General features: G+C 44.8%; 1 protein-coding gene across 2 annotated transcripts; it reads left to right on the forward strand.

The window, feature by feature from the left end:
- The first annotated feature begins 1,524 nt into the window (after positions 1 to 1,524).
- Positions 1,525 to 30,350, forward strand: VANGL2 (VANGL planar cell polarity protein 2). Of its 2 annotated transcripts, XM_081305490.1 has the most exons (10): positions 1,525 to 1,804; positions 9,644 to 9,783; positions 10,060 to 10,290; positions 16,263 to 16,523; positions 16,667 to 16,787; positions 19,447 to 20,054; positions 20,790 to 20,926; positions 21,424 to 21,559; positions 25,351 to 25,582; positions 26,813 to 30,350. In XM_081305490.1, the coding sequence occupies exons 4-10, from the start codon at positions 16,453 to 16,455 to the stop codon at positions 27,071 to 27,073; spliced, it is 1,566 nt and encodes a 521-aa protein (XP_081161616.1). In that variant the 5' UTR covers positions 1,525 to 1,804; positions 9,644 to 9,783; positions 10,060 to 10,290; positions 16,263 to 16,452; the 3' UTR covers positions 27,074 to 30,350. The 2 variants fall into 2 exon arrangements, with proteins under 2 accessions (XP_081161616.1, XP_081161615.1); XM_081305489.1 differs by lacking the exons at positions 9,644 to 9,783; positions 10,060 to 10,290.
- Positions 30,351 to 71,463: the final 41,113 nt, after the last annotated feature.

Genomic DNA, 71,463 nt, shown 5'->3' on the forward strand with positions numbered 1-71,463 from the left:
GGACCTGGGTAACTGAAATGATCATTCTGTGTATTTCATGCAGCCTTGGTGCTAAGTCATTGGCTGACCAATAACGTGTGAAGAGTGGACGAGAGTTTGAACAAAGGAGATAAGAAGTGCTTCTTTGAGCAGTCATAGTGCAGACAAAGATGGTCTGTCCTCATATTGGGACAAGTTTAGAATATATAACCAAAAGAGATGAAATTGAGTCTTGGTTAGGGAAGACCTAAATTTCCCAAACAACAGAGGAACAGGGACTGGGAATCTCCTTCCCTGGGATTTCTTAAACACAGGGTAGGAATGGTAGGTATTGAAAGCTGTAAGAGCTTGTTGAGAGGGCCTTGCCCTGCTTGGGAAGTGTGTGGAGATGCTTTTGAAGTGCCACTATTCTAGGTAAGTGGTAGGTTACATGGCAATAATCCTAGTAATAATATAATAATATTTCTGCTTTCACTCATCAGAGGGGAACGGGGACTTCCCACATGCCTGTATTGTAGAAGTCGCTCTTGGTGGGTTCAGATCTATTGCCCACTTTATGAATCGTAACTGGATTCTTGGTGTGTTAGGAGTTGGAAATACTCTTATGTATGGGATATTTTGTGATCATCTACAGTTTCTGCCTAGGACCCTCAATTCCAAGGTATCTGAAACTCAGGGTGGAGAAGGCCCTGTCTGCTTGGGGTTAGGCATCCAACAGGCCAAGGCATTTTTTTCACTCTAGAAGGTTTCCTGGGAGAACAGCCCCTCTCCCTTCACCATCCAATCTTTCAGGCTCCTCAGCTCTCCCCTTCCCCCGCTCCCCCAGGGCAGGGTTCCTTTTGTAATTAATCTCAACACCAAACCAGAGGGGAGGAAAAAGTGTTAATGAGAGACCGTCCCAGACTGACTGGGAGGTCGCTGCTCACAGTTAGAACACGGAGTAATTAAATTATTTTTGGAAGGAGGGGGGCTTTAGGTAGGGTTGGTGTCAGGGAAATCCCCTGTATAAATGGGAAGAGGGACGTCCCTTGCCACTAATTAAAGTCAGGGATGACCCTCCCTTCTCGCAGCTCTGGGGGGGGGGGGTTAAAAAAATCAATCTTCCCACGTCTCACATTCCACTGGCTTTCGTGGAGCCAGGTTTGTGGCCCTAAAGAGAAGATGGCCAGCCCCCGGACTCCCGGGGGTCTCCCTTTTCCGACAAGGAGACCCAGGAAGACAGCGCCCAGAGTGGCTGCGTGCCGGGGCAAGGCTAAGAGCGGAGGAAGCCCCCTGCCCACCGATTGGGGCCGGGGTCGCAGCAGCCGAGGGTTCCCAGGATCTGGGAGGGCCGCTGGGCACCCGAAGGCGGAGGGCTGGGGGAGTGGCGACTCCGGGAAGAGCCCGGCCGCAGACAATGGACGCAGTGGCAGGAGGGGCGGCGGCGGAGGGAACAGCCGGGAGGCGGCACCCGGGAGCGCGCGATCCCCCGCCCCCTGCACCCCCCACCCCTGCTCCCGTCCCCTCCCCTCCCCCTCCCCCTGGCCGCCGGCTCCAGATCCGATTCCCGATCCCTGATTCCCCGATCCTCGGTCCCGCCATGGGAGCCTGAGCACCCTGCATTCCCCCGGCCCCCTGCCCCCGGGGCCTCGAGGGGGAAAGAGGCCCACAGTCAGGGACTGAGCAGGGGGTGGGCGGACTCGGGAGCCCCCCTCGACCCCCCGCCGTCGCCGGCGCTGCCCGTCCGGGAGCGCGAGTTCCGAGCGACCCGGAGCAGCGCTGCGGATACAAAGGCGCCGGGCCGAGCCGGGCGCCCCCGAACCCACTCGGCAGGTCGCAGCGGCGGGTGAGTGCCGGGCCGCGGGGGCGCGGGCAAAGTTTGCAGGAAAAAAAAAAAGCAAGCAAGAAAGAAAGAAAGAAAAAAAAAAAAGAAGCAGCAGAACCGGAGGACAATCATGCCAGGGGCCAGGGGGTGCCCGGCCCTGGCGCAAGCGGGGTGGCTCAGGGGGGAAGGGGGGCTCGGGGCAGCCCCCTTCCGGTCCACTCTCCCACCGCACGGCGGAGTACCCCCCAACTTTGGGGAGGGGAAGGGGCGCGTTGGGAGGGGGCGGAGCCCAGGCCTGGAGAGCCGGGGACTTTCCTGGGCCCGGGGCCCAGGCGGGGGCCTTAATGATCCCAGGGGAGCCGGTTGAAGCTGGAGACTGGGAGCGTGTGTTGGAGGTGGGGGAGAGGCGGTGGGGGGAGAGGCGGTGGGAGGATCGGAGGCATTGGAAGCGAGGGTGTTGAGGGGTGCATGCACACCTCAGGAGTGTGGGGAGCGGCGGGGGGCAGGTATGGTTCAGATGCAGAGTGGAGTCTGGGGAACTGGCCCGAGACCCTAGAGGAGGTGTGTGTGCAGCCCGAGGAAGGGGCTGGCGGCTGGAAACCTGGGCACGGTTCTTGGGGGCCGGAGGGACCCCATTCCTGTTTACCCCTTGAGGGGCCCTGCTTTAGTGACTTTTAAACGGTTGGTGGAGGATCAGTGTGCATGATTCTTTGTTTTTTTTTTGTGTTTGCACGCTTTGACGTGCTGCGTGTTCCTGCAGGTGGGCCCCTGGGTTTGGATGTGTAGGTGTTTTTCTGTGCTTGAGTGTGTGTGTGCACCCAGGGAGCGGTTGACCATGCATCTGCTTGCTGTACGGTTGGGTGTGTATTTATGTATGTACACAGGGGAAGGGGTGTGTGTATGTGTGTGTGTGGGTATGTATGTATCTGTCTGGATTGCGCTGGGAGAGGGGCTTACAGAAAAGAGATGCTAAGGAAGGTGGGCGTGTAATAGCCGAATGGAATATATATGGGTAGGTACGTGTGCACCTGTGTACCAGGAAGGGGCGTGAGTGAACAAATCTGTGTTCTCTTGTGTGTGACCTGTGTTGATGGGTATCCATGTGTGCTGCTTTTTCTAAATGTGTGTTGGGGGTACCTCTTGTCTCTGCAGGCAGATTTTCCTGGCAGAAAGCTGGCAGGAAGGCTCTCTGCAGGATCCTGAGGCTTCTTGCATAGCCCTACCTATGTTCAAGGGTACTGCCTGAGTATCTGATAGGGTCTCATGTAGTGTCGGTTTTGGGAGGTGGTTTTTCTGGAAAAAGGTGTGTCTTGTGAGGAACAGGGAGCTGGGGGTTCTGGTAGGAGTCCTAGAGGAATTTGGAGATTTGGAGGAGTCAGGAAAAAAAAAGTAAGAGGAATTCCGTCCCCTAGAGTCATAGATTGGGTTCTCTGCTTGGAAAGACTGCACACTTGACTTCTCTGTGCAGCCTCCTCAGGCCACAGTCCTCCTGGAAAGCCGTCCTGGAGATTGTGCTCCAACTTTGTCCTGTCTTTAGGATCCTAAAGTTCCTGAGGAGTCTGGATTTTGATGTGGAAGAAGCATACTTGGAGCCTTGAGACCAGGAGGGGATCATTTGGGTTCCTTCCTCTATGGGGTTTGGGAGGAGGTATTTCTTCAAGAGTGTGTGTGTGTGTGTGTGTGTGTGTGTGTGTGTGTGTTTATCATGCAGTTTCCCTTTTCCCTGTTGAGAAGCATGATTGGGATGGTGTCAGACCTGAGCTTGAAACAGGGCTGGTGTTGGTGTGGTGGGAAAGGGGTCTGTATTCATTCCATGATGGTATGGTGGGGTGTCAGCCGTGATCTGGAAGTGGATGTCCTCTCCCCAGAAAAGCAGCAGATACTCTTGTCCCTTTTTTCTCTTGTCTTATCTCATCTGGGGGTGAAGGGGAGGAAGGGCAGGACATCTCTTTTAGGTGATGCTCCCTCATTGTATGCCTTAATTTCTCCATGACATCCTCTCAGCCATTTGGCTCTTGCTGCCAGGGGTTATTCTGAGACACCCAGTTTTAAGAACTGAGAATGTGATGGCACATGCCCATCATGGTCTCTGGGCAATTGGAATTGGAATGTCAAAGTCTCCTCTAGGAACATGTGCAATGGAATGTTCCTTTGGGGCTTCCTACCTCTACCTAAGGCCTGGGGATAAGAGTAGTGGGGAATAGAAAACGTTAGGACTCGGGATAGGAGGAGGAAAAGACCAGATTTTTTTTTTTTTTAATGAATGATTCCTTCAAACCGCACACGTATCTGATGGTCAGGGTTCTCGGGCCTAGCAAGGCACTTGCCCCTAAGATGACGTCCCCTGGCTTTCTGGTGGTACTATACGTATTTGCTCTTTATACCATCACCCCATGTATGGTAGATGTACTGGTGGGGATTGTCTTACAAGAAGGAGGAGTTATGGTTAGACAATAGGAAGTGCCGTTTTAGAAAGTACTTCCAGATTGGGAGCCAGTGACCACATTGGCCCCTCCTTACCATTGTCTGGCTCCTGTCTGATATTTCCTCTGATTCTTCCTGGGCAAGTCTCTGGTGTGCCTCCTACTGCTCATCGGAGTTTTCTAGGTGTGAGGAAGGGTTCCCTTTTCCTTGGCCTTAGAGTAGGACAGACTTCTTTTTGTTCATCCGAGGGGAGACATAGGAAGCTCTCCTATCCCCTCTGAGTTTTAGGGACTCCAGTCTTTTCCTTGGTGTGTTCTTCCCTTGGATCTCCCCACACCATGAGGCCAAAGGGAGGAGTCAGACAGAGCTGGTTGGAATTAGTCCTTAATAGCACTGTGACCTTGGGCAAGTTATTAAACCCCATTCCTCAGCCTCTGAGGTATCTTAAAGCACCGTCCTCCAAGCCCAGACTGGCCAGTCCCCAGGAATCCCAGGTTCCCTTGTGGCCTCTTCTCTGGGTTTGCCTTTAACCCTGCTGCTTCTTGATTCTGTGACTTCAGACGAAATGGGAAACTTTTTGAAGCCTCGTCTGTTAAATGGAGTTCATAGGAGGCCCCACGTCTTAGGATCACAAAATGAAATGTCCTTTGCACAATACTTGGCACAGACGAAGCACTCAGTAAATGTTAGGTGGGATGGCGTGGACTCTGGCTACGGTAAGGGAGAGAGTGCTTGGTCCTAGGATGGTTTGTCAGGGAGCTATATATGCCCTTAGCTGGATTTTTTTTAAAAAAATCAGGCAAAATTCATATAACATAAAATCAACCATTCTAAAGAGAATAATTCAATGGCATTTAGTACATTCAGTGTTGTGCACCATCTCCTCCATCTAGTCTCCACATTTTATCATCCCCAAAGGAATCTTATCTCTATTAAGTTATTGCTCCCTGTTCCCTGTGCCCAAGTCCCTGATAACCACCAATCTGCAAGAGTTACAATCTCTGTGGAGTTACCTGTTCCGAATATTTCACATAAATGGAGTCATAAAATATGTGACCTTTTGTGTCTGGCTTCCTTCGCTTAGCAAAGTCTTTTCAAGGTTCCTCCACATTGTAACATGTAGCATGAATCAGTACTTCACCCGTTTTCATGGCTGAGTAATATTCCATCGTATGAATATACTTCAGCCGGATTGTAAGCCCCGGCTCTTCTGATTCCAGGCTTATTTGTGACAGTCAGGCAGCCATAGAGGTAGCAGAGACAGGCACGCTGATGGTAGAGGCTAAGCATGTGCAAGAAGGAAAATGGGGTGTTTGGTATTGCTGGATCCTGAAGTATGAAATGGGGATTTGGCTGCAGTTTTCCTAGCTGTCAAACAAAGTTAATGACCCCTTTCCTTCTTTGTGTCCTTTAGGGTTGGTAGACTGGGAGGTTTTATTTATTTGTTTATTTTGAGGGAAGGATGTAGAGGAGCAGAGAGGCTGTGATATTCTTCCCCTTCTCAGCCCTTTATAAAAACTTTTAAAATTTTGATAGAGAGTCTTCCTGGGCCTTGAACTTGCAATCTTCCTGCTTCAGCCTCCTGGCCCAGCCTCCTGAGCAGAGCCGCTAGGTTACAGGCGTGCTGCTGCTCAGAATCTTTTTTGCCTTGCCCTTTCCTCTTCCCTGAGCTCCCTCCTGTGGGCCTCTACCTTTCTCTTTGTTTTCCTGGATCACTTCTCCTTCTGAATTGAGGTGCAAGGTCTCCTCTGACCCTCTGCAGGTGAGCAGTCCTGTGCATGGTCTGGGCAGCAGTGGTGAAGGAAGAGCCTAGGAGCCAATCCCACTCACACTCTGTGTCCCGGAGCCCACCCCTTCTTTATCCTGCTTGGGCAGCCCCCTGTCACCACCTCTGCTGTGACCTGGATAGAACTGCAGAGGGCCAGGGAGCATCTCTGCATCTGTTTCCTCCACGCTGCTTAGAGTAGAGGAGAAGGAGGCCTCTGCGGTGGGGCCCTTTGGAAATGAGGTGTTCCGCGCTCCTCTGTGCCCCTGGCAAGCTGGGTAATTACAGACGAGGCAGCTGGGAACGGGTTTGGGAGAAGCAGGCCTGGAATCAGCAGAGCCGGGGCTATCCTGGTAATCAGGGTGGGGCAGGGAGAGGGGAGAGTGGGAAGAAGCTGGGGGCTGGGGTGGGGCGGGAGGCCAGGGGCCCCTTTTCCCCTGCCTTTCTGCACACAGCTGGGCTGAGAGCCTAGAGGAGAGTGGGAGGTGATTAAAGCCCAGGCCTGGCCTCACTCTAAGGAAGGCAGGAAGAGAGGGGAGAGGCTGGGGGATCCAGCAGCCCCCCAGGAAAGAAGCAGAGGGTGAGAAGAGGGATTGGGCTGCTCCCCGTGTACCCAGACTTCAGGTCTGTTAGAGAGGAGCCAACTCTACACGCAGAGGTGATTCCATCTAATTTGGGGTTCTTCCTTCTCTCAGTTAGAGGCTATTGAAACAGGAAGTAGACAGAATTGATTGTGCACCACTTAAAGGTGAAAGAAATAGGAACTAGCATTTTATTTTTCCTTTTGGTACTAGTGGTTCAACCCAAGTGTCTTCACCCTGAGCCACAGCCCCATCCTTTTTTATTTTCAGACAGGGTCTCACTAAGGTGCGCAGGGTCTCACTGAGTTGCTGAGGCTGGCTTTGAATTTGGGATTCTCCTGCTTCAGTTTCCGTAGTCTCTGGGATTACCCACCCCAGCGGGAATTAACATTTTATTGAGCATCTATTGTGTGCCAGACTGTATAACGTTCTGTATATATTGTCACACTGAAGACTCTTATCCCCGTTTTACAGATAGGAAAACTGAGGTTTATAGACGGTGATCAACTCATTGAAGATTACATAGCTCATAAAAGACTGTGCCAGGTCTCTCTGACTTCTTTGCTCTTCCTTTTCCCAAAAGACTTTCTTCACCATTTTCAGCTCTCCTCCTAATGAGATCTGATTGCTCATTATTGCCTTTAATTTTGAACTTGAATAATTCCCCTGTTCCCCTGAAAAGCAGAAATGAGTCTAAACATCAACCCGAGAAGCGGAGAAGTCTACACCTGAGGGCGGAAGTCGGACAGAGTCTCATGGGCAGGGCCATTGTTGGGGCAGGAACCTCTCTGGGGCTGTCCCCTTTCTCCTCCTGGACCACTGTTTGGGGTAGGAGCTGTGGGTCCCCCACAGGGCAGCTACAACCACCATGGCTCAGGGGGTTCAGTGGTCTTGGGGGGCTTGGCCCTCATTGTGGGTTGGGTTTTCCTATAGCTCCCTCACAGGGTCCTTCACGCCCCATCTGTCACCAGTGCCTGGCTTCCCCTGCCTCTGAGTGTGAGTCTGGGGCGGGTTCTGACTTTTTGTGAGGGGGCATTGGCAGGTGCTGAGCCTTAGGTGCGAATGCAGTGACTTAAAAAACAGCCGAGTGTGAACAGAAAACGCGTATCCTGTCACCTGCTTTTCTCCGGGAATGGAAGCAGCAGATACAAGGGATGGGGGAGTTGGAGCCTCAGAAAGAGGGAGAGGTGGGAGGGAGGTTGTCAGGAGGGTGGAGGCTGGCCGGGTGGGGGCCTTTTGGCTGGCTCAGTTTTCCTAGATAAGGACTGGCTGATTTGTCAGGTCTGAGGCTGGGCTCAGCTGGCCTGCCACCCTGGTCCCAGGTGGCACTGTCCCTCCCCTAGGCTCACTTAGCAGCCCAGCCTTTGCTGACTGTCCCAGACATCTCAACCCTCCCATGCACACCCAGCCTGGTTGGCTAGCTTCCCCTTCCTAAATTGCAGCTCTCCACCTCCATGTGCCTCGGGGCAGGGGCTGGGTAAGCAGACTTTGAAGGTCTCTTGGGGTCAGGGTCATTTGGGGCCTACCTGGCTGTGGAGAGAAGGGAGGGAGACGTTTTGTTTGGAGTGCACAGAAAGTTGGCCTGTGGGTCAGCTGTGAGGACACCTGTGAGGCACCTCTTGTCCTTCTGGGTTCTTCGCAGCTCACCTGGTGGGCGGGAGGGGCCGTTGTCTGTCCCAGTCTGGGAGGAAGCCACGCCCAGTGGGAGGGGACTGTGGGCCTGCCCGCAGGTGGAAATTAAGTAGAGCATCCGGGCCTTTGGGAGCCCTGGTTGACTTCACACCAGCTCCTCGTCCTTTCTCCCCCCTGGACCTACCTGGGACAGATGCCAGAGGGATTACTCACCCTTTCTCCTGCCCCAGCCCCCACCATCTTCCCTTCAAGACTGACTAGGCAGAGTCCCATCAGGGAGCCCGGGGAATGGACACGCTGTGGTGTGTGTGTGTGTGTGTGTGTGTGTGTGTGTGTGTTTGCGCTGCTTTGTTGGGAGGGACCCTCTGAAAGCTGGGTTGGGGGCAGGGGTGCCCGGGGAGACAATGAGCAGGTCTCTACAGAACCTGCCTGGCCTGGGTGGGTGGAGCTGGGTGGGGCTGGCAGGAGCCTGTCCAGGTTTTAGAGGGGGAATAGCGCGTAGGTGTGCGTGTGTGTGTGTGTGTGTGTGTGATGTGTCAGCGTGTCTGTGGATTTGGAGGGTACCCAACTTCACCCCCTGCCTCAGACAGATGGAAATTAAGGAGTAGATAGAGAGGGCCTGGGCTCTGTCTCCCCCAGCTCCTCTCCAATTAGCATCAAGCTCAGGTATCCTGGCAGGAGTCCAGTCTGGGGGCCCCTCCCCTGGGGTCGGGTGGTGAGAAGCTGCTCTGGAAGCTCTGATGCCCGTCTGACCCACGTGGGCCCCTCCCCTGCTACTCAGCTCAGAGAGGAGAAGCCTCCTGCCCGCAGCCCGGGGCGGTGGGGTTGGTGAGCTCACGTCTGGGCCGAGCTGGGAGGATGCCTGGTTACCTGTGCGGGGTGGGGCGCCTGGTGCCACCTTGGCTCCCTGGTTTTGCTCTTTCTTACATTGAGATCCGGTTGTTCTCTCTGGCTCCCTGGACCTGTCACCCAAGGTCATTGAGTCCTTTTTCAGGATACAAGAATGAGGGTAGTGGAAGATCTCAGTCCCAGTTTTAGTTTGGAGCTTGGGTTCTTCTTGGTCCTTGCTTACTCTGTGCCTTTCTTCTTTTTTTTTTTTTTTTAACAACTTTTATTTATTTTTATGTGGTGCTGAGAATCGAACCCAGTGCCTCACACATATGAAGCACGCGCTCTACCACTGAGCCACAACGCAGCCTCCTATGGTCGGGGAAACCCAGCAAGGGCCTCTTGGGATCGGTGGCTTGTCCGAGTCCCAGGCTGGATAGGGATGAATGGAGGAGCAACATTATTCGTTTAGTTGGATGGCTGGGTGCAGAATCCACCCTTTTTGAGGGTAGGGACTCTTTGGTGCTGGCTGTCTTGGTTTAGTCTTACCTGGTCTCTGCCCCTCTGTCACTGGTGAGAAGAGGACATAGGGGAGGAGTCAGCAAATCCTTCCCTCTCTGGCTTTCTTAGAGTGCTGACCATTCAGAGAACCAGAGTCTAGAAGAATCTTGTGGAGGAACCTGGCCCCACACCAAGAGGAGCACACCTCAAAGTCAATGGTGTTAGTAAGGTTGTTCCCAACAATAACAGGAGGCCCAAGTGGGCTGTGTGTAAGTAGTGACCATGGGTTTACCACTGTTTTTCCCCCCCTCTGGGCTCTACTTTTTATCTGTCAAACCTGGGGCTGGATTTGAGTCCTTTTTCATCTGGAATCTGTTGAGGAATGGGTGGGTCAATCCACTGTTCCCTCGTGGAGGGAGAGAGGGGGGAACTGTGTGGGCCTAGGCAGACCTTGGGGTGCCTTCCTGTCCTTTGTGGAAGCCATAGTAGGTGTCTGTGTTTTCACCCCATACCACGAACCCGAGTCCCTTACCATCACCCAACAGGGCTGCCTGGACTGAGCACATCTGTGGAACTTGGAATAGTGTGGCAAAGAAGAAAAACCGAGCCAGGACCCTGGAGTGAGACCACTCACTTCTGAATCTCCATGTGCCTCATGCCGGCTCGCCTTGAGACCTGACGGGATGCTCTACCTCTGGGTAGTGTCTAGCCCTCTGGATTCTGAGCTGAGAGGTTCGACACCTGGCTTGGTTCTTGCCCACTTCACTCCCTTACAGGTGGGCATGCCCAGTTCAAGTGGAACTTTCATTGGTATCCTTAGACATTGGGGAGCTGTGAACCTGCCCACCCCTGGGCTATAGTGGGGAAGGGAATGCAGGACGTATGTAGTAAAACCCCGGCTCTTCTGTAGCCATCAGAGGCCTTAAATGGGCAAGGGTGCTCATGCCCTCCTGAGGAGGGTTCTGAAGAGGTCATAGTGCCCCTTTTCCGGTGTTCAGGCAGGACCACCTTTCCCTCGTCCCTGACTGTGGAGAGGAAAATGGGCCTACAAAGAGATCTTCCCCTGCCAGAGGAGAACCTTTGGCTTTTTGTCCTCTTTCCTAGCCTGTTCTCTTCTCCTCTCTGGCCCAAGTCTTATCTTTTTTGTGTGTGTGTGTGCGCAGTCCTGGGGTTAAACCCTGGGGTACTCTATCACTGAGCTATACTATACCCCCAGCCCTTTTTATTTTTTATTGTGAGACAGAGTGTTGCTAAGTTGCTCGGGCTTGCCTTGGACTTCTGATCCTCCTGCTTGAGCCTCCCAAGTTGTTGGGATTACAGGTGTGCACCCCCGCACCCAGCACACCTTTGTGTTTTTGAAGAACCTTTTCTCTGACTTTGGATTTCTAGGTTGGAAGTTATTTTCTTTTAGCACATTTACAATATTATTCTATCACCTATGACTCCCCCCCCCCCCCCGCACTGGGGATTTAACTCAGCAGCACTTTACCGCTGAGCTCCATCCCCAGCCCTTTTTATTTTATTTTTTATTTTGAGATAGGGTCTCCCTGAGTCACCCAGGCTGGCCTGGAGCTTGCGATCCTCTCGCCTCAGCCTCTCCAGTTGCTGGGATTACAGGTGCGTCCGTCACTCCCAGCTGGCCAGCATCTTTTCTAAAACCCAGGCACTGCTGCCCTACTGGCCTGGAACTTCCAGCTTGTCCTTGATGCGGGGCGGGAGGGAGAGCAGTCAGTGGTTTTTTAGGTGCAGTTTGTGTTCTGAGCCTTCCCTACCCTGTCCTCTCGGCCAGGTCACCCTGGTTCCATAGTGCTTTCTCCTAGCCCGTCTGCATCCTATTCTGCCTCCTTTTTCCCCCGGTAGCTGGGACTAGGCTGTGGGTGTGCCAGGACTAGAGCAGTGGCAAAAGAGGGTGACCACAGCCACTGGGACCTGGCCATCCATCCTCGACCTGGTCATCTGTCCTCTGCACACGCCGTGCTCAGGTGCTGTGTGTTCATTCAGTGCCTTGTCCACCTGAGCTGCCCCTGTGAATGAGGGGACAGAGAAGGGTCAGACATCCTCATGTGTATTTTGGCCGCTCCCCTCCCCCCCAGCCCCCCACCCCCCCCACCCAGGGCCTTGCTCCCTCTGCCTCTTGCCAGGTTTTGAGGGCATTTTATCCAGAGGCCTCCAATTGTTTCCCAGAGAAACCCGATCCAGAGTTGAGACAAAAGCTGGGGCTGCCTGAGGAGAAGCCCCATTCTCTCCCCCTCTGTCCCTGTTCCCCCACCTTCATCACCTCCCTCGCTTTGGATGCTGGGTATGGGTTCCAGGACCCAGCTGCCATCACCTAGGCAACAGGGGGCTTTGGTTGCCATGGTGATCAATGTGGGAGAAGCTGGGCAGCCCGGACAAAAGCCCCCACATTCCCCCCAGCGCCCCCCCCCCATTCCCTTGGGATGATACTGAGACACATTCCATTAATTTTATTTCTGAAAGGCCTTTGGAGGGAGCAGGGTCTCCTTTTTGTGTGCTGGGCTCTCTTGGCTCTCTCCTCTCTGGCCTCTTTTTAACCCCAGATAATCCATGGCTGGCTTGAGCAGGGCCTGAGTGCGCATTTTGTGTCTTGGGAGTGGGGGGTGAGGTGAGAAGCAAGGGGAGGGATTTCTTTTTACAGCCTCCCACCCCCAGCCCGGGGCGGCTCCCCACCCCGCGCCAAGTCGGGACTTCTCTCCCGCTCCTCGCTCTCTCCTCCTGCGCTCGCTCTCTCCTCCTGCGCTCTCTCTCTAGTCCCTCTGACATTTCCACTTGTTGATCTCATCCAGCGGTCCCCTCCCCCACTCTCTTCCCTGGGAACATTGCCCACCCGGGAGACCCTCCAAACCTCTGATTCCAGAGACTGATTAAATAAAGGGAACCTCTGCTCTTCCCTTTGCTCACCTCCCATCCTTCCCCAGCCTCTCCTAGGCTCGAGTGGGTTAGTTCTCCAGAATGCCCGAAAGGCCAGCAGGCCAGGGTCTCAGAAGTTGGGTTCGTTTTTTTGGTTGGGTTGGCCGGCTAAGGATGCAGGATTTGTGTTGGGTCTTGAATAAGTAGCTGGGGAGGAAGGTAGAGAGCTGCAGGCTGAGCGACTCAGAACAAAGAGCTGGGAGGGCACTGGCACCCTTGTCTGGCTTGAAGTTTATCTGCAGGGGAAACACGGTGGCATCAGCTTACCTCTGGGTGTGTTTGAAGTGGCGGTTCTGGTTGGGGTGTGTGCATGTGTGTGATTTCTTTATTTGGTCGTACAAATAGCAAGATTTATTTATACCACTCCTTTCCCTGGTTTCAGAGAAAGTGTCTGGGGATTGGAGTTGAAGTGATCCTGGAGCTTGAGTATTTTTTTTTTTTTTTGTACTGGGAACTGAACCCAGTGTTGCTTTACCATTGAACTACATCCCTACTCCTCTTTATTTTATATTTTGAGACAGTGTCTTGCTAAGTTTCCCAGGCTGGCCTTGAACTTTCGATCCTCTTGCCTTAGTCATTGGTCTTACTGGCTTGCACTACTGCCGGGCCAGAGTTAGAGCTTTTAAATTGCTTAACTGACTGCTAGCTACACAGTTTATGAAACTACTTATTTTGTCCCTGTGAGTCTTTTTATTTTTTTTAATATTTATTTTTTAGTTTTAAGTGGATACAATATCTTTATTTTACATTTATGTGGTGCTGAGGATCGATCTTAGTGCCTCGTGCATGCTAGGTGAGCACTCTACCACTGAGCCACACCCCCAGCCCCTGGCCCTGAAGTACGTGTCATCCATTACCTTCTCTGTTTTACCACTGAGGCTACCAAGCACAGAGAAGTTAAGTAACTTGCTCATAATCACACAACTAGTCAGTGGGAGAGTTAGGTTTTGAACCCAAATCTTTGCAAAACCCAAGTTCTTTTTCCTGTTAGCTCTGGCAGACAAGGGTATTCAGAGTGAGGGTGACTAGATGGAGGGTGTGGGGTCTAGTGTCTGTCTGAACTATTAATCCTTTTCCTCTCTACTTTGCCATCCTCAATCCACTTATTGTCTTTGAGCCTCCTGGCAAAGTTCAGTTTTTAAGAGGACTAGAAAGAATGGGCTGAAACCACATCAAAAGTGGTGCAGGTGAGACGTCTAAACCGGTAGAATGGGTTCTCAGGAGAGAAGAGCCCAACGTGTAATTTGTAGACAGCGGGATAAACGTGGGCCCTATCTGTGGCAAAGGGTTTTAGAGAGGTTCAGAGTTTGCTTGAGGTATTATGTCTTTGTCTCCTAAATATGTCCCTGTCACGCACTGGCTTTGACATGGGAATATTGTCAAGCATCACTAGCCTACGGATTACCTCCACATAACTCTGGGAGGAGGATGGATGACTGGATTTCACACTGACTTTATCTCCCTGTAGTCACAGTTTCCCTGACAGTGGGCAGGCATATTCCTTTACTGCATGGTATCAGTTACTTTCTCATTTTCAGGTTGCTGATGGCCTAGAGTAGCTGGAGAAAAGCTAGCTATACAGAGTAAATCCGCTTTAGCTCTTAATTGGTTTCTCAGCCGCATTTGACCTGGTTGACTTTGTTCTCCCCTTGAAACCTTCTTGGGTTCTTGGCTTCCCTGAGACCCCACTCTTCCAGCTCCTCTGGTCTGGTCTTCTCAGCCCCTTTTCTTCTGGACACATGTGCAGTTTGGAGTTCTCTGGGCCCTTACTCGGTCCTCTCTGTGAGGGACTCTCTTCCTTCTGGTGGCTCTGCGCGTGGTCTGTGCCTCTAGCTCAGACTGTCCTCAGAGTCCAGCTTCTCTTCTGCTCAGCTATCTTGCAGCTATGAGCTTTGCATGTGGGAAACAGCTTACCTTCCTCCTCCCCAGATTGGCTTGCTTTTTACTCTTTCCTCCAAGATTTGTGGCGTGATCGTCTTCTCCTGTGCTCAGGCCAGGGGTTCTTGATTCTCCCTCTCTGTCATCCGGTCCTTCCTCAGGTCCTGTGGATTCCATCACCAACATGTGTCTCAGACGTGACATTTGTCCCTCTTTGGTGCTTTACCCGTGGCCCAGTCTTCACTCCCACGGTACCTCCTTACTGATCCCTATTTCTACTTTTCCCTCTTTCCAGTCCCTGTCTGCAGAGCTTCCTGTTGCCTTAGAGTAAACCTGGGCTCTCCACTTGGCTGTCCGGCCTCCATAACCCTCTCCTGACGTCAGCTCTGGCTCCATTGGCCTCTTTTGTTCTTTAAATGCACATAGCTCTTCCCTGACTTCGGGATTCCTACCCGGGATTCCTCTGCCCTGTGCTCTTTCCCTTCCTCCTTTTACTCCTCGGGCAAGAGCTCTACCCCTGAACTACACCCCCGACCCTTTAAAAAATTTTAATTGAGACAGGTCTGAGTTGCCTAGGCTGGCCTCAACCTTGTGATCCTTCCGCCTTCGCCTCCAGAGAGCCTGGGATGACGGGTCTCCTCGGTTTAAAGTAGCTCCACGTACTTGTCTCTCTTCTTTTCCTCCCAATATGCTGATATGGTGGCTTACATTTACCTGCTTACTTGGGTAGGGCACTTCTTATCTCTAGACCGTGAGCTCAGGCTCTGTTAGACCACTGTATACCCCGGGCCTAGCAAAGTATATAGTTCATATATAGCATACAGAAGGTGCTTAAAACAGGTTTGGTGAATCAGTGGATGAAGAAAGGAAATAAGTGCTCAGGGATGAGGTTGACTGTTAACTAGGGTCAGAGAGGAAGACGCCATTGGGGCTGGGGTAGCTGGGGCTCTGGCGAGTGCGTTAAGGATGATGAGTAGGACTTGGGGAAGAACAGAGGAATGGTAACCCCTTCCTGCAGAGTTAGAAGGTGCAGTGCAGGAGGAGAGTCTACCCCTCAGCCCATAAATGGACAGATAAACTTACATCTTGCCTATTCCAGGACTTTAGGCTTTTGGAAAATGGTTTCTACTTGTTTTTTCTTTTTCTTTTTTTTGGCTTGGAGACTTAAACCTAGGGCCTAACACACGCTGGGCAGGTGTTGTACCATTGAGCTATACCCCCAGCCCCTCTACGTGTCTTTGACTCCCACCCCTCATGGTACCTGGTGATGACTCCCCCCCAACACACACACACACACACACACACACACACACACACACAGCCTCAAGGAGAGCGCTCAGCCTGTGCTGGAGAGTAACCGTACCTTTGAAGTAGGTGCTGCTGCTACTAAGAGCAGCAGCCGGAGACAGTCCCTTGTGGACACACTCAGAAATTGTGAGTAGGGCAAGGAGGAGGGAGAGGCCCGGGGTGGCCTCTCTATAGATGCCAGTTCCTTTTTCCTTTCTTTTGTTTCTGTTTTCTTGTTTCGGTTCTGGGGATTAAACTCAGGGGTTTTTCTCCCACTGAGCCACATCCCCAGCCTTTTATTTTTGAGACAGGGTCTTGCTAAATTGCTGAGGTTCTTGCTAAGTTCCACAGGCCGGCCTTGACTTTGCAATCCTCCTGTGTCAGCCTCCTGAGTCACTAGGATTGCAGATGAGTGCCACTGCATCCGGCTCCCTTGCTGCTGGCATTTCCCCCCATCCCTGAGCCTGGCACAGTTGGAGGTGGGGGCCTCTTCCTGGCAGGCAGGGCAGGAGGAACTGAGCTTGTTGGATGGAGCTGGAACGTGGGGGGAAGTATTCTGGGCCATTGCTAGGCTTATCCGAGCTTCCTGTGGCTGCCCTTTGGGGATGGTCTTGCTCTCCGTCCTGACCCACTAACCCGCTGTTCCCCTCTTCAGGAGCGCCGCTTGATTTTCTCTGAGAAAAGCCCACCCTTCCAGCAAAATAGAGTCCCTCAGGGTGACGGTTGACTTCCTAAAGGTGCCTCTTGGCCTGAAGAAGCCGGTGCTGAAGGAGGTGGCTGTGGGGCCCCCCAAAAGGCCCCAGCCTGCGGCCCTGGAGCGCTACAAGGCGCGGCGTTCGGACGCCATGGACACCGAGTCCCAGTACTCGGGCTACTCCTACAAGTCGGGCCACTCCCGCAGCTCCCGCAAGCACAGGTGGGAATGTGCACGGGAGTGACCCGGTGGTGGAGGGAGGGCTGGGGCCATGGAGAGGTGGGCACGTGCCAGTGTGGGGGCCTGCTGGAAAGAAGCGGACCCTCTTGACTTTCTGTGCCTGTAACTCTGGCTTCCTGCTGTAGGGACCGCCGGGACCGACACCGCTCGAAGAGCCGAGATGGGAGCCGTGGGGACAAGTCGGTCACAATCCAGGCTCCAGGAGAGCCCTTGCTGGACAATGAGTCCACGCGGGGGGATGAACGGGTGAGCATCAAGGAGATGAAGCGGTCCAGTCTGAATGTTTTCAGGTTGCCCCTTGGAGAAACAAGAGGTTCTAGCAGGTTCTACCAGAAACCCGGTGTCTTCAGACAGAGGCCGAGTCAGCAAGGCTATCTTGTTATACTTCTGTGGCTTAGTGTCCCAAGGTAGGACTGTTGCAGTAGAATTCAGGAAACTGGAGTGGAAATCCTTTGGAGGCAGTGGCCTCTTTTGTATCTTGAGAGACAGGAATGACCTGGCTGGGTGATGGGAACTGCCTCTTGGGCTCCTTTTGAACTGATGCCAGCCACTTAAGCTGGTTGGAGTCTAGATTAGGAGAGTGTTGGTGGAGGGTGGCCCTGGACAGGGGGTGCTACCTTGGGTTTTCCTTGAGCCTTTAGGTGTCAGACTCCTCTGGTGTCTGTACTCTTGCGCCCTCTGGTGTCAGCTTGCTGCTCAGGATCACCTAGGTCCTGGGGAGTGGAGGTGTGGTCCGAAAGCGGGAGGGAGAAGTGAGGCTGAGTGGATGAGCCAGGGAAGAGAGTTCCACAGGACAGGGTAAGCACTTGCCCTTGTCCTAACCACGGTGGCCTACTGTGCTCCTCTGTAGGGAGCACAGAGGGCCAAACCCAGCCCTGGCATACAACAGGGGCAGGATTTGAGATGACAGGTGAAGTTTCTTAAGTTTCATTCCTCGTGTTCTTTCTTCTTGGGAGCATCTTACAGGGCTGGAGACTCCAGCTCCATATTCCTTAGAAGAAATCTCTATGGCTGACATTGGAAATCCCTGGGTCTTGGGAGCAGATCAATATCTGAAGAAAATATAGTTTTTCACCTCTTTCCCAGTGCCTTCTCCCTAGGACTTGGCTTCCTGGGTTCTTAAAGTGACCCTGAGACATGATCTGGGTCATGTCTGTTATTGAAGAGGAGTTCCCAAGCCCTTGGTCCTGGAGAAGGAAGGCAGTGTGTTTAGGGGTCATTGGGTCAGGAGTAGACCCAGTTCCTTGAGCTGAGAGCAGTCAGTGTGTCTACTTTTTATTTCCAGATCAGAGTCTTCCCCCATCCTTGGGAGAGGATATTCCTCATTGTCCCTAACCACTGGCCTGCCAGTTGGTCTGCTACATTCCCCACCTCCAGAGGGGAATCCTATGTTCTGAATCCCGTGGGTGTCAGGATCCAGGCGGTCTCAGGAGTGAAGGTTGTGGGAGCTGAAGATCCTGCTGATCTATGGGACTCCTCTATGGGACGGGCTCCAGTCACTGCAGAGAAACAGCTTGAGCAGAGCATACTTAGAAGGGCATCTGGGGACCTTAGCCTGTCTACCCCTGGCTTCCAGGATCAGGTAGTCCATGTGCTGTGGGCATTCAGATGGCCCAGCAGAACTTCTCCACAGAGACCTACAGTGACCCCCCAAGTCTGTACGTGCCCTCCATGCTCTGCCCTGGTCATTCACCATCCCCCTCTTCTCTCTGGTATCTTCTGCACTACTTTTGTCAGGCCACTGCCTTAATCAGAAATCTTTAGTCGCTCCCCGTGCCTGCAGGAGGGCTTGTAGCTTGGAATGACCTCAACAAGCCCCTCCTGCTGCTCTGGGCCTCACTTTCTTGGCCATGCTGTGCTCTGCTCCTATACTTGGGTCCCCAGCTCTTGCTATTCTGGAGGTTCCTGCTCCCCCTCAGCTTCTGCTCGATAGTATGGAAAGCTGCCAACTGGAAGGGACTCAGAGACGGGACCTCTACAACTTTAACGTTTGAGAGATTCACGGGGATCTTGTTAAACGCCAGTTCTGCTTCAGTGGATGTGGGCTAGGCCTGCAGATCTGCATTTCTAACAAGCTCCCCGGTGATGTCCACACTTCCAGTCCACAGAGCACATTCTGAGAGCCGACCCTTAGAGATCAGTTAGTTCCGAGATTCTCAATCTCTGATGAACATTAGAATTATCTGGGGAGCTTTTTATAAAAAAAAAGTTGACAAGCACATTTCACCCTGCTCTAATTGGTATCTTTTCCAAGCTCCCTGGGTGATTCTAATGGGTACAGCTGGGGCTGGGAACCACAGACCCACTTTTATTTAATTCAGTCCAACATTTTCATGTCACCCACTGCCAGGGATCACTTCAGGTCCCATCATTCCTTGGAAGCCTGACTGTTTTGCTTGGCGAGTCTGGCCTTAAATCCTTGTCTCTGCCTGCGCAGCTCCCTTGACATTCGTCCCAGGCGTCATACTCTGAGGGTCTCTGCTGCATGGGCAGTGTTTTCTCTCCCACTGATTGGTGTACAGCTCCCCGAGAGCCCAGCTCTTAGAGTTCAGTATCTGCGGAAGCCAGCCTTGGCTGCACAGGAGAGCTCAATGAATACTTTGTAGGGATTGAACCGAGGGGCCACTGAGTTACATCCACAGCTCTTTTTATTTTTTTGAGTCAGGGTCTCACTAAATTTCCTGGACTGGCCTTGTACTTGCTACCCTCCTGCCTCAGCCTCCCGAGTATCTGGGATCATGGGTGTCCCTGCCCAGATGACGGTTGCATCCTTATCAGTTTCCCTCTCTTCTTTCTGCCTCTCCTTTCCCATGTGTTGCTGACTCTGCTCTGTCTCCTCTTTTCCCTTCTCCACCTCCTCTCCCTGTCCTTTAATCCACCTTGTGCTGCCCCCTCCTGTCTACAGGACGACAACTGGGGAGAAACCACCACGGTAGTCACGGGTACCTCTGAGCACAGCATCTCCCACGATGACCTCACACGAATCGCCAAGGACATGGAGGACAGTGTTCCACTGGACTGCTCCCGTCACCTGGGTGTGGCTGCAGGGGCCACGCTGGCGCTGCTCTCCTTCCTCACCCCGCTGGCTTTCCTGCTGCTACCCCCACTGCTGTGGCGGGATGAGCTGGAGCCGTGCGGGACGGCCTGCGAGGGCCTCTTCATTTCAGTGGCCTTCAAGCTGCTCATCCTGCTGCTGGGCAGCTGGGCTCTGTTCTTCCGCCGGCCCAAGGCCTCGCTGCCCCGGGTCTTCGTGCTGCGCGCCCTGCTCATGGTGCTCGTCTTCCTGCTCGTGGTCTCCTACTGGCTCTTCTACGGCGTGCGCATCCTGGATGCCCGGGAGCGCAGCTACCAGGGCGTGGTGCAGTTCGCGGTGTCACTGGTGGACGCCCTGCTCTTCGTGCACTACTTGGCTGTGGTCCTGCTGGAGCTGCGGCAGCTCCAGCCCCAGTTCACGCTCAAGGTCGTGCGCTCCACCGACGGGGCCAGCCGCTTCTACAACGTTGGCCATCTCAGGTACGAGTGCTTGGGAGTAGGCGAGATGTGCACATGGAGGAAGGAGGGTGCGGAAGGAGAGGGTTTCAGGAGTGGTGGTGGGGAGGCCAGAAGTGATGGGTTGGCAGGGCTAGGTGGAAGGTGTTGAGTACTTTTGCACGTAGTAGGTTTTCAACATGTTTGTTGCTGAATGGGAAGGTCATGTGCAGTGCTGTAGGCAAGATGCCAGGGACAGTCACTGAGTTGGGACCAATCAGGCAATCGGAGATGAGGAATCTTAGGGGAGGATCCATCCAGGGCACATCCCCTGGGTCATGAACATCACCTTTCCTAGAGGCACAAGAAGCTGACCCTGGCTAGAGAAAGGACCCTCAGAGGAAGAGAGATGGAGGTTAAGTGGGAGGATAAGTCATCTCCCACCAGATTTATTGGTAGGGTGCTCCCCGTACCCCTAGGCAGTAGAGTATCAGAACCTCCTTGGGAAGATGCAGGAGGAAGCCGAGGGCACCCTTCGCTGGGAACTCAGGCCCAGCGCCCTTTCTCCCCCAAGCTTCAGCATGGCAGGGAGGAGCGAGTGACCCAGCTCTGGGAATGGTTGGGAGCCTGGTAAGTAGACGTCAGGCTTGAGCCAGGCTTCCTGGAAGCAGCTTGTCTCCGTCATGTCCCCTCCTGCCCTGCCAACCTGCCCTGATGTGTGCCTTTCCCTGTACCCCTGTCTGCCCCTTCTCCCTCCCCGTCCTGCCCTCTCCCCCACAGCATCCAGCGCGTGGCAGTGTGGATCCTGGAGAAGTATTACCATGACTTCCCTGTCTACAACCCTGCCCTCCTCAACCTGCCCAAGTCCGTCCTGGCCAAGAAAGTGTCTGGCTTCAAGGTGTATTCTCTCGGAGAGGGTGAGCGGCCCTGCTCCTCCGCCCCTCCCGGCCTCTTCTAAGCAGGACTCCACGTGGCTTCCTCTCTCTCTCTCTCTCTCTCTCTCTCTCTCTCTCACGCCTTTCTCCTTCCCTTTTCCTTTCTCCAGCCCATGTCCCAGCCCCTTCTGTCCTGTCATTTTCCTTGACTTCAGGTGGCTGGTCCTAGTTGCTGATTCTACTTGCTCCCGCTTTATACTACGGTGTGTCTCCCCAATCTGCCTCCCCTGTGTCTGCTTATCGGCTCTGGTCTCAGCCCTTTGGCTCACCTGAGCCCAGGAGGCACATGGGCAGGACTTCTGCCCTTCTGGTGCCTTCCTGGTTGCTTTTCCCCAGCCTCTCCAGAGGGAATGGGTGGTATTGCTGGGTGGGGGGAAGAGCTTCCTCTAAACACAACGGGCTGTGTCTCCAGAGCTCCTGGAGTGAGGAAAGAGGCCACACTCTGATGTGACCGTCGTCTCTATCCTGATCCTGTGCAGAAAACAGCACCAACAACTCCACAGGCCAGTCTCGGGCTGCGATCGCAGCGGCGGCCCGGCGGCGGGACAACAGCCACAATGAGTACTACTACGAAGAAGCTGAACACGAGCGCAGGGTGCGCAAGCGCAGGGCCAGGTGGGTCCCTGGGGGAGAAGAGGGGTGGGGTGGGGTGGGGTGGAGTGAAGGGTGGTGTTGACCCTGGGGTAAGCTGAGGAGAGGAAGCCCGAGGGACTTCTATGACTATTTGAAGTAGGTGAGCTGTGATGATGTGGGGTATGCTTGTCCTTAGTGCTGCTCTAACAGGTGACCAGAAACCAGCAACTAAAAGCAGCCTGTTTATCATCTCCTGTTCCGTGGGTCAGGTTCAGGCTTGCTGGACCATCTTCTTAAGTCTCAAGGCTGAAATCAAACCTCACCCTGAGCCTGGGCTTCTCCTCCAAGCTCACTGACTTTTCTTTTCTTGGTAGTACCAGGGCAGCACCCAGGGACACTCTGCCACTGAACTTCATCCCAAGCCCTTTTTAATTTTTATTTTGAGACAGGATCTCTCAAAGTTTCCCAAGGTGGCCTGGAACTTGTGATCCTCCTGCCTCGGCATCCTGAGTAGCTGGAATTACATGCATGTACCACCCCACCCAGTGCTCACTGACTTTGGCAGAATCACCTCCTTGTCCTGCCACCCTACAGGCAGCATGACAGTTGGCTTTTCCAGTGGGAGGAGTCTCAGACTTATTTTGCCACCAGCGGGAGAAAACCGCTTCTGAAGAACTCATGTGATTAGATCAGGCAGAACAGGATAATCTTATTTTAAAGTTAGCAAACATGGCCCTTGAATTACATCTGCAAAACGTTCTGAGGTTAATCGGGGTGTGGTGATGCATGCCTATAATCCAATGACTCAGGAGGCTAAGGCAGGAGGATCAAAGTTTGAGGCCAGCCTGGGCAACGTGGTACCACCCTATCAAAATAAAAAATAAGAGTTGGGGATGTAGTTCTGTGGTAGAGTGCTCCTGGATTTAACCTCCATTCTTGAAAAAAAAAAAAAATACTGAGATGATTGAATCATGAGGGAGTGGAACTCCAGGGAGCATTTTTGCATTCTGCCTACTACAGTGGGGTAGTGGCTTCTAAAGATGTGAACCTTATCCGAAACAGCAGGCTGGCTGCGCTTCTATCAATAGATCTTGAAGGCTTAGCATATGGGGCTTTTTTTGTCTGCAAAAATAAGGTTCTTGTGTCTATATTTTGGTAAACTTTTTTTTTTTTTTTTTTTTTTTTTTTTTTGGTGGTGCTGGAGATTGAATCTAAGCTCTTGTACATGCTAGGCAAACTCTATTACTGAGACACTTCCCCAGCCTGGTCCATTTTTAAAGGCTATCCTCACCTATCCCTTTTCCCTAATGTGAACTTCAATCATGCCTGAAAAAACTTTCTCTCTGCCTACTGCCGTCAGGTCCCACCTGGGTCTGTTGGGATTTCGTGGGAGAGGAGCAGAGAGCCTGGGACCATTCATTCTACCCTCCATCCCTTCTCCCACATTATCTCCAGACTTCAAGAAGGGGAGGCAGCCCTTGCTCTGTCCTTACAAATGAAGCTGGTGTCCCCTGGAGTAGAATAAAGATCAGCAACTCCATTCCTCTGACGTTCCTACATGAGTTCGGTTGTCTCAGAAATGGCCCTCCCAGGGTCATTTCTAGGAGAGGGAGGGGCAAGTGCTGGGGAGTGATATTGGCCAAATTATATTGTTATACTGTTTGCATGTATGAATATGGAACTACAGCTCCCATCATTAGATAAAACTAGAGTGCACCTATTAAAAGATGGGTGGGGGGAGGAACGGCCCTTCTTCTACCCCTTTGCCTTCTGCCCCGACTAGGGTCTTTGGATCTCATGTGCTGCCACCACCATTCTTGGCACATAGGGGCCCTTTTCTTCTCCCATTACCTTGCTTGGAACCGAAAGACAGCTTTTTGCTTTGTGTTCCTGAGATAGAGATGTTCTTTTAAAAAAGAACTTGCTGAAGAACTCCGGGAAAGCAAAGAAGCAGCAGAAATTGTAGGTCTTCACAGTGTGCTCGTACCTAGCCTAGGGTCCAGCCTCGGCTCATTGAAGGTTCCAGGTCCCTGGGTTCTGGTGACTGGGCCATAGGCCTCCTTTCCTTGTCCTGCTCTTAGACCACATGGGTTTTTATTGTTTTTTTGGACTTCAGAAAATTGTATTACTTAGCCTTTTTAGCTTTTAACATATTGTCATCTTAGGTTTCTTTACAGTCCTTTCTTCTATTTTCCCTCTTCCCTAATCCCTATCCTCCGTCTCTCCATGGTAGGCACTCACTAGTGTGTCTGATTTCCTTAAAACCTGTATATATTCTGTACAACTTGATTTTTGTATGCTTTTTGTATAAATTGACTTTCCCCCTGCTTCTCCTTTAACACTATAGTTTTGAGACTTATCCATTATTGGCTATACACCCCGTTTGTTGCATAGTGTTTCGTAGAATTTTCCCAATGTACTATATGAAATTTGGATTATAGTCCTTTTCTATTTTGACAGAGTCTGCCACGTGACTAGCGCTGACTTCATGAAAGAAGGTTCAATTCATAAGTAATTGCTAGGGAGTTTTAAATTTAAAAGAGACAAGACTCTCATTACCTTTAATACCCGTTCTGGGACGCTTCTCCTAGCTCCTGCCTCCAGCCACCTAATGCGGTGGCGAGGTTTACAGAAGAGTCTAGTGAGAGAGGGAGAGCACGCTAGGGAGTGGGCTTTTATTGGGGAACAAAAAATTCCAGGGAAAATCCCATCCAATGAAGGTTAAGGGGGGCAGCATCCTAAGGTCAGGGGCAACGATTGGGTCTTCAGGGCAGTGGCCAGACACACCTCTGCACGGACAAGTCCTCGGACCTGGAGAAGGGTGGGGAAGGCTCTGACACAGCTGTGTCTAAGCGCCTCTCACCCAGCCAGGGAGGTAACTCAAATCACGTGCGAGGATGGCCTCCCACAACAGAGAAATAGTATCTTACTTAATTTTCATCTTTCTGAGCCAGTGCCTTCTTTATGTATATTTTAATCTCTCAGGCCTCTTGTGAATTGTCTGTTCATCTCTTTTGCCCATTTTTCTAAAGAGTTCTTGCCTTTTTCTTCTTAATTTATAGCAAATTATTTGCATATTCTAGGTGTCAATCCCTTGTTGGTTTTTAAATGCTACATACATGCCCCACACCCATCCGAGGTTACTTAATGTTGCCCATGCCATTGTGGCTGAATAGAAATCTGTCATTTTAAATTAGTAATATCAGGCTGGGGATGTGGCTCCAGCGGTAGTGCGCTCGCCTGGCTTGTACAGGGCGCTGGGTTCGATCCTCAGCACCACATAAAAATAAAATAAAGATGTTGTGTCCACCGAAAACTAAACTAAACTAAACTAAAATAAATATTAAAAAATTCTCTCTTTCTTTAAAAAAATTAGTAATATCTATTACTTTTTTTTTTCTTTTGTGGTGCTGAGGATTGAACCCAGGGCCTTGTGCGTGCGAGGCAAGCACTCTCCCGACTGAGCCGTATCCCCAGCCCAGTAATATCTGTTACTTTTTGACATGATTAAGTGTGGTGTGTGGAGGGTGGTCCTATTTAGGAAGGCTTTTCCTAGGGTTTGACGGGATGCTTGTTCTTTCCTGTAACATGAGTCATAGTTGTCTCTCTGAGTTTGCCACCAGATTTGTCCTCTGACTCTCTGGGCTGTGGCCCCTGAGCTCTGGTTGCTTCTTGCCCTTGGTGGCAGAAAGCCCCCCATTCCTCAGCCTGTGGAGCTTGTGCTGCTTCAGGGAGGGCACAAAAGCCTGCCCTTGCTCAGGCCCTGTGGTTGAAGCCAGTGGAGAGGGCAAAGATGTGAGGCGGGCATCTGTCTCCACCCTCTGGTCCCCCAGGCTCGTCGTAGCCGTGGAGGAGGCCTTCACTCACATCAAGCGACTGCAGGAGGAGGAGCAGAAGAACCCCAGGGAGGTGATGGATCCCCGGGAGGCAGCCCAGGCCATCTTTGCATCCATGGCCCGTGCCATGCAGAAGTACCTTCGGACCACCAAGCAGCAGCCTTACCACACCATGGAGAGTATCCTGCAGCACCTGGAATTCTGCATCACGCACGACATGACCCCCAAGGTGGGCCCGCGGCTCCTAGTGTCCTTCCTCTCTCCCCAGCTTCTGGTCCTCTTCCTGTCCACCTTCACTTTCTTTTGTTGTTCTTTTTTTTTTTTTTTTTTTTTTTTTTTTGCAGTATTAGGGCATCACTGAGCTCTACTATAGCCCCAGTCCTTTTTACTTTTTATTTTGAGGCAGGGTCTTGCTAAGTTGCTGAGGGTAGACTTAAACTTGTGATTCTTCTGCCTCAGTCTCTCATGTTGCTCAGATTACAAGCATGAGACCCCACACTCAGCCTCCCTTTATTCCCTATTTCTCGCCTCATTCTACCTCTCTCTCTCTCTCTCTCTCTCTCTCTCTCTCTCTCTCTCTCTCTCTCTCCTCTGCCTCCTCCTCCTTATCATCTCTTTTCTCATCCCTACCTCCTCTACCCTGTCTGCATGGAGTAAAGTCCTTAGGTAGATGAAGCAAAGGTGGACTTCAGAACTAATTGGGGGAAGACAGACCTGTTTCTCATTTTTATAAGGACTCTGGAATTTCCAGATGCAAAGTCCCACCTTTACCTGTGACCCCTTTCACCTCCCAGATGGTCTTTGACCTGTGCTCATTTTCAGCCATTGCCCACCACACAACTCAATTGCTAGTTTCCTAGATTGGCTTTCCCTGAGCTGCTCTTCATGAACAGGAGACTAAAGATGTAACCTGTCCCCTGCTAGCTCCCTTGTACTGCAGACCTGCTCGCGCTGATTATACAAGATATATGGGAGGGAGGGAAGGAAAAATGAGGGAGGGCTTGTCTAGATCACAGCACAGAGGACGGGGGTCAGGGGACCCAAGTTCAGTCCTGACTCTGTGGAGCCATATCATTTCTTTTTTTTTTTTTTTAAAGAGAGAGTGAGAGAGGGAGAGAGAGAGGAGAGAGAGAGAATGTTAATATTTATTTATTTTTTTATTTTATCGGCGGACACAACATCTTTGTTGGTATGTGGTGCTGAGGATCGAATCTGGGCCGCATGCACGCCAGGCGAGCGCGCTACCGCTTGAGCCACATCCCCAGCCCCGAGCCATATCATTTCTACGGGTGTTGTCTTTTTTATCCATAAATCAATTCTGCTCTGACATTCCGAGATATTAGTTCATACGCAGCGTGAGCCTGGGGTCATGCTAGGTGTTTTTGGAAGCTGTGCCCAGGAGATGAAGGACAGTGGGTGGGTGAACAGATTCCTAGGCAGTCTCTTCTCCCCTCCTCAGGCTTTCCTGGAGCGGTACCTGGCAGCTGGACCCACCATCCAGTACCACAAGGAACGCTGGCTGGCCAAACAGTGGACACTGGTGAGCGAGGAGCCGGTGACCAATGGGCTTAAGGATGGCATCGTTTTCCTCTTAAAACGCCAGGACTTCAGCCTGGTGGTCAGCACCAAGAAGGTGCCATTCTTCAAACTCTCCGAGGAATTCGTGGATCCCAAGTCACACAAGTTTGTCATGAGGCTGCAATCGGAGACCTCAGTGTGATCATGCAACTGCAGGGGAGTGGGAGACTCGGGGGCTTCTGCGGGGCGGGAGAGGGGCTTGGTTCTCAGGCCCCGCCACGTTCCCGCTGCCCTTTTCCCTCTTGCTCTTGTTTTTTTACTTGAATTAACTCACCCCTCGCCCTGTCTCCTTCCCTCTTCCTTACTTTGCCCACGTGAACCTGGAGAGATCATCCTGCTGTTAACAGTACCTGGGAACCCCCCCTGCCCCCACTTTTATATCCCTCCAGGCCCTGCAGGAATCAGTGCCTCATCTCCTCCTTTTCCCTAGATGTTGGTCCCTTCTGAAAGGGCCCAGGCCCTCTTGATTGTCCCTTCCCTTCCCACGCCCCCACTCTCAAGCCCAAGTCCTTCTAGCCGTTCTCTCCAGTGGCCCATGACAGGTTTTTCTCCAGGGGTATGGCTTTGACCCCAGAGAGCCGCAGTGCCAAACTCCTCCAGGGCAGTGGATATCTCCCCCGCTGCCCCTTCACCCCACTCATAACAAACCCAGAGTTCTCGGGCAGGGATGCTCCGGCCACAGAGCCCAAGAGTTAGGAGCCTCCCTGTAGCGTGATTTGCTCCCAGCTACCCTCCCCCATCCACATATATTTAGAGCAAGGGAAAATCCCGTCCTTCACCTGGAAGTCTCCACCTGCCAGCTCTGATGGTATGATCTGATGGTCTGATCACACGTGACCACAGGCAGACTGAGGCGGAAGGCCTCTGACCACTTCACCAGGGCCCTGGGGGAAAGTCCAGTGGCCTTAGGATAGAGCCTTGAGGTCAGAGACACTTGTCACTGCCCCCTGCCCTCTCCACCTGCCCTGACCTTCCTTCTGACTCTTCTCCACGAAGGACAGACTCACTGGCGAACAGTCCCTGACTCACACCGTGGTCTCGACAGATGCTTTGCTTCTCTGCACCAGCCGCCCCAATCCTGCTGACTTCTCTTGGCTCCCGAGACCTGTTGCCTCATCTGTTTTTGGGGGAGGAGCCTGCAACTCCTCCTTGTTCCCTGCCTTAAGTCCAGTTCTTTGCCTCAGGGGTCTCTTTTCCATGGCCTTCCAGGGTCCCCCCCTCTCCTGTTCTCCTCTGGTTCTCTGGGCACTGTATTGGGGTGAGAGACCAGGATTACTGCCTTTTGTGGGTACATAACCCTTCACCCCATTTTAGCTTCCATCACCTTTGCACCAAATCTGAATTCTCTCAACAGTTTAGGTCTCATTGTGAGCAAAATTCACTGGCACCCTAATGCATATTTTCAGAGTAAATTTGAGCTTATACATGAGATACCATCAATGATGTACCAAGGGGGATAGAAGTAGGAAGCGCCCATTTAGATATCCTTCTAGGATCCACATAAGAACTGTTCTTATGGCTGAGTCATGCCCCTGGGCCCATTCTTTAAATAACGCACAATTCTCCTGGATAGGCCCCTCTCTTCCCTGGGAAATTTGCCGGTACTTTCCTTGTAAAGCACATTCTGGGATAAGATGCCCGTTGAGCTCTCACCTGGGAGGCTTTGTCTCTGTCGTGATAACCTAGTGATTGGAATTTCTCCTGTCCTTTCTGAAAAGGCACATCTCTCTACCTACCATGTAGCTGGTTTGTCAGTCAGTGCTTTTCTTGTCCCTGGTCCCCAGCAGGGGGCCTCTAGATTAGCACTGAGCTGGGGCTGGGGACCTCGGATAGGCCCATGTGAAATATATGCTGTCCTGGGGGGTCCTGGGAGAGGTATCTTATGTTAAAATAAAATCTGGTTTCAGAGGAGTCCCTCTGGGTCACATAAATACCTCACTGTCCTGGAGAACAAGACCCGGATGGTGACTGAGGTCATTGCCTTTGTGGGCAACAGCAGGGTGTATGTCGTGTGGTTTGGGTGCGTTGGGTGCGTGGCTAGGGTGGACGGAAGGAAATTATTTGTGATCATGGTTGCTGCCCTAAGTTAGGGACAGGGGGAGTGTTTATTTTAAGAACCTGCCATGTTTTTAATCACTGTGATTTTTTCATTCCTTTTTCCTAAAAAACAAACAGAGAAACCATTCTTCCCCCCCCCACCCCCCCCAACTCTTTCTCTAAGCACTAAGGGCTGTGACTGAGAATGGTAGTGTTTTGGTCCTTTGCGTCAGAACTGTGGTATCTTTGTCTTTTTTTGGTTATTATTATTAATATTTTTTTTTAAATGTCAGGATGAATTGTCAAGTGTATGGCTGTGCGGGTGTCCTTCTTCTCCCGTATGGGAATTGTCTTCATGCTGTGAACTGCTGGGGGATGGGCAGCTGGTCCCTATGCGCAGTTTCCCCCAACCAGGCCGGTCCCACGGTCCCACGCTCTCTGGGTTTTCCATTCTTCCTGGGAGGGGGTGTGCCCACGTGGGGCAGCTCTGCTCCATCCCCACAGGGGATGCTGGGATACTGTGCTGGGCATCTCCAGTGCTGTTGTTTCTATGACTACGGGCATCCTCGCTGCTCCCCAGCACACCTTCTTGGCCTTCCTTTTCATGGCCTTGGAATGCTTTCTCCCCTCCCTAGCACACCAGGACACTGTGCCTCGGTCCTTCACCTACCTCGCCACTCTGCCACTGTCCCCATTGGTTCCCTTCTCCTTAAGTGGTATTTTTGTCTCTCATTTATTCTTGTCTATGTCCCTGTAGTCTCTCACTTTCTCCTTGCCATCCCCCTGCATTTCAACCCTTAATTGTTGGCTTCCCCAGCCCACTCAGCATTCCCATGGCAAACCCTGGTGAAGCACCCGTGGTGAGACTTTGGATCCCCGGAAGCTTCTCATCCGAGACATGTTCCCAGGGTTTGTGTTTCTCTTCTCTGCTGGGCCCAGATGAGCTCCCTTTCTTCTTTGTGGTGTGTCTGTTGGTCTGTCTTCTCTCCTCTGCCCTCCCCTTGGGGCAGTATCTGCTGTTGGACTAAGTCCTGGTGTGTGACTGTTGTGATTTTGTTCTCTGTGCAAAAGGAAGGGGCTTCTGGAGTCTCTTTCAAGTGAGATTGTAAATGTAGAATTTTCCACTGTTGGATCTAGATTTTTTCCTTTTTTTCCTTTTCTTTCCTTTCTTTCTTTTTTTTTTTTTTTTTTTGGGTTACAGAGCTGAGACATTGTGCATGCATGTAGAAAATTGTAAAATGTAAATTTTTTTTTTAATATATAAAAAGCTTTGTTTTTACAGTTTGCAGTGGATCTAAACATTATGGCAATTATAGGGATTTTTTTCTTAAACATAGGAAACTAAAACTGTATAAATTTTTTTTATATATAAAATAAAGACATTTGACTTTTGTGGGGGCATTCTGTTGCTTTTCTTTCTTTTTTTTCCATAGGCATGGGAGCAAAAGAGGGCCCCCGGGCAGAGTGAGTATAAATGGATCCTTGTTAGGGAGCGAGTGGGCAGCAGGGGGCAGTATGGGCTCCATATTGCTCCACAGGGCTTCAGCTGTTGAGAGCAATGAGAAAATAAAAAAAGGACATTGCTGGTCTGAACCAGGATTTGTAGGAGAGCGAAATGTGAGGACTCCTTTGCCCTGAGGGATGGTTGTCGGGAGCATCTCTCTGGGTGCCTCCTCTGGAGCATGCTTGGTGTCTAGTTGACTGGTAGGAGTAGAGTTTCTAAGATGTCTTCTTTCCAAAACAGAAGATGCCATAGGAGTTTCAAGGAATAGTTGGTGATTTCATTTGTTAGCAACAGCTTCTCACATTTCATTGATGAAACTCTCCCCAAAGTTTATCTCATTTTATTTTATTTTACAATTAGAACATTTTCTATTCTTTTCACCCCTTATTGTTCAGAAGATAGCCTTGCATAATATGTGAAATAACATACTATCGCTCAAACTGTTTAAAGGCAAAGCACCTTTGGTGAAGCTGATCCGCAGCCCAGAGGATCTGCTTATAGGATCTTGCTTCCTGGTTTTACATTAATTTCTGAAAATCAGAAATATATCCCAAAATGTTATAGGTGTTGTAAAAAAAAACACCTTGTTCAATATTATAGTTTTAGAAGCATAGTGTGTCTGTGTATATATATATATGTAAGTGTGTGTATATATATATATATTGTTTAGTTCTGGATGAGTATTGAACTCATGGGTCCTCTACCACTGAGCTACATCCTCAACCTTTTTTATTTTTTACTTTGAGACAGGTCTCACTCACTTGCCAAGGCTGACCTTGAACTTGCCATTCTCTTGCCTTAGACTGCCAGACTGTGCCACCATACCTGGTTATATTTTCTTTAAGAAATGAAAAACTAAGAAAAGAATGTTACTTAGCCTTACTGGTACATTGAAAAAATGCTGTGATAAACTGGGCTTTTACAGCAAGAAATTCTTGTCTTAGCCTGAATGTTTTCACTTGTTACTTCTTTTACTGCTGCTCTTATTTCTTTTCCACATTTCATGGTAGAGGATTGGTATAGTCTTTATTATTTTTATTTTCTTAATACTTAATTACTGCTTACCATGTACCAGATAATGTCCTCATGGTGTAGCCTTTAAAGCATCGTTAATGTGCAAATCCAGTATCCGTTGATTTCTTCTCAAAAGGCATTCTACCCTGACAGATAGCCCAGAGGTTTTGGTCTCACAAATACTCTAGCCATAAAAAAAAAAAATCGATAGAGCATAAATGAATCCAACTAATAGGAGAAAAAAATCTGTTGAGTTTTGGAATTTTTTATTAGATGGGTCCAGGATTGTGAAACCTAAACCTCCTACTGTAAACAGGAAGCTGAACGTAAGTCCTTCCAGGTTATATTGTCCATTTACTCTGTATGTCCAGAAAGCTACTGACCTCTGAGGCCCATATTTATCAGTCATAGAGCCAATGCTTGAAGGTTCAACAATAATATCATAAATTATTCCTCTGGTGATGAGGAAGTAAGACACCCCCCACCAGAGTGTACAGTACCGTTGCATGTGGCTGACAACTTCAGGTTGGGACATCTGACCCTAAGAGTGAAACTTGTTACATTTTCATGTTGATGGTGTCAGGATTCTATTTTATTTTTTTAAGAGATGGGGTCTTGCTGTGTTGCCCAGGCTGACCTTGAGCTCTTGGGTTCCAGTATTCCTCCCACCTCAGCCTCCCAAGTAGTTGGGACTATAGGTGTGTGGGATGGTGCCTGGCCTCTCTTTTATTTCTAAACATGTATAGACTTTGTTTATTTGTCACCTTGGTGCTTGTGATTCAGCTCTCGATTCATCATCAAGAGACCGGGGCCCTTTTCCCAGCTGTAGCCAGATATGATATTCTCTGTGATTTTGAACAAAATGCTTAGCACCTAAACAGTTTTCAGGGTTAAAACCAAGCAAACCTAAACTTTCCTGTCTGGAGTGGATTTATTTACCGGATTCAGTCCTCTTCACTCTACTCCTGGCCAGGCTTTGAGGATGTGAAGACAAGAGACTTGGTCCTCATAGTGGAGGAACACCCTGTATACAGGAGGCACCAGCCCAGATAACCTCACGGGAGGTTGCTTGATGTGTGTGCTCATGGGAGGAGCGCAGATGAGCTCTGGCTGATTCCAAGGAGTGTGGGGGACTCTCCTCCTTCAAGAGATTGAGGGAGTTTTAAGTCAAGAGAGGGTAGCAGAATCTCCTTGAGATAAGTATCGCAGTTATATGTACCAGTTCTTCACATGTAGCTGTTGCTTAGTGAACAAAATCATTGAATGAATAATGGATTAAACTAACAATACAATATGTGCATATAAACAAGATCACATACTTGCTTATTCTGTCTTTAAAAAACTCTACTCAAGTCTCTCAAGTAAAAACAAAAACACTTCCCTTGAAACTGCACCCCCATGCTCACAGCTTGCCTTTTTTTTATAGCTAGTTTTGTGTAAGAATCATTTCATTTTCTGTTTTCAGTAAACCTCAAAATCAATTTTTGATTTATTGTGACAAAATTTCTACCCACCATGCCTTTCAAACAACAAAAAAAAAATTTTTTTTTTGATACCAGGTATTGAACCCAGGGGTGCTTAACCACTGAGCCACATCCCCAGCCCTTTTTTATGTTTTATTTAGAGACAGGGTCTCACTGAGTTGCTTAGGGCCTTGCCAAGTTGCCTAGGCTGGCTTTGAACTTGCAATCCTTTTGCCTCAGCCTCCCAAGTAGCTGGGATTACAGGTGTGTGGCACTGTTCCTGACCCTTTGAAATAATTCTTAAAAATATAACAAATGCCTGGAAGTCTTCAGTGCCCAGTCTGGTTCTGAGGTTCTTTGACTGGTAAAGATAAAGGATATGACTGTGCTTCACTGAACTAATTTTGGACCTTTGAGGAATCTCATATTTAACTACTGGACCTCTTCCCCTAAGTCTGCTTCCAAGAACTAGTAGACTTACGCCTGATTTCAATGTTTCATCAATTTTGTATAGGGGTTTGCTTGTTATAAATAAGTGGTATTTGTAACTTTTAGCCCAACGGTTGTATTTTTTGTGGAAGTGCTTCATACATCACTGAAGATAGGGACTCAGCTTGGTGGATTGTCAGGATCCTGTCGGGGATTTCTTGACATTGGTGCCCATATGTGGTCATCTAGCTTTGCCTTTGAAATGCAGTTTAGAGAGAGCAGGGGCCTGGGACTCAGGATGAATTGACATAAGAATCTTAGACCCAGTTCTTAGTGATTTGCTATTGGCTTTTTCTTTTTGTGGCGGGCAGGTTAATGACTTCTACAGAACTGAAAGTCAAATACTTAAAATAGTCCTTGACCTTTTTTTTTTTTTTGATTGAACCCAGGGGTGCTTAACCGCTGAGCCAGACTTCCCAGCCTGTTTTTTTTTTTTTTTTTTTTTTTAACTTTTGAGACAGGGTCTCTCTGAGTCACTCAGGGTCTTGCTAAATTGCTGAGGCTGGTTTTGAACTTGCAGTCCTCCTGCCTCAACCTCCTGAGCCACTGGGATTCTAGGCATGCAGTACCACGCCCGGCCAGTCCTTTTTATTTGTTTCAGTATGGGATGGCAATGCTCTTCCAATTTCTGGGAAGGCTGGGGTGGGAGAAGATCCACCTCTGAAAACCACTGCAGCAGTAGTATACATGTGGTGGAGGATGCTGGAGGGATAGTAAAGGGCCCTCCACGTGGTAGGGGGATCCTAGAGAATGGTCGTCGTTGTCCAGATCCCCGGTTTCTCCTTGGATCCATTTCCTTTGTCACAAAGGGCAGGACAGAAAAGGCAGAAGCTCCTAACAGCAAATGAAAATGTGGAATAGTCCAAGAAGATAGTGGTTCAGAGTTGGGAGACCAGCAGAGCGTGGCCTTCTCTTGTTTCCTCCAATTTTGAGGGGATGCTGACCTGTGCTAGGTATGGGATGTAAAGATGAATAAAAAACATTGTCCCCGTCCCCTTGGAGCTCATGGCACTTTTGCTAGAAAGATGGGGACATTTTGTGCTGAGTGCTGGGGCGAACACCTGTAATCCCAGCAGCTCAGGAGGCTGAGGCAGGAGAATCTCGGGTTCAAAGCCAGACTCAGCAAGGCCTTAAGCAACTCAGTGAAACCCCTGTCTCTAAAGAAAATGTAAAATAGGGCTGAGGATGTGGCTCAGTGGTTAAGTGCCCCTGGGTTCAATCTTTGGTACCAAAAAAAAAAAAAAAAAAAAAATTGGGAAATTTTATTATTTTGTCACCAGCCATGGGCCACCCAAGGAAGAATGCTGTCCTCTAGAAGGGTAGGTACCATCAGCATGAAGCAGACTGAAGCCAATACTGGGTGAGTGAGTTGAGCTTGATAGGCAAATTTTTTTGATGCACTGCACTCATAACCTGTAAGAGAACCATTTTGGTTGAAAAAAAGTTAGATTTTCAGTTGTATTTGGTCCCATCTTGCTTTGGAGACAATTCATGCTGTTGCTTAAACCAGGACAAATATGTGTTAAAACTGGGAAAGAGGATTTTTAGTGAAACTACTTTGTGTGTTACTATAATGTGAATTATATACATATATGTGAGTATATATAATGTGAATTACTATCATATGTCACTATAATGGTGAATATTTGTCATTGTTTATATAAATAATGTACAGCAGCAAGAGTGAACCCTCTATTCCAGTGACTTGGGAGGCTGAGGCAGGAGGATTGAAAGTTTGAGGCCAGCCTCAGCAACTTGGCAAGACCTGTCTCAAAATAAAAAATAAAAACAAAGCGCTGGATTTATAGTTCAATGATGAAGCGTTCATGGATCCAATCCCTAGTACTGCAAAAAATAAAGTGAACTCTAATAATGTAAATTATGGACTTTGGGTTATAATGTGTGTCATTTGTAGTTTCATCAAAATTTTTTCCCCTTTCCTCCCTTCCTTCTTTCCTTCCTTTCTTTTTTTTGGGGGAGGGGTGGTGGTGGGTGGGTACCAGGGATTGAACTCAGGGGCATTCGACCACTGAGCCGCATCCCCATCCCTATTTTGTATTTTATCTAGAGACAGGGTCTCACTGAGTTGCTTAGCGCCTCACCATTGCTGGGGCTGGCTTTGATCTTGCGATCCTCCTGTCTCAGCCTCCCAAGTAGCTGGGATTATAGGTGTGTACCACTGTGCCCGGCTTCGTCTTTCCTTTCTTTCCAATTGAACCCAGGCATGCTAAGCCACTGAGCCACATCTTCAGTTCTCCCCACTTTTTGTAGGTGTGTGAAAACACTGAGCCACATCCTCAGTCCCTGCCCCCCTGCCTTTTATTTTTTAAATATGGTTTTAGATGTATGAACCTGTATTTATTCATTTATTTATATGTGGTGCTGAGAATCGAACCCAGTGCCTCACACATGCTAGGTAAGCGCTCTACCACTGAGCCAGAACCCCAGCCTCCCCCGCCCCCCAGTTCCCTTTTATTTTTTATTTTGAAATAGGATCTTGCTAAATTGCTGAGGTTATTCTTGAACTTACTATCCTCTTGCCTCAGCTTTTTAAGACACTGAGATTGCAGGTGTGAGCCACCCCGCCTGGTGTGGGTTCTTCAATTGTAACAAATGTTGCCCTCGGGTGGGGGATGTTGAGGATGAGAGAGGCTAAGCTTGTGAGTAGTAGAAGGTGGATACAAGGAAAATCTCTGTATACTGCATTCAATTTTCCTGTCAATCCAAAACTGTTCTAAATAATAAAGTCTCCTTAAAAATCCACCAAACAAAACACTGAGCACAACCAAACCTAGTTCTAGACACAGATCTGTTAACAAAAGTCCTGGTACAGGTACTTGTGATTCAAGAAAAAAGAAAAAAGAAGAAAAACAACCCAACAAAGTGAAAATGTGCTATTTCCCCTAAACTGTGTCACTGTGGAACTTGGAAATGTGACAAAAACAACAGAAGAGGGGAAACAGAGGGTCTGGTTGTCCAATACCATAGGAGCTAAAAATTTGCATGAGTAGATTTTTAAATGTGTGAGGAGATAAGGTGGTTTAACTGAGTGTTGGTTTTGCTCCTTTCAAGTTCCTGTTAAATGCTAGTTCTCTTTCACATAGGAACACGTAATTTCAGGGTGGGGCCGACTTGGGATAATTTTTACTGTAGTGAAGAACACCTGTTGAAAGACTGCCTGTCTTCTGTCGGTTTACTTACAGCCTCCGAAGGTGGAAGCCAGTTAAAAAAGAAAGCAGGCAAAGCTGACTTTGTGGATTTTATTTTCCAGGACTGGTAGGAAATTCAGTTCTTTTGGATTGGAGCATATTAAAGAATTCAACACTAAGGAACTTTCTGGGACTGAAGTGTTCTTGTGATTTTTTTTTTTAATTCTATCTTGAAGTAGGTCCCCAGCATAACAGCTTTTCAGACTTTAGTGGTGCATATAGCAAATGTGCATAGTACTTGATGATCTCATAAAAAATATGCAGATTCCGATTCAACAGGTCTGGGGTAAGAAGGCCTGAAACTAATCATTTTAAGCAAATGTCTGGGTGTCTTAGCTTAGGCTGTTAACAAAATACAGAGACAACAGAAGTTTACCTCTAGTTCTGGAGAAATCTGAGATCAGGGTGCCAGCGTGGTTGGGAACTGGGGAGGGCTTTCTTCTTGGCTTGTAGATAGTGCCTTCTTTCTGCGACCTCACGTGGCAGAGATGGGGGCGGGGGAGGGAAGGAGCGCCCCAGCCCCAGGGCTCTGAGATCTCTTTTCATAAGAGCATTAATAATGAGGGCCCCACCCACATGAATCTTCTAACCCTCCCAAAGTCCCATCTCAAAATAACATTAAATTGGGAGGTTAGGTTTCAACCTATGAATTTTGAGGGGGACATAATTCAATCCATAACACTAGGGGCTGCTGCTGCTATCGTTTTACATACCTTCCTTTGAGTAGCCAGGCCCTAAAAGAAGGTTTTAAAACCCATGTAGCTTAAGGGGCCCACACATTCCTTAACACTTAGATAAGATACTTGATGCAAGAGATCACAATCAAGAGGTTTAGGTTTCCTGAATCATAAATATCTTGGTAAAGTGTTGCTCATATTATAGAATTGCATCATCTGTATCAAATTGTGATTTTTATGAGACTCTTGAATGACTTTATTGAATTGCTTTCTGTGTGGGATTTGTGCAAAACAGTTCAGTGGACCTCTTAATTGACCCAATGAGACATTTATAATAATGCAGACAATAGCCTGTCTGGTGAGACCTTATCACTAAAGACCTCAGAAATGAAAGCTCACCATGTGAATTAACTTTGGCCAGTGCATGCCAGCCTGACTGTGGAATGTAGGAGTTCTATCACGTGTAGGGAGGTCCAGATAAGACAGATAAGACACTTCGTGTTCTTCAATATTTACATTAATTGCTATGGGTATAAAATGAAAGCAAATATTGTCATTTGTCAATCATTTATAATTAATAAAAAATATTCTCAAGATTTTTGCCCAATTTGCAATCACTATGCAAACTTTAAGATCATAATGACCATGTAGTTGAAGTTGTTGGAAGCTTCCTTGTCTGAGTGTAGTGTTTTTCACGTACTCAGTCATTCAACACATATTTGTTGAATACTTTCTATGTGCCAGGAGCTATTACAGGAACCAATAACATGGCAATGAACAACCAATGTGGTGTTGGTCTTCAAACAGAAATTTTTTACTCTTTGCAGTATTGGAGAAGGAACCCAGGGATGCTCCACCACCAAGCTACATCCCCAGCCCTTTGTATTTTTTTGTACCAGGGAACTCAGGGGCACTTAGCCACTGAGCCCCCATCCGTTTTTATGTTTTTTATTAGGGACAGGGTCGTTCTGAGTTGCTCAGGGCCTCACTAAGTTATTTAGGCTGGCTTTGAACTTGTGATCCTCCTGCCTCAGCCTCCTGAGCTGCTTGGATTACAAGCGTGTGCCACCGTGCACAGCTCAGAGATTGATCATACCATTTTGAATATGGCAAATGTAAATAAAGACTATAGTGGGCTATGGGCTCTTACCAGTAGGAACTTAACCGAGTGGGGCTGTCAGAGAAATCTTCCTTGGGAAAAACCAATCTTACTTCAGCTCCGTGTAAAAATTTCTGATTGGAAAAATGGGGAACAAAAACTGGAACCAGGAAGAATTTCCCTTTTCTCTTCACTGCAGAAACTGTGTCCAAGTAATTGCTGTTTTAAAAAAAAATGAATGTTGTGGGCTGGGGTTGTGGCTCAGCGGTAAAGCACTTGTCTAGTACATGGGAGGCCCTGGGTCTGATCCTCATCACCACATAAAAACAAATAAAGGTATTGTGTCCAACTACAACTAAAAAAAAAGTAATAATAATAAAATAAAAATAAAAAATAAATAAATAAAAAATAATTAATGTCAAAGTCATTGGACCTTAGGAAATTGTCAAAAAATTTCCTGGAACTAGGGGAGTGTGTGTGTGTGTGTGTGTGTGTGTGTGTGTGTGTGTGTGTGTGTTGTTTTAAAGATCCAGTGATGGCAGCTGAAAAGTTATTTAAATGACTCTCTTGTTCTAAGGATACAATAGAAATGTAGGGGGTGAATTGAAGATCCAATGTGTCCTGTGTATATAACCACATAATTGTTTAGTCTAAAAGGGGAAGGAACTTTGTGGAAACCCTGCATGTTGATAACACTTAGTCATTACCAGGTACTGGCTATTCCTAGCAAGGAAAGTATGATTCTTCCTAAGAGCAGGATTTTTGTCTTACTCAACGGTTGCTACTGGCATAGTAAATAGTAGTTATCATTGGAGGAGAATTCTGAGTTCAGCATTTCAGTTCAAAATTTTATTTTACCTTGAAAGTTTATTATTATTATTATTAATTTGGCAGTATTAGAGATTGAACTCAGGACTTCATTCAAGCTAGGCAAGGGCTCTACTGCTGAGCTACACCCCTAGTTCTACCGCTGAGCTTCTGGAATTACTAGCCTGCGCCACCGTGCACAGCTCAGATATTAATCATATCATTTTGAATGTGGCAAATGTAATTAAAAAGTACAGGGAGCTATGGGATCTTACAAGTAGGAACTTGACCATTTTCAACAAGCCATGTGGAAACCCCTATTTCTAGGATTCCTGGTATGACACATGGTTAAACACATACCCAGAAAGGCCTTCCGGGTGCCTCAGATAGGACAACGTGTAGTGTTGATATCTTACAAGACCATTACTAGTCCACATGGTCTATCTTCAACAAGTCAGCAAAGGAAAATAATGTTCTGGAGATGGAATGAAACCAGCCATACGTACAAGACAGCAAATATAAACAGAAATGCTAATATGTTAATTTATAACTGGTATATCTAGCCTGGGAATTCAGTTGGACATGACTAAATGTCTCTTTATGGTGCAGTACTTCAGAATACTTTTCTCCTTATCTATACACTTCCCTGGGTGATCTTCTCTGGTCCCACGCCTTTAAATACCATCTCTATACCAGGCAGTCTAGGATGGTGAAGATGATCATGCGCGGACTCTGGAATCAATCTGCGTAGGCTTTTCTTCTGGCCTTATCCCTTGTAGCTGTGTGATCTTGGAAAAGTTTTGTTTCTTCATCTTTAAAATGAAGCGATAATGCATTGCCAACCCCATGGGATTGTTGGGAGTGTAACTGAGAAAATAGGCATAAACTGATTAGACAGTGCCTGGCAAATGGTAGTGTTAAGTATTCCCAAATATCCATTTCTTGCCTTGACTTCTCCCTAGAACTCCAGACTCATAAATCCTAGCAAAACATCCTCACAAAGATATCTGAGAGATATTTCAAACTTACTATAGCCAAATAGAGCTGATTTTCTGTCCAAGTTTGATTCTTCCCTGGTGATTATATGTATCAAACAGCACTACCATCTCCTATCTACTTGCTTCAGCTAAAACTCATGAGTTATTCTTTTTTTTTTTTTTTTTTTTGGTACCGGGGATTGAACTCATGGGCATTCAACCACTGAGCCACATCCCCAGTCCTATTTTGTATTTTATTTAAAGACGGTCTCCCTGAGTTGTTAGTGCCTCACCTTTGCTGAGGCTGGCTTTGAACTCATGATCCTCCTGTCTCAGCCTCCTGAACCACTGGGATTACAGGCATATGCCACCACACTGGCATTATGAGTTATTCTTGATACCTGTTTCCCTCATTCTCCATATTCATCTATCCCTGGAACATGCCATGCTCATTTCCAATGCAGGCTCTTTGCAGTAAGTAGGTCATTTTTTTTTTTCTTTTGGCCTGGGATACCACTTGACCTTCACATACCAGGATGTTGCCATCCGAATATCACAGAGAGGTTTTCTATAAACAAACAGTATAAAGTAGTTCTGCCTGTAGTACACTTGGAACATGGATAGTATTTCTCTCTTTGGGGCAGAGAGTTAACAGGCTCTGCAGTGTGTGGCTGTGTCAGTGAGCAAAGATTAGCACGTCCTCATTTTCCACCACTCACCCAGCGCTTGGATGAGGATGAGAACATTATCACCACATCGCAGGGAGTCTCTCATATTTCCAAGCCAGGCCTGCAAAGAGGCTCTTGTGTTTCCCTCTTCCAGAAAAAGATGGCTCGGACAGGCAAGTTAATAAGTTTGCCTGTCCCTGTTTCATGGCTGCTGACAAAAGACACGAGACTCTAGGCTCAGAGACAAATGACTTTATTATGAATGGTCCAGCAGGCAGCCTGAGCTTTGTGTTTGTATTGGTTCCCCTTCTTCTAAGTTCCACTGGGTGATGACAGTGCAGATGCTGCATGTGTAATAAATAGATTTGCATCACAGCCCAGGAACCCTGAGTTTAGGAAACCCTGGTATTTTAAAGGGAATTTACATGGGACCCAAATATCTTCATATTTTTGCAATTCACATAGTTTTTTCCTCAGACTTCCTTTCCACTGATTCTCAAAAATTTTTGAAGTCCCCAAGGGGGTGGCCAACCTGCAAGATGCTTTCTATGAGTTATTGTAGATATGAACCCAGGCAATCTTTCCTTCCAGATAAAGTGGAGGACTAGATATGCAGCTTGAAGTCCTTCTTTTTTTTTTTTTTTTTTAAAGAGAGAGTGAGAGAGGAGAGAGAGAGAGAGAGAGAGAGAGAGAGAGAGAGAGAGAGAGAGAGAATTTTTAATATTTATTTTTTAGTTCTCGGTGGACACAACATCTTTGTTGGTATGTGGTGCTGAGGATCGAACCCGGGCCGCACGCATGCCAGAGGAGCGCGCTACTGCCTGAGCCACATTCCTAGCCCTTGAAGTCCTTCTTGCTGGAGAGATTTTCTTTCATCCCTGACTTTGCAGCCACCATTGAGTGGGGCTGTGGTAGAGAGGCCGTTCTTTTCTAGCTGGGACAGGCATGGTAGGCACAGCCAGATCCATGCTTTTTTTTTTCTTCAATAATGGTTCAGGGGAACTTCCCAAGAGGTTATAGGTACGGGGACTTGAACTTGCCATCCTCCTACCTCTGCTACCCAAGATGCTGGGATTACAGGTGTGAGCCACAACAACTGGTTTATGTTCATCAACCGTAACCAATGTACCACTCTGGTAGGGAGAGATGGGAAAGCCACCTGCTTATGCATCTTACTTGTGTCAATTGGACCATTCAGACCTGGTTTTGTATCTTTCCATTCTGTTTTTGTGATGGATACTGTTAGGCATATTATATTTCATACCTGAAGGTTTAGATACCCTCCAGTCATGATGAGCAGATTGCGTTGCATGATTAATGTCCCATGGCAGATACTCCATCTCTTCCCACTCTCGGAAGCAAATCAGGAACTGCTTTTCAAATGGAGAAAGGTCATCAGTACAAAAGGGAAATAGTTTACTGCAAATCTCCAGGTGTCTCAGACTTCCACGGTGGGAAAATCAATCTAAAGGTTTGTGTGTATGTGTGTATCAAACCCAGGGCTTTATGCATCCTAGGCAAGTGCTGTACTACTGATATATACCCCCAGCTCCCTATCTGGTTACAAATAAATGAAGGAATCCAGGCTTAGATATTTTTGGTTTGTAAAAAGGCAAAAATGATTAGAAGTGATAGATTTATTATTTTCATTATAAATTGATAATTTAGCTATAATTTAAGACTGGGAGACACTCCTTTGTACCAAGTTTTATTATTTTATAAAATAAATACGAGAGATCTAAATTTTAATTTAATTTTACTCATAATAAAAAATAAACCATGTAACAAATTAAATTGTTTTGTGGGGCTGGGGATGTGGCTCAACTGGTAGCGCGCTCGCCTGGAGTGTGTGCGGCCCGGGTTCGATCCTCAGCACCACATACCAACAAAGATGTTGTGTCCGCCGAGAACTAAAAAATAAATATTAAAAATAAAATTCTCTTCTTTCTCTCTCTCTCTTTCTCTATCTTTAAAAAAATTGTTTTGTGAATTTGGGATTAACTTTTAATTAATTATATTTCAATTTTTAATTGATTTAATTTTTAATTAATTTTTAATGAATTAATTTTTAATTAATTGGGGGGGTGGTTGTTGTGAGCCATCCATGGACAGCGTGTGGGCGAAGCCTATAAAATAGGTGAATCTGGTGTCTGGGAATGACCAGTGGACACATCCTCTGGTTGACTGCCCTGACTCATTGTGATCCCTATCCAAGCTCTCCCACAGGTCCCACACAGCACGGGAGATGGGGTGACCTGCTGCAGCCGCACAGCCCCTCTGAGATGGGTGTGACCAGCCAAGATGCCAATCAACCTGCTAACTGCAAGACATCAGGAAGCAAGACTCTGCCCTTGAAGCCTTACCCCTGCCTTTGATGTACCCCCTGAAATAAATCACGGAGCCATCTTCTTTTGTCTAGCTCCAGCTCCTGTGTGGACTGGATATATCAGGGGCTCCATCTTTTGAAAATATATTTCTGACTCTGTCTTTTGTTTTCCACTAATTATTTAAGACTTTAATTTCTCAGGTGGTTTCGCCTTCCATAGCAGGAAAAAAAAATCCCCAACCAGATGCCGGGCATCACCCCTTAGGTAAATTACTTGGTAAGATCATGATTTATAAGTGAGGATTTTAAAGGTTTAAATAGTTCTTCTTATTTAAAATACTGTTTTGACCATCAAATAATGCAAATGTCATACCAAGACATATTGAGTTAAAAACAAAAGAACTTGAACCTTTGCTACAGCATGAAATAAGAATGCAAACATGGCATATTAATTAATTCAAAATTTTGTATTTGTACTTTAACAACAATTTAGATATGTGGAACTATCTAAATTTCCTTCACTTACCTTTTAGGTCAAGTAAGTAATTATTTCCTATTTTATTATTTTAAAGTATGTAAATTTAAAATTTAAGCCTAGATGTATGTAAGTATATTGAGTTATAATTTAAAAGTGGTAGATCTGTATAAATTGGTTCTTTTAAATAAAGCTTAGGTGATATTGCACATTATGTGGGCCTATAGAGTTAATCCATTTATATTACCTATGTGAAGTTTTAAGGCATTATTGGTTTCTGATAATTTTTAAAATATTAAGTTATTGTATTACATCTGAATAGTCACTTCACTATATTTTCTAAGCTTCTTGATTGACTTTAGTTATAATATGGAGTTAATATTCAATTTAATATAGTGTGAATGTGTAATACAATGTTTAATTAATAAATATTTATTTGGCTACTTTTAAAGACATTAAAATCAAGAGAGGTGAAAAAATATAGTACTGAGTTACCACACAGTGCTTAGGTGTGTTTGTAAGCTCTGTGTTTGTGTAAGCATATTCTGCTGCTGCAATTTTTACTAACATTAAGATAATAAAAATCAGGGCATTATAAACATTTTCTTATAAATTACATGATGAGATCATGGTTTTTAAGTGAGAATTTCAAAGGTCTATATAGCTATTGTTATTTAAAATACTGTTTTGACTATCCAACATCGAAAATGTCATACTAAGACATATTGAGTTAAAAAAAAAAAAAAGAACTGTGCTGGGCATGATGGTACACACCTGTAATCCCAGTGACTAGGGAGGCTGAGGCAGGAGGATCGCAAGTTCAAGGTCAGCAATTTAGTGAATCTCTAAGCAACTTAGTGAGACCCTGTCTCAAAATAAAAAGTAAAATGGGCTGAGGATATAGCTTCAGTGGTTAAGTGCCCCTGGGTTCAATCACTGGTACAAAAGTGAGGGAAAAAAAAATTGAAATCAGAGGCTGTGTGGCTAGGAGAAATGAAGATTTGCCTCTGGTTATACAGTCTGTGCTCATTGAGAGGTAATAAAAAATTCTTGGGTGGCTGGACCATGGAAGTGGGAGTGCTCTGAGATGACACTGATGGTGGTGGTGGTGGTGATATTGCTCCCAGGGCGGGCCTTAGGGAGATTACAACCAGAATTGAACTACTCTGACCATTTCGTTTGACAAGGGAGATGAACATTTGAGATGAGAGAAGGCAAGGGCATGAAAGATTATATAATTATATGTTGCGGTGCAGCAAATCTTAAAGATTCAGTGTCTATCATCTTTTTTTTTTTGCTAGATTCAGTGATCTTTCTTCTGCAAAGGGGTAGAAATTATGTAAGGCAAAGTACTAAGTGGCTATCTGCTGCTCCCTGTTTGATAGACAGAGGCATCTTCTCATGCAGTGCCAGCTGTGTCCCTGAGACATGATGTTCACCATTTTTGGAGAATATGGATTTGGCTGTATTGGGCACCTGGTCACCCAACACGAGCAAAGTGAGTATTGTTTATTGTTTGCCATCAATGACCCCTTTGTTGACCCCATCTACGGGGCTGACTTGTTCCAGGATCATTCCACCTATAGCAAGTTGAGCGGCACACTCAAGACTGAGAATGGGAAGCTTGTCATTAATGGAACATCCATCTCTATCTTCCAGGAATCAGATCTTGCCAACATCAAATGGGGGCGATGCTGATGTTGAATATGTTGCGAGTCTGCTGGGGGTTCATTGGAAGGGTGGAGTCAAAGGATCACAGTTTCTGCTTCTTCTGCTGATGCCCATGAGTCTGTGATGGTTGAGACCACAAAATGTCTAACTCCAGTAAGATTGTCGGTAAAGCCTGCTCTGCCACTGTTGAGCACCTCTGGCTAAGGCATGACAACTTTGGCATCTGCAGGGTTTCTGTTCTCGCGACCAAAAGGCTCAGGGGTCACTCCAGTAGAACTGGGCTAACTGGGCTGCACGAAATAACCACACAAGAGACACAAATACCTTTTTCTTTGGGGTCACTGTGATGGCTCCTCTGACCTTAAGGGTCCGAAGAAAGAGAGAGAGAGCTAGAGCACACGCTGACCCCTTTTATTGAGGAGAAGCTATTCAAATGAGGCCAGGGGTCAGGTTTCAGGGGGCTGAGTCTATCTTCATGATGTCCACTGTCAGCAGGTGACTGACACCTGGGTAGGCCACACCCAAGGGCACAGTAAGAGGAGGGGACACACACAAGGCACTTCCATGGAAGATTCTATCCTAAACAGGGCAAGGGGTTATATTACAAAGGAACAGGTGAGCATAGCTTCACCCATGGGGCTGTAGCAAGACACACCCATTTCTGTGACTGAGCTCCTCAGCACCCAGCTGGGGAGTGTAACTCAGTCACCCGTAAGGTTGCCCTCCCACAGGCATCATGGAGGGCCTCATGACCGCTGGCCCTCTAGTAAACTGTGGCATGACGGTCATGGGACTGATCAGCATATCAGTGCGTCCACTGAAGCTGCCAAGGCTGTAAGGTCATCCTTGAGATGAATGGGAAGTTGGCTGCCATGGTCTTCCATGTGCCTGACTCCCGTGTGTCTGTCATGGATCTGACCAACTGCATGGAGAAGGCTGCCAAATATGTCATCAAGAAGATGGTGAATTGGGCGTTGGAGGCCCCCTAAAGGACATCCTGGGCTACACCAAGGACCGGGTTATCTCCTGCAACTTCATGTGACATCCACTCTTCCACCTTTGATATTGGGGCTAAAGGTACTTCTCATACTAGTATAGCAAAGTTCTTGGGTTAGCCCTGTTCAAAATGTCCTATTGCTAAAACAACAACAACAAAAAAACCTGCTTGAAAGAGAGATAGTAGCTCCTGAGAATGTGCACTGCTCATGTGCCTATAGTTGACGTTGTATTCTGTCAGTGTTGCTTCCCAGTGCTACCTAACGGCCAGCTCTAATTATTCTGACCAGCATCTAGAACACCGACTGGCACATAGTAGGAGCTCTAAAGAAATGCTTGTTGAATGAATGCATAAACAAAATTTGAGCAATTTATTAGGTGTTGGGCACTGTAATAATTTTTAACACTCAACTAAATCTTCATTTAACCCCCAAACCTTCTCTGAATGATACTATTATTATAAATTTAGAAAATAAGTTGAAGAAATTCAGGCTCAAATAGTGAAGTGATTTCCTGAGGATTTCTTGGTGGACCGTTGGCAAAGATAGGAGTCAGTAAACTAAGTCTTTTTGTCTCTGAATTCCATAAGCTTAACCACTATATATTTAATGCCAAGGAGTCCAATTAAAATCTAAGAAGAAACTATGTAAAAGCATGGTTAGATTGGGGGAAAGAAGAAATTCAGTTTCTGTTTCAACACCCAACCTTAGAAATAGAAGTATCCCACTTGTTTTTAGGGCCTGGGCTAACGTCGAGTGCACACATCTGCTTTATATGGTCACATACTCCTCAACTCATTGAAGTGGAACAAAAATAAAAGAAGGTCCCTTGACAGAACCTTAAGCCTAAAAAATTTTTTTTTTTGTTTTTGTTTCCATATATTCTGCCCAGGTGACAAAACATGGCCCTGTGAGAGTGGGTACTTTCTCTCAAAATTAACATTTAAACTGATGCTGGTTATACCTTGGGGGAACTCTATTGATTGTAAAAATAGGATTTCTCATTTCTGGAAGTAGGAGTGTTTCTCAAGATTATTCCTGTTGTAGTTGTTATGAAATGATTGATTTGGTTAATGACACAGCCAAGACGGAGGGCATTTTCTGTTCTCAGGTGTCTTTGTCTGGATCTTTATCAATTCACTATATTCCCCTGGAAATTCTATTAAATGTTTTTTCTTCTCCAGAACCCAGATTTCACCTTCACAACTTTTGGAGACCAATAGGTGAGGTTAGATACGGTTTGCTTGATTGTTTTTCTTATTTCATTCTTCCTCTTCCTCTTCCTCTTCTTATTCTCCCTCCCCCACCTCCCTTCTTCTTAATTTCTGGTTTTTAGGGTTTTTTTTTTTTGCACCCAGATTGTCCATGGGGGCTGTAGGAGGGAGGCTTGGAGGCATTAAGCATAGGTAGTTTGTCACGTGGCGTACGTGAACAAAAAATGGAATTATTAGGCATGGCTGGCTGGCTCCATGTACCCGTAGTTTTTTCAAAATTCACTGGGGCTGAGGGTGTGAGAAGTGTAGTTTACGGTCAGCAGGCTTCATTGCTCTGGGCCCAGGATGAGGCAGAGTATCATGGTCGAACGTCATGATGGAAGAAAGCTGCTCAGCTCTTGGAAGCCAGAAAGCAGAGAGAGAAACACAGTGAGCGAGAGGAATCAGGGACCAGATTTAGTCCTAGGGGACATTTCCACTGACCTGTTTCCTTCAACCACACTCTCCCTGCCTGCAGTTTCCATTCATTAGTCCATTAAAATTATTAATCCATCAAATGGGTTAATTCATCAAGGAGGTAATGGCCCTCGTAATTGAATCACCTTTCTTCTGAACATTCCTGCATTGCCTAAAATATGAGCTTTTGGAGTGCCATTAAAGACCCAAGCCAAACCCCTGCTATCAGGCCTCAAGGGAAAAAAGGCAGTTCCTTGTCCCTAGTAGGCGCTTTGATGAATACTTGGGTTGTTTTTCATACCAATGAAGTGTTTCTCACCTGCAAAAGCTTTGGGGACTGTATATATATATATATATCTTTATGCCTTTATACGCTATTTATAGAGCATGTTCCTAAGTAAGGAATGATGACCCGTGGTGGCCAGCAAATGATTTCTAAAATATATACTGCCAGTTTATGATAACCTTGCTTATTACGAGTAATAAGGGCCCACATTTCGTTAAGACAGATCATAAAATTTTGAAAACCTCAAGATTTGCCAATGCTCTCACTGTCTTGAATTTCTTCTAGAATTAAAGAAGGGCAATCACATATCCATGTAGATCTTAAAAGAATAAATTGCCGGAAGAGTCGGGGCGGTTTCTTTATGCAAAGCACACGAGCCTGTCCATAAATCTGATGATTGTGAATACTATCGCAAATAAAAGGCTTGCACTCTTATGAAATATCAATGAGCAGGCGCTGAGATGACCAGTGACTAAAGTCCGTGCACTGGCACAACATCCATGTAATGGATAAAGCCTTGTTAAGTTGTGATAGAGCATTAAGGGCAATTCATTCACAGGTTCAAGAAGCCCTGAGTCCGTGGGCTCCAATCAAGTCCATTCCCGTAAGAAACTGCTTGAACTTTTTGAGAAGGGTCCAGTCGAGTTGAGCTGTTAATAAGGTCTCTGTTTTTAGATCCATGCCTCTCACAATAAGGATGTATCACCTCTACCCATTTAAACAGCTACCTGTCATGAATATGTTTTTCCTTAGATATTGAGAACCAACCAACCCACATTTTCCTTGAGTTTCAGATCCATGAGAAACTTACTGGAAGCTCCTCAGGCGAGCCCGAGACTAAAGAGGGCTGGCAGAACTTCTACTCTAAGCCTGACTGACTATAAAAATCCCCAAACCTCCCAGACTTGTTTCAAATAAGTTTCATTCTACAACAACTGGCAAAAGAAATTCCTATAGGACAGCACTAACGGCCCATTTGTTTGAAAAGAAGGTCCTAAATAGATTGCAATTTGTCTCCTTTCACCCAGTTCTGCCCTTGTATAAGCCTTGCATCACCACCCTCCGCCACACCCTCCATCATTAATATCCACAGTTAAAAGTGTCCTGTGAATCCTTTGAAATTTCATTTAAATGTACAAAAATATAATTATTTCTTCTTCCCTTCCCATCTGATATACAAATGGTAGCATTGATTGACATTGCTCTATACCTTGTGCCATCACATAAAAGGACAAAAGATAAGAGATAAAACTGATAAATTTAAGTATATTAAAATAAAAACTCTTTTATCTATTTAAAAAAAGTCCATAAAAATAGTAAAAATGCTGTCGTGCGTTGAAAGAAGATATTTGTAATGCATCTACTTGCAGTATTATAAAGGATCTATATTTGTAGCTCTCATAAATTGAAAGAAAAAAGACAGTTAAAATTTTTAACTCAGTTAAAAATTGGGCTGAAGAGATGACAGTTAATTCACAAAGAGAAAAACCCAAATGCTCTGTAAACCTTTAAAAGATCTGAGAAATACAAATTAAAACCACAATGAGAAGTCATTTCACATCCATCAGATTTGCAAAAATGGAAGCCTGACAATATCAGGTGCTGAGGAGGTGAGGCAATGGGAGTGAGAATTGTTTTAATCATTTGGAAAATGATTTGATTATATCTGGTAATATTGAAGAGACTTTCTCTTGATAACCCTGTAATTACACTCTTAGGCAGAGGCCCTGCAGAAAAACAAGTGCACATGGAGACATATATATTTCCCCTTTCTTTTGAACAAAGAATGCAAAGCAAAACCACATAACAAGAAATTCAACTTACATACCCATCATTGTGGTTACCCTATAATGGGATACTATACAGCAGTGAAAACTGATCACAGAGACATGAATCAAAATGAATGAAATTTGGGCTGGGGATGTGGCTCAAGCGGTAGCGCGCTCGCCTGGCATGCGTGCGGCCCGGGTTCGATCCTCAGCACCACATACAAACAAAGTTGTTGTGTCTGCCGAGAACTAAAAAATAAATATTAAAAATTCTCTCTCTCTCTCTCTCTCTCTCTCTCTCTCTCTCTCTCTCTCTCTCCCCTCTCTCACTCTCTCTTAAAAAAATGAATGAAATTTCTGAATATAATGTTGAGCAAAAAAACACATTATGGAAGAATACATATAATATGCCACTTTAAAACTTAAAAACATGCAACATAATACCTTTAAAAAGATCTAAGAAAACAAACAGTCAAAGTATTGAAAGGATAAAAGAAACTGAAGTTAAAATGTAAAGGACCAGGTATTGTTAAGTTTCTAAGCTACACTCAAAGCCTGAAATTCCTGTAGCTGTTAGGACAATTCCCGGGACTACCCATTAGATAATCTCCCCTGACCACTTAGTTGCTTAACAACCTGGACCCTGTGCAGCTCGGCACATAGGCACCTCAGGGCCTAAACCAATCAGTTTGAATGTCCACCCCGCTTTAGGACTGACCTATCACCCCCGCCCGACCTGTTCCCGCCAATGAATGTGCTAATCATGTTTGAGAGTTGTTGTTCGATTTTCTCGCGCCTCATGATGATTTGCTCTGATGTATGCAAAGCCCTCTCCCTCCCCAAAAAGTGTACTTAAGCACTGCTCAACCCCTGCTCGGGGCTCTTGGCCGCTCTCCCTTCTTGAGTGAGCATGGAGCCCCAGTGCGCTGGATCCTCAATAAACCCCCTTTTGCTGTTGCATGAGTCGGTCTCTTGGTGGTCTCTTCCTCCATCGTTCGCCGGTCCCTTACAGTATTAAAAAAATGCCAGGGAGTAATAAGCACCAAATTCAGGGTTGTATCTGGGCAAAGAAAAGCTCTTGAAGAGTGATCACAGAGGTTTCAGCCATATTTTGCTGATCTTAAAATATATGCTCAAAATTTCTAAGAAAAAACAATTTTAGGGTAATTTTTATTTATCAAAATAGGTACTGACTACATAGATATTTTTATCATCCTGTATTCTTTATTTATCCAAAATATTTAAAAATAAATTATGTGATTCTAGGTAGTGCTGCTAACTTTGCTAAGAGATCCAAATATGTTCTTAAAACAATCAAGCTAATTGAATCTTAAATTTCTAAAGCATTTTCTTGTTATTTTATTCAATCTGTTGTGATAGTAGAAGCAAATGTGACTCCATTTTGTTTTGTGACTTCATCCTGTAAAACAACCATGCCAAGTAGAAGGGTCATGACTGGGGCAAGATGTTATTTTCCTTTTGCTATAGAAACCTTTAAGAACGCAAAACTACCTAATGGAGCATTGTTTCTGTAACTAGGGTTACGGGGCTCTGTTTCTGTAACTGGGGTGACTGGGCTAACTGTGATTGGTTAGGCTTCCCTCCGCTTGACTGCACTGTCCCGCTTCTGTAACCTGGCTGGCTTGCATTGGCTAGACCCCCTGAACATCCCTTTTGCGGTTTTCAGGCTTATAAGGAGTGCCCTTGCAATTGTTCGGGGCTGATCAGGGGAACAGCTTTATGTTCTGGTCAGCCGCCACCAGTGTGCTTCAATAAAGGCTTGATTCGATTATACTTGAGTGGTCTGGATGTTAGTTTATGAAACCCTGGGCCATTTGTCTTGTGTTTATCTGTCCATGTGTTGTGCTGGGCCCTTTTCTTGTTCCCATAACCACTCTTCTTTCACCAGGACTCCTTCGCTCCACCAACATCAGAGACAAGGAAGCGCTACAGAGATCTCTACTTGGACCCCTTTAACTTGTTTCTTAACAATTTTCAGGACTTTGTCTGTTGGTTGGTTTTTGTTTGTTCCCTTTGTGTTCTGTGTTAATTTCTACCTCAGTTTGTTTCTAATGGAAAAAAAAAAATGGTTACAACGGTTTTAACTGTGCTCACTACAGCTTGCATTAAAATATAAAGTGCTGCCAACAGGACTAAAAGAATTGTCAAAAGTAAAATCTAAAAGTAAAAAGAAAAAGGCATTCTAGAGATTGCCTTCATTTAGGAACTGGGCCAGGTGGCCAACTGGGTAAATCATGTCAGTTCCTATAGAGGACAGATTAAAACTAAAGTGTTTTATAAAATTATTATTCCAAAATTGTATAACAAAAAACATACTTTTGTCTAAAAATTTGGCTTTTGTCTCTCAGTATTTGCAAGCATGAATAACTCCCAACTATTAAAAAATGGTCTAAAGATTTTTCAATGTCAGGCTAAAAGCAGGTGGCCGCTATCCAAGAAACCAGAAAAACCAGTTTAGAATGGAACCCCAACCTGGGGGACTCTCCCAAGGAGACCAATGAAGCTGCGTCTTTGGGATGTTTCTCCAGGGAAAAATAAGCCCCCTTCGTTTGTCTATGTTCCCTCAACTCTTTTCAGCTTTCATGAACAGGACCACCTCAGGAAAAAGGTCAGAAAACTTTTAAAATTCTGTATTTGTTAAACTCATAATTTTGATCCAATATGCCTAGGTTCATATGTTTTTCTGATTACACTCTGCTTTATTCTAAGGCTAATTTACAAGGGTTAATTCTCAATCTAATAGGTTTTAAAAAATAAGCTACAAGGCTTTTGTGTGTCTGTTTGTTTTGTGTGGGTGCACCGGTGTACTGTCTGTCTATGTGTATTGCCATGTCTACATATATTTGGTACAAAAAAATTGACATATGAGCTCATAAATTAAAATTTAAAAAAATGGATCCAAATACTCTTGGTTAATATGATCTAAAAGGTTCAATTCAAATTGGGAAAATAGATAAAAGTAGAAATTTCTTTAAAGTTACTAATACACAATTTTGTTTCTAGATGGTTAAACAGCTGTTAAAATGTTAATGTCTATAAAGTGTCTGATATCCATTGTCTCTAGGATTTTTATTCAACAACAACAAAAATATTACTAATACTATTCAATGCACTTGTGTGATACCTTGTTTTTAAAAAAAGACACGTAAATTTCATCTAAACGTATATGAAATTAATAATGGATGTGCTTGTTAGAGACATCTAATTGGTACAAAGTTAAATTGCTGACTGTTAAATATAATATCAAGTACTTTTAACTCCTTAAGTTCCATAAGGTAAAATACTTAAACAATGTTGGTGTTTTCATAAATTGGTAAACTAAAAAGGAAATTTGTAATCATTTTGTGTTATTATAAAAACAAGGTTACTCTAAATTACAAAGTCCCAACAGGTATAATTCTACATACAAGGAGTCAAGAGGTTTCAACTGTATTTCAATTAAAGTACTGTAAGTAACAAATATTTCATCTTATTAAAATAGATAGATCAATTTATCTAAATTCAAAAATGTATAAGGGTTATTTCAAGATACAAACGAAAAAAAGGGTCAATGGATTAAAAATTATTAAAAAGTTCTAAATATAAAAATATATTTAATAGAAAAACATTTCCAGGTAAAAAGTCTTTATGTGATAAAGTATAATTATAATACATCTAAGTAAACAACAAAAGGGTCTAATTAAGTAATATAAAGGTGTATAAATAAAAGACAAATATTAAAATATTTATATGTAACTAAGTTGGTTATATATGTAACACAAATAGTTAAAACTACTCAAGGTTGTTCCCTAAGGACAAATTATAATGTACTGATATATTTATATGTTAAATTAACAAAAACTTCTAAAAATATTAATTACATTATGTCTGTTAAGTTTTATCCCCTAGAACAAGTAATCTTAGAAAAATTAAGGTTTGTACATCTGTGGCTAAATAGTAACTGTTATTTAAAAGTATTGTCCTATATTACAGAGTCTAGATTTTCCTTAAAAGCTAACCTTGGTTAATATAAAAACATCAATGAAAGTGTGGTACATTACTCTTCTTTACAGATTAAATGTGTTCATATCTTTCAGGTAAACAGGTCTTTAAGGTAAAAGGTTTAAAGAAACATTTTATCAAGCTGGTATTCTCCAAACTAAAATTGTCTGTAATGGTAATTTAAACTTATAAAGATAATAGATTTTGGGCTGGGGATGTGGCTCAAGTGGTAGCATGCTCACCTGGCATGCGTGCAGCCCGGGTTCGATTCTCAGCACCACATACAAAGATGTTGTGTCCGCCAAAAACTGAAAAATAAATATCAAAAATTCTCTCTCTCTCTCTCACCTCTCTCTTAAAAAAAAAGATAATAGATTTTATTGGAAATTTATTTATATTATTTAATGTTTTGTAACCAAATCTTATGTTACCTTTTACACTAAATTTAAAAAGTAATGAGAGCCTAATCTACTTAAAGGTTAAATATTATAAAACATTTTGCCACTTTTCCACCTAAAAAAATGTTAAGGGCTCTCAGCCTTTCCTTAATTAATGTTTCAGATGTATGTCATATTGTGCTACTAACATTCATACAGAGTCAAAAACAATATATGTATATGTAAACTTTATAAAATGATATCTAAAAAGAGAGACAAAGATCAGCTTTAAAACTAAAACACTTTACCTAAGATTTGTAAAGAACCCTGCCTTACCCGAGATAAGGATCTGCCTCCCACCTTACAGCATATCAAAATAACTTCAAAGTAGGCCAGATTTCAGTTAATTTAAAGTTATATTCAAAGATTAATTTATTAAAAAATTACTGTGATCTCAAATAAAAAATACAATGTATAACTCAGCCAAGGTTCAAAATTACATACAAGTAAATATGTTTTTACTATTGTTAATTTCACTTTGTATTTTCATTATATCTAAAAAAATGTGACCATTACACTCAGAGCAACCAAGAGACCTTTACTGTGACAGTGTCTGATTAACACAAAGAGAGAGAGAGAGAGAGAGAGAGAGAAATGCAAGAGAGAGAGAGAGAGAAATGCAAGAGAGAGAGAGAGAGAGAGAGAGAGAGAGAGAGAGAGAGAGAGAAGGAAAAAGAGGAAAAAAGTGAATGAAAGACAGGGAAAGTGAGAGAAAAAGGAGAGAGCAAGAGAGGAGGACCTGTCAAGAGAGAGTTTTTATAGCCAAAATCTAATGGGGTCTCTGGGTCTGCAAGCTGCCTTGTTGGTGTACAGTGACTGGATCATACAGTAGATGCTAAGGTGTCATTTTCTGCCTTCAGGCAGATCTTCAGCATTACGTAAATTAATAAATAAAATAAGGATATTGTGTTATGTAAAAATAAACTGTAAAGTTATAAACATTAAAGTTAAAGCCCAGCATTCTTACTTTAAAACTGGTAAAACTGACTTGCTGGATGTTTAAGGCCAAATTTAAATATTAAGGTTAAAATAAAGGGGCCAAAGAAACCAATATTTGGCTCTTGCCCTCTAAGTCAGCCTGAACCCAGGACAGGGGGAAAAGCTTTGCAACTCCAGGCCACATAACCTCCTGATAGGGAGATTAATGAGACCCCTGGAGAACAGAAAGCCAATGAGTGTTCATGCTGCAAAAGAGGAGGGTCATGTAAAAAGGAGACATGCCTGATGCTTCCAAGGAAGCCACATGGTCAGCAAGACCTTGACCCATCCTAATGCAGATGATACTAACAGAGCTAAAATGCTGCTCACACGTTCCCCAAGAATGTCCTCCGAGGAAACTCAGCTGACTCTGACCAATAGATAGAAACAAAGTCAGTTTGACCAGCGTGGTCTTAAATACCTAGCAAAACAGTTAAAACCAAAGCACAGCCATTCCTGGACATTAAAAAGAAACAACAGTTATTTTAATGTAACTTAAAATGTACACTAGTGTTAGCATCCCCAAAAATAAGTAAGTGGAGGCAACAAAAGAAAAATTCTTAGGCAAAAATGCCTGATAACTATCAATAAAAAAACTGCCAGAAGTTTTTTAGTCAGTTCAAGGCCTACAGATCTTCCTAACTTCCTACACAGGTAGATGTAATCAATGTTTATTAATATAATTATCTAGCCTTAAGTAACAAAAGGATCTTTACTGAACACAGTGGTCATGCCAAAAAGGTATTTTTACAAAAAAACAGATGACATTAACTAATTCAACTAAATGTTGTGTCTACATTCCTGATAATTCTGACAATATTAAAGATTTATGTTCCCTAAAAAGTGCCTTATTAGGCTTTGTTAGGCCTTATTATGGGGACATTTTCTCAGGTCTAATGCCTCCTGGTAAACAATTATTAATTTCTGTCATTTTCATGATATTCATGGACAGGTTCCAGATGCTACAACTGCTATTTTGTATTAATCTTACTCCGGCACTGATGTCTTTTTGTTTCTCTCATAGAAGTGCCCACCCCAGGTGAATTCACATCCTGTACTTCCTGAGCCAGATTTTTACCATGGACTCCTTGACCCACTCAGTTTCTAAAAAGGGACTCCAAACTGCTTGCCCACTGCACATCGCCCCCCTTTCAGCTGGAAGTAGCAAGAACGGTTATCACCCTTTTCCCTTACAGCAGTTGGAGGTCCCTAATATTAGAGGAAAAATTATGGTCAACATAGATGTTCACCAATATGTCTAGCTCAGGAAGATGTACCTGGGGAACTACTCCCAAGATCACCCTGGGTGATCTCCCAGAAAGAGACACTGGCTTCCATAACCCAACTTATAAGTGGGACAACTTCCTGTGCTTCCCGGGACCCACTTTGAACTCCTTGCCTATATCTCCAAACTGTCAATAACTCTGAACTATGTAACCTACTATTTTGATGCAGTAAAAGGAAAATGACACCTGGACTTATTAAAAGGCCAGGTCCCACTGATTTATCAACATAGACTGGCTGCCCCCATTTTAGTTCCCCTCCTGGCTGGTTTGGGAAGTCCCTTAGCCATCAAATAGCTATAAATTTAAACTTCAGGTAATTGGTTCCTAAACCTATTCTCATGGTCCCTTTGGTTGGCTACCATCATTTCAGCCATAGTTGGGCCCCTAGTCCTTCACCTGATTGGTATTACTGTAGGACCCTGCCTCTTAAAAACCCTCCTAAACCATATACACAAAAGAATGTAGATGGGGTCAGACTTATGGTCTTGTGAGCCTAGTATATAGTCCCTTAGACACAGAAGGATGGAAAAAAAACTGAGGCCTAATGATGTGGAAGATTGACATCAAAACTACTAAAACCAGTGGGGAATGTGATAGTAGGAGCAAATGTGACTCCATTTTGTTTTATGACTTCATCCTGTAAAACAACCATGCCAAGTAGAAGGGTCATGACTGGGGCAAGATGTTCTTTTCCTTTTGCTATAGAAACCTTTAAGAACATGGAACAACCTAATGGGATATTGCTTCTGTAACTAGGGTGACGGGGCTCTGTTTCTGTAACTGGGGTGACTGGGCTAACTGTGATTGGTTAGGCTTCCCTCCGCTTGACTGCACTGTCCCGCTTCTGTAACCTGGCTTGCTTGCATTGGCTAGACCTCTGAACGTCCCTTTTGCGGTTTTCAGTCTTATAAGGTGTGCCCTTGCAATTGTTCGGGGCTGACTAGGGGAACAGCTTTATGTTCTGGTCAGCCGCCACCGGTGTGCTTCAGTAAAGGCTTGATTCGATGATACGTGAGTGGTCTGGAAGTCAGTTTATGAAACCCTGGGACAAAGCTTTAACTATAACACTGTAACATAATTTTCAATCATTTGTTGTAAAGAAATCTGCTGACCTAGGTTTAGGGAGACTCTCTAGGTGAGCTATGTTCCCTGACTCCTGCTACCTGTTCTCCCAGTTGCATCTCTGTCTCCATTGACTTATCCACGGGTATCTCCGTTCTGACCCAACAGTGGACTCGAAACTTTCTACTTACTTCCCTTGAAGCATGACTTTCCTTCAAGAAAAACTTCTTTTTTTTTCCCTAAGGGGTAAGAACCTCAACAGGTCTATTATGTAATAATTCAATATCACAAGCTCCACCTGGGAGAAATGGGCCGCAGACGGGACAGCTGGAAGTGTTGGTGTTTTATTTAATGCTTAATAGTAAGAACCTCAGCTATCATTATGGCCCCTCAATCTCTACAAGTTAGTGACCAAGCCAAACCAATCGTGCAGGCAGCTGTGGAATCCCTGAGGCTGGCCGGGGGAGAGTGAGCGTTAGATTTTACCACATCCCCATCCTTACAACATGCTCCTCCAAGCTCAGCAAATTCTTATCAGATGATAATGGGGAAAACATCTCAATTTTAGTGTCACTACCACTATCCGAGTCTGGAATCCCCAAGATTTAATAGACAAATAAGAATCTTCTTATGTGAGTGTAAGTTAGCTTTTCATCATGGTGACCAAAATACCGGACAAGAACAACATAGAGGAGGAAAAGTTCAGTTTGGATCATGGTTTCAGTCCATGGTCAACTGACTCCATTGTTCTGGGTCTGGGGAGAGCAGAACATCATGGTGAAAGATTGTGGTGGAAGAAAGCTGTTTAGCTCATGACAGTTAAGAAGCAGAAAGGAGAGAGAGAGAGAGGGAGGGGAGGGGGAAGGGAGAAAAGAAGGGGCTATAAACCTTTCCAGGACACCCCATCCCCACTCCATGACCTATTTTCCCCAACTAGGTCCTCAGCCATCAATGAACTAATCTACTAGTGAGAGCAAAGCCTCATGATCCAATCATTTCCCCCAAATCCCTCCACTGAACACAGTCCAGATCCAAATCATAAAAATAAGCTGCTACATCTGTTGTTGGATCATAATCTTTCTTCAGTTTTTAAATATTGGAGATGCTCTTTGTGAGTAACCATGGAACTAGACCAAAGTGGGTTTTGGCCAGTGCAGTTGGACAGCCTTTTTCATACAAGGTCTAGGGTAGAGAAGGATCCAGACAGTATTCCACCCTGGTCACCTTTGCAGGTGGTCCTCATAAGGAAACTCAACAGTAACAAAATCACCCTCATTTAAAAAAAAATTATTTTTAACTGTCAGTCTACACTTTCTGGGTTTTATTAGCAGCACTACATAAAATAAGTAATTATCAAGAACTAGTCTAGACACTATAAAAATAGTCACATATTCTTAGACAAACAACTTGAAAAGGGCCTCCTCTGAGCAAAAAAAATAATGCAAATTAAGTGAGGAAAGAGTAATTTCTATACTCAGTTTTCTTTTTCTTTTGCAGTGCCAGGGATCAAACCCAAGGCCTTATGCTTGCCTCTACCACTGAACTGTATCTCCAGTCTCTATGTTAGTATTTATTTCTTTTTTAAAAAAATTAATATCTTATTTCTTTTGAGTTTCTGGAATCGTATCTGGCTACCATTTATGGTGGGGTTTGCCAGACATAGTTTTTCACACCAACTGTCACGAGCTGTCCATGAGTCACCATGGGGTCACCGTGCATCGAAGCCTAGTAGATAGAAACATCTGGTATCTGGGAATGACCACTGGACATTTTCTCAGGTCAATTGCCCAGGGACATTGTGAATTTCTATCCTGATTGTCCATGTCCCACAGCACCGGAGTTGGGTGTGACCTGCCAAGATGCTAATCAACCTGCTGTCCATCACAAGACATCACCAAGCAAGACTCTGCCCTTGAAACCTTATCCCTGCCTTGAATAAACCTTATCTATCCCTGCCTTAAATAAACCATCGGAGCCGTCTGTCTTTTGTCTAATTCCAGCTCTTGTGTGGACTAGATGTATCAGGGGCTCCGCTTTTGTAAATATGTTTCTGACTCTTTGTATTTTGTTCTTCACTAATTATTTTAGACTTTAAGTTTTCAGGTGGCTTATACTCTCCTCGGCAGGAAGAAGAACCCCCCAGTGAGATGCTAGCCGTCTACCCACTTAACCAACTAAGGGTGAAACCAAAAAAAAAAAAAAAAAACAGTGGCTCAAAGATTAGACCCAAACATCTGTGACATCCTGGCTAAGGGAATCTTAGGAATTTTTAGGAATAATGCATCTGGGTACTTTGTTTTGATTTTGGGAAGCTTTGCTGCATTCTTTTAATTCACCCAATGGTACCAGCCAAACTGAAGTTCTCACCTGATATACTATGTGTACATTTTTTTTCTTTCTACATTTTTTTATTGCTGCACTATTATAGTTGTACATAGTGATGGGATTTCTTGCTACATATTTATAATTTGGCCAGCCTCACTCCCCAACGTGTGTGTATGTTTTTATGTAACTTGCCTTCTTCCCACTTCTCTGGGGTTTTTAGTTTCATTTTGTTTTTAAACTAAGCTTGCTGAGGCTGAATATAAGATCAGCTGGGGATTTTAAGCTTTTTTTCTTGTCCTAATTTTAAACTGGTTTGCACACTTTTGTGCCTTTTGCTAATGGTAGTGGGGTGGGGTGGCTTAGGACTAGGGAGGGGACTGTTGACACGGGCCATTTTTATCCCCACAACAGGTACCGCTCACTTCCTATACATTTTCTAAAGTTCTATACAGAGATAGTTTGTATAACTTTGGATTTTATTTTTTTAAAAAAAGGAGTTTTATAACAGAAAAACCAAGCCTTTGGCCAACCCAGGTGGAGGCAGAAGGCCCCTTTGGTCTGAGCAACCCGCAGCTGTCAGAAGAGTGGGCCATGAAAATACTGAGCTGCTGTCCCTGGTAACCCTGGGGATCTCGTCTGAATCTGCCTCATCTTTATCTGTGAATCTTGGGGGTTGGGGTGGGTTGACCGTTAGGTGCTTTTTGAAAGGCCTTGTTTCCTTTAGTTCAAGGAGCTCAAGTTTTCACTAGGAGATGGGGTTAGGAAGAGTGTAGTGTTTTTTTTTTTTTTTTTTTTAATTGGTTGTTCACAACATTACAAAGCTCTTGACATATCATATTTCATACATTAGATTGAAGTGGGTTATGAACCCCCAATTTTACCCCAAATGCAGATTGCAGAATCACGTCGGTGACACATCCACAATTTTACATAATGCCCTATTGGTGATTGTTGTATTCTGCTACCTTTCCTATCCCCTACTATCCCCCTCCCCTCCCCTCCCCTCCCATCTTCTCTCTCTACCCCATCTACTGTAATTCATTTCTCTCCTTGTTTATTTTCCCATTCCCCTCACCACCTCTTATATGTAATTTTGTATAGCAATGAGAGTGTAGTGTTTAATTGCTAGTTGAGAAACTCAGGTTCTATTTGCATCTGAGAGTGTGTGGAAGGTGTCAGGGGTTTTCTCCTCACTCCTGTCAGCTACGTTGCTTGTAAAGTCATCGAGGTTGGTTTTGCGATGAGCAATTCCAGGTGGACAGATGTGGGTGTGTAAAAGGACAGGAATTGTGATAGACGACTTGCATGAAATCTTGTGCTTTTTCCAAACATATTGACACCATTCTTTACCTGTGCTTTCCTGAAACCCTCTGAAGAAATGTGGCAGAAGAGAATGGGATCGAGTGACACAATTATCATCGATTGGATATTTATAAAGTGCCAGGAATTGTGCTAAACTATTGATTTACAGTTATAACAGTGCATTAATATGCCTACATACTTTGACATACATTTCATAACTACTGTATACGATAAGGCACTATTACTACCCTTGCTTAACAGATGAGAACATCGATGCTGCAATAAATTAAGTGAGTCAAGGGAAGGAAGTTTATCAGTGGTAGGGCTGAGATTTAAACCTAAGGCTACCATCTGCAGACCTCAGCATTTAACTACTAGTCTACACTAATTTTTTTACAGAAATAGGGGTAAAAGGGCCTCTTGTGTAATCTTAGAACCCAACTTGGAGTTATCTTCAAATATAGGTTTTTCTGACTCCTAACCAGTGCCTTTTTCTTTCCTTTATATTTTTATAATGAAATATATCACACACATACATATTACATGTGCCTTTTTTTGTTGAACCATGTGAAATTTTCAACATTTGCTCAGATGTTGATACATAACAATGGTAACTTCGTGATTTAATATACAGGGTTCTATTTTGATAAAGTATATTCATTAACATTCAATGAACCTAGTAAACGAATATCCTAGCTTAATGAGCTAGTTTAAAAGTTAAAGCAAATCTTACCATGACCACTATTCAGTTTCTTTTATTTATTTGTTTGTTTTTTTTATTTTGAGTCAGAATTGTTAGTTGCTAACAAATATTAGCTTCAGGGTGGGCTGAACACTCGACCCCCACCCTTCTGGTGCCACAGAAACCCACATCTGGCCCCTGCCTGGTCCGCCTGAAGGCAGAAGATGACACCCTTAGCAGCTATTGTATGATTCAATCACTGTACGCCAACAAGGCAGCCTGCAGACCCAGAGACCCCACTAGATTTTGGTTATAAAAACTCTCTCCTGCTGGGCACCCCTCTCTTGCTTTCTCTTTCTTCTCTCGCTTTCGCTCTCTCTCTCTCTCACTCTTCTCCCGTCACTCTCCCTCTCTCTCTCACTCTCTTTCCCTTTCTTCTCTCTCCCCACCTTGCTTTGTCCCCCCCACTCCCCCCTTTCCCTACTCTCTCTCTCTTTTTCTCTTCCTTCCCTGTTAATCAGACACTGCCACAATAAAGATCTCTTGGTCACTCCGAGTGTCATGGTCACTTTCTTTTCAAGAATCATGCTAACTTGCCAAAGGGTATACCCAAACTTGAGATCCTCCTGCCTCAGCCTTCTGATTTGCTGGGATTATAGGTGTGCACCACTTCTCATACACCTTTCCCCCAAACTCTGTAAATAACCCTATACTTTTGTGTTGATTATTTTTTTCTTTATAGTTTAACAACTGTGTTGACATCCCTAAAGACTAAGCTTAGTTTTCCTGATACCTTTACAGAAATGGATTGTATGGCCCATGTTCCTTTGTGACTAGCTTTTTTTCCCTTCAGTATTGTTTGTGAGATTGATCCAGATTAATCCATCTACAGTTTTTGTTGTTGTATAATATTTCAGCTTATGGATCAATCAAGCTTATTTGTTCATTCTGTCACTGATTGAATTCTTGTGCTTTCCATCAGAAGAATCATTTTAAAGTCTTTATTCTTATATTTGAGCATAAAGGAGGCAGCACATGCTGACTCAAAGCACAAAGGTGTACAGTTTTTATGGCATCTGCAGTGTAGACAGGAACTCTATTCTTTTTTTTTGTTGTTGTTCCGGGTATTGAACCCAATGACGCTTAATCATTGAGCCATATCCCCAGCCCTTTTTTATATTTTTATTTAGAGACAGAGTCTTGCTGAGTTGCTAAATTGCTGAGGCTGGCTTTGAACTCGCAATCCTCCTGTCTCAGCTTCCCGACCTGCTGGTATTACAGGTGTGCGCCACTGTGCCAGGCCGTGGAACGCTGATACTTGATGTCATCGCATAGAGAGGTGGAATTTTAGTTGTGTTTGTGCTCTTCTTCATGCCTCTTCATTTGACAGGCTTTATTACCATCTTAAGTCTCCACTTTGGGTGTGATTCTTACTACAGTAATAAAATAAAGGTAACTGTACATTGTCTTAGTGACTATTCTATGCACGCATTTGTCCGTCACATCTAGATCTGCCCCTTAGCATCTGGGTAAGTCCCTAACATTATTTTCAGAACAGTGCAAACTGATGTCTTGGCTCAGAGAGTTTGCTTTTAATAACCTTGTGTTGCATGGCTCTGACTTCTTGGTATTTCTGTTGACCACATAGTCTCAGGAGACTGAGCTGGTTTCCCAACCTCCTATCTTCTGGTATGTTATCTTAATTTTATAGTGTTGAAGACTGGTCTACTTTTTAACTACTACTTTTCTGGTATGTCTGTTAACCCTATAAGACTGAGCCTTAGTGTGGCTGTCTCAATTTTACGGTTGAAGAACATTTTGGTTGTTTCTAGGTGTAGCTAATTAGCCTAACACGTCTGTGGACATGATTGCACATGTCTCCTGGTGCACAGGGCGGGAATCCTCCACACATAAGGTACATACCTGCGGGTAGAATTACCACTGAGTGGAACAACATTTTATACCAAATTACTCTTGCACTCAGCAGATACAACCTGTACTTAGTTTCCATTGTGTTAATATTTTTGTTATTGGGGTGCTTAATGGTATTTCATGGTGGTTTTATTTATTTATTTGTTTTAGGGGCGCTGGAGATTGAACCCAGGAGTGCTCTGTTACTCAGCTACATCCCCATTCCTTTTTAAAATTTTGAAACAGCATCTTCCTAAATTGCTCAGCCTCGCCTTGAATTTGTGATCCTCTTTCCTCAGCCTCTGGAGTAGCTGGGATTGATTAGAGGCGTGTATTGCTGCACTGGGCTTTGACACAGTTTTAATTTATATTCCCCAGATTATTAAAGAGATTAAGCATTTTTTCATGTCTTGATGGTTTGGATTTCCCCTTGGCCTTCTGGGAAATGCCTGTTCATGTGTTGACCTCATCCTTATTTTCTCTTTCTCTTTCTCTGTGTTTTAGCAATTCATTGTATGCTTTTGGATATTGATCTTTTATCACTTATATATGTTGTAAATATTTATTCCCAATTTGTGGCTTGGCTTTTTGCTTTCTATGTGGATTCTTTAATTTTTTTTTATTTGTAGATGGACACAATACCTTTATTTTATTTATTATTTTTATGTGGTGCTGAGGCTGCAATCCAGTGCCTCACATATGCCAGGCGAGTGCTCTACCCCTGAGCCACAACCCCATCCCCTCTATATGGATTCTTAAGGTAAACATATTTCGAACAATTGAATGTATGAGTATGGTTTGTGTTTTTTAAATCTTATTTAAGAAAACCTTTCCTAAGGCAAGATCCTGAAGATATTCTATGTTGTCTTTACAAATTGTTATATTTCTGCCTCTCCTATTTAGGTCTTTAATTCTCCTGGAATTGAGTTTTGTATATGGTTGGAAGTTTTGTGGGGAGGGAAGACCAGGTGTTTCAGTGTGGTTTATTAATTTTTTTTCACTTTTTAAAAATTCTAATTGTTATATATGATAGCAGAATGCATTACAATTCATATTACACATACAGAGCACAATTTTTCATATCTCTGGTTGTATACAAAGTATATTCACACCATTTGTGTCTTCATACATGTACTTAGGATAATAATTATCATCACATTCCACCATCATTTCTAACCCCATGCCCCTTCCCTTACCCTCTCACCCCTTTCCCCTATCTAGAGTTGGTCTAATCTTCCTATGCCCCCCTTCCCAACCCCACTATGAATCAGCCTCCTTATACAGAGAAAACATTCAGCACTTGGTTTCTTGGGATTCGCTAACTTCACTTAGTATTACATTCTGCAACTCCATCCATTTACCTGCAAATGCCATGATTTTATTCTCTTTTATTGCTGAGTAATATTCCATTGTGTATATATATCACATTTTCTTTATCCATTCATCTACTGAAGTGTATCTAGGTTGGTCCCACAGTTTAGCTATTGTGAATTGAGCTCCTATAAACATTGATGTGGCTGTGTCCCTGTAGTATGCTGTTTTTAAGTCCTTTGGGTATAGACCCAGGAGAGGGATAGCTGGGTCAAATGGTGGTTCCATTCCCAGTTTTCCAAGGAATCTCCATACTGCTTTCTAGATTGGCTGCACCAATTTGCAGTCCTACCAGAAGTGTAAAAGTGTACCTTTTTCCCCACACCCTCGTCAACACTTATTGTCATTTGTATTCATAATAGCTGCCATTTTGACTGGAGCGAGATGGTATCTTAGAGTAGTTTTGATTTGCATTTCTCTGATTGCTAGAGATTTTGAACATTTTTTTCATATATTTGTTGATTGATTGTATATCCTCTTCTGAGAAGTGTCTGTTCAGTTCCTTGGCCCATTTATTGTTTGGGTTATTTGTTTTTTTGGTGTTTATCTTTTTTCAGGGTGGAGGACTGAACTCAGGGCCTTGCGCGTGCTAGGCAAATGCTCTGCCACAGAACTAAATCCCCAGCCCCTATATTTTCTCTATTGCTGGTATATGTCATTTTTTTTCTGATACTTTTTCCAGTGTGGGTAATCAATGTCCCTTGTTCAAATGTGACAACAGTGAAGTTACTTTGTATACCTCTTATCTCCTCTCCCCTATTAATTGTTTCCATGTGCTTATTTTGTAAATATGTAGTGTTGTAAAAGCACCGCAGTAGTCTCAGTATTGAGTATTTCTTAACTTCCTTGAGTGAGTTAGAGGCAGACTACCACATTGATGACTTCTAAGTCCTCACCTGCTGCCTTGTCCCAAGTCATGCAAATCAAGGGCCGCATGTCTGAAATGGTTGTAATCATTTGATATGTTGGGGAGAAGAAGTGGTTAACTTAAGTCAGCAAGCAAAGGATTTGAGCAGCAAACCAGAAGATCAGTGCTGAAGAAGTTGTTTACTGGATCTGGAAGCAAAAGAATCTAGGTATTTTCTTTATTAATTTTTGTGTGATTCTGGACTGACCTCAGTTTTCTTTTTTCCTTTTTTTTTGATATTGAGGATTGGACCCAGAAGCACTTTACTACTGAGCTACCTCCCTAGCCCTTTATATTTTTTATTTTGAGACAAGGTTTGATTAAGTTGCTTAGGGCCTTGCTAAATTGCTGAGGCTGGCCTTGAACTTTCAATCCTGCCTCAGCCTCCCAGTGTTAGCATAAAAGGACTGAGCCAGGTGTAAACTTCACAGATCAGCACAGCCTGTATTCAGAGATGATATCACACATCTGACAGACTCACTTTCCTGGTGGAAAATGAGCCACTGGCCAAAGGGGGAGTCTGTGCTTATATAGGTTACACTGATAAGTAACTTAATTAATGACAGAGTGTGTCAGTTTGAGCACTAAGGAATTTGAGATTTGTTTTGGGGCAAGATGGAGGGTCTGGGGTCAGTGGTCTGTATCTGGGAAGAATTTGTTTTGGGAAGGATCAATGCTTCAGCCTTTTCCCAGAGACTGCCATTCCAAGCTTGATGGATATCTCCTCCCCATGGCTTGTCTTGTCACTGGGAAAAGATTGCTATTATCAGTGTATTGACTTTTTCCTCACTCCTTCCTCTCAGGCAACACTATTTAGGAGTTTGTTATTTTCCATATCTGTCACCCAGCAAACCTCAACTTTCATGTGTTAGACTATATGAACTCCAGTGTCTCTTTCTTTTCTTTTCTTTTTATTTAATTTATTTTTTAAAAAAATACATGACAGTGTAATGCATTATAATTCTTATTACACATGTAGAGCACAATTTTTCATATCTTTGTATTAAAGTATGTTCACACAAATTCATGTTTTTATATATGTACTTTTTTGCATTATAATTCTTATTATACACATATAACACAACTTTTCATATCTCTGTTTGTATATAAAGTAAGTTGACACCCAATTCGTGTCTTTATACATGTACTTTGGATAATTATGTCCATCACATTCCACTTGCTAATCCCCTGCCTCCTCCCTTCCCCTCCCACTCCTCTTCCCTATCTAGAATTCATCTAATTCTCCCATGCTCCTCCTCCCTACCCCACTATGAGTCAACCTCCCTATATCAGAGAAAACATTCGGCATTTGTTTTTTTGGGATTGGTTAACTTCACTTAGCATTATCTTCTCCAATGCCATCCATTTACCTGCAAATGCCATGATTTTATTCTTTTTTATTGCTGAGTAAAATTACATTGTGTATATATGCCACATTTTTTTTTATCCATTCATTCACTGAAGGGTATCTAGGTTGGCTCCACAGTTTAGCTATTGTGAATTGTGCTGCTATAAACATTGATGTGGCTGTGTCCCTGAATCTTCATCATGTGGGATTAGGCCCCAATTTCCTTAATAAGACTTTTATAGCTCAAGAATTAAAACCAAGAATCAATAAATGAGATGGAATCAAACTAAAAAGTTTCTTCTCAGCAAAAGAAACAATCTGTGAGGTGAACAGAGAGCCTACATCCTGGGAGCAAATTTTTACCCCTTACACATCAGATAAAGCACTAATCTCTAGGGTATATAAAGAACTCAAAAAACTAAGCACTGAAAAAATAACCCAATCAACAAATGGGCCAAAGACCTGAACAGACACTTCTTAGAAGAGGATATACAATCAATCAACAAATATATGAAGAAATGTTCGGCATCTCCAGCAATTAGAGAAATGCAAATTAAAACTACTCTAAGATTTCATCTCATTCCAGGCAGAGTGGCAGCTATTATGAAGACAAAACAACAATAAGTGTTGGCGAGGATGTGGGGAAAAAGATACAATTATACATTGCTGGTGGGACTGCAAATTGGTGCAGCCAGTATGGAAAACAGTATGGAGATTCCTCAGAAAACTTGGAATGGAACCACCACATGACCCAGCTATCCCTCTCCAGTGTCGCTTTCATTTCTAAAATTCAAATGGCACTCTGTTGTCATCTTTCTGTATGACTGTGGTATCTAAACATCTTCTTTCTTATTTCTTCTCCAGTTTCTCTTACAATGCCTGTTCAGGTAGAGTGCTTAATAAGTAATCTGAATTTTTCCTGATTTGGGTAGAACAACACTGAGTTACCAGAGAGGAACTGCAATGGAGGCTTTTCCCTTGCATGGAGAAAGTAGATCAGAAGTTTATAGAAAGGATTGAGGCCCATGCAGTCTGCCTGTTGAGTCACGGTGGAGCCTTATAACAAGACACACATTCTTTGAAAATGTTCAAAATAAAGATACCAATGGTGACACACGCCTGTGATCCCAATGCCTGGGGAGGCTGAGGCAGGAGGATCTCGAATTCAAAGCCAGCCTCAGCAAAGGCAAGGCTCTAAGTAACTCAGTGAGATCCTGTCTCCAAATAAAATACAAAATAGTGCTGGAGATGTGGCTCAGTGGTTGAGTGCCCCTGAGTTCAATCTCGGTACCAAAAAAATGGGAAATTTTATTATTTTGTCACCAGCCATGGGCCACCCAAGGAAGAATGCTGTCCTCTAGAAGGTTAAGTACCATCAGGAAGAAGCAGACTGAAACCAACACTGGGTGAGTGTGTTGAGCTTGATAGGAAAATTATTTTGACGTCACTGCTCAAAAAAAAAAGATACTAAGACCCACATCGTTTACTTTTTTAACTTGTTGGAAGATATTGTATATATACATAGCAAAATGTTTTAAAAATGGAAACAGTTATACAGGCACTCACTGGGTACCTCTTCTGATGTTGCCAAAACAAACAACACATGATGCCAACTTCAAGGAGCACAGGGTCCAGAACTTGCACATAGACAAGGTGGGACAGTCCATAGGACACTAGAGCAGAAATGAGAAATCTTGCTTCTTGGAATTATACTTGTGAGTAACCTTGGACAAGCCTTCTAACTTCCCTGAACATGAACATTTTTATTTGCAAAATGAGGCATGGGAGAGATAAACTGCTGGAAGCCACCTGTGAAATGATCGGGAACCCAATCAACATGGAAGCCATTGGGTAGGAAAGTGGTATCTGGGAACTCCCAGCAGCACCCCTGCTGGTTTGAGACTGCCCGGTATATGTGATACCCTACAGGTTCAGCACTGCACTGGAGTTGGGGTGACTTCTGGAGCCACATAGTCACATAACTTCTCAGAGATGGCTTGCCATGGTGCCAATCAACCTGCTGACTGCAAGCCACCATGAAGCAAGACTCCACGCACTGAAACCTTACCCCTGCTTTTGATGTACTCTTCTTTAGATAAGGGACCAGAGCCATTTTCTAGTCATTCTGCTCCAGCTCCTATGTGGGCTGGAAGACCTATCAGGAGCCCCCCTTTTTTGAATGTACTTTCTGGTTCTGTCTCTTGTTTCTTTGCTAAATATTTCAGACTTTCTTTTTCCCAGGTGGCTCACCACCTTCTGAGCAGGAAACTACCCTGGTGGGGTGCTGGCAGCCCCCTGATAATAAACCAGATAGTAAACACTTTTTCTAAAATTCTCTTGGTTCTGTGTCCTTGGACAAACCACAACTATTCTGAATTTTTTTTTTTTTTGGTCTCCTTAGTGGGCAGATTGTAAGGGTCAAATGACAAGGACTTTGAAAACTTATGAGGCTATGCAAATGTGATGTATGGTTATTACTATTGCCTCCTTCCCACTAGTTTGAATGAGTTTCACAACTGGCTACAAGATTGATGGGGTTTATTGCAAGATGAAAATAGACCCCCTTGTTAAAACACGATTAAGAATTTTAGAGCCAGACATGGTGGCCCATGCATGTAGTCCTAGCAACATTGGAGTCTGAGGCAGGAGGATAGCTTGAGTCCAGAAGTTCAAGGCCAGCTGGGTAGCATCGTGAGACCCTGTCTCAAAAATAAAGACATTTCAGGAAGGCAGCAGCAGAACTTTAAGCCACATGAGAGTCCCTGCATGATTACTTAACACAGGTCTCAAGCTCATGATGGTGATTTCATTTCCAGATTGTAATTTCTATAATTACAATGAATCATAATTAATTGTATCTGCTCTCCTTGCATCTTTTGGTGATTTATAGGATCATGAACTCTGCTCCAGTCTTTTTACTCATCCAATGCAATACACAAGAGCCAGACAGGCAAGTTATTACCCATTTAGTATAGAGCCAGGGAATTCATTGTGTGGGGGTAATATACCAAACTGTAAGTAAATTTTAGTTTCACTTTAATTACATGGCATAGTTTAGACTTCTGTTTGAACTTCAAGGGTTTAAGAATAATTTCTTTTAAACCTTTCCTTGGATACTAATGTAATTCTCAGCCCCAGAGATTGCTATTTTCCCCCCCCTTTGAACAGAGCTACTTTTAATTTTGACAGTCTTAAGAATGCTAGAGTTGGAACTTTTTAAAAATTATTGAGCTGAGGATTAGGGCACATGGGGAGTTACCCACGTAAATCTTCAGTGCTTCAAAGTGAAGAATAACTGTGCAATAAATAGACCTGGCCAAAGACAAAATGAGTTGTTTGACAGTCACTTATCACTGAATGTTGAGTGACTAGCCTGGGACACCCACCAGATGTGACATACAAGCATTTGCTAGAACATTGGGTAGAAGTTTGACCTATATCATCTTAAGAATGTTCCAGTGCTAGAAATCTGTTAGCAAATTAATCATCAGGTTAACTTTTTGTATTTTACTTTTTTTTTTTTTCTGGAACTGGGGTTTGAACCCAGAATTCAGGCATGCTAATCAAGTGCTCTATTTTGTATATCCCTAGTCCTTGTCTTACTTTTTGAAAGTTTGTTAAAGTGAAAGTGGGCACAAGGATTCTTTTTGGGGTGATGGAACAATTGAAAATTAGATTATGGTGGTGGTTACGCAACTGTACAAATTTACTAAAATCATCACTGTATACTTAAGGTAGATGAACTATATTGTAAATTATACCTCAGATCTGTTTTTTTAGACTCT

The sequence above is a fragment of the Spermophilus citellus genome (genome assembly GCF_964194105.1).
Source record: "Spermophilus citellus genome assembly, chromosome: 9".
Taxonomy (NCBI): domain Eukaryota; kingdom Metazoa; phylum Chordata; class Mammalia; order Rodentia; family Sciuridae; genus Spermophilus; species Spermophilus citellus.

What these genes read in the sequence shown, in the direction of transcription:
- VANGL2 (XM_081305490.1), top strand. Translation starts at nt 16,453, where the DNA reads ATGGACACCGAGTCCCAGTACTCGGGCTACTCCTACAAGTCGGGCCAC. An exon ending in CGCAGCTCCCGCAAGCACAG is followed by an intron (nt 16,524 to 16,666) that starts GTGGGAATGTGC and finishes TTCCTGCTGTAG; the next exon opens with GGACCGCCGGGACCGACACC. An exon ending in TACAACGTTGGCCATCTCAG is followed by an intron (nt 20,055 to 20,789) that starts GTACGAGTGCTT and finishes TCTCCCCCACAG; the next exon opens with CATCCAGCGCGTGGCAGTGT.